The sequence below is a fragment of the Panulirus ornatus genome, chromosome 17, assembly GCF_036320965.1.
Source record: "Panulirus ornatus isolate Po-2019 chromosome 17, ASM3632096v1, whole genome shotgun sequence".
Taxonomy (NCBI): Eukaryota; Metazoa; Arthropoda; class Malacostraca; order Decapoda; family Palinuridae; genus Panulirus; species Panulirus ornatus.
This window is the reverse complement of record NC_092240.1, coordinates 20878207-20950295: the sequence shown is the minus strand read 5'-3', so window position 1 is coordinate 20950295 and position 72089 is coordinate 20878207. Positions and strand designations below refer to the sequence as shown.

General features: G+C 39.5%; 1 protein-coding gene across 3 annotated transcripts; it reads right to left on the bottom strand.

The window, feature by feature from the left end:
• Nucleotides 1-16014: 16014 nt before the first annotated feature.
• wuho (tRNA (guanine-N(7)-)-methyltransferase non-catalytic subunit wuho) lies at nt 16015-55224 on the bottom strand. 3 transcript variants are annotated; one of them, XM_071672057.1, is made up of 8 exons: nt 55012-55224; nt 43899-44006; nt 36668-36852; nt 29196-29359; nt 28613-28786; nt 28087-28313; nt 22686-22921; nt 16015-16219 (listed from the first exon to the last, which is right to left on the bottom strand). In XM_071672057.1, exons 1-8 carry the CDS (start codon nt 55083-55085, stop codon nt 16068-16070), a joined length of 1320 nt encoding a protein of 439 aa, XP_071528158.1. In that variant the 5' UTR covers nt 55086-55224; the 3' UTR covers nt 16015-16067. The 3 variants fall into 3 exon arrangements, with proteins under 3 accessions (XP_071528158.1, XP_071528157.1, XP_071528159.1); XM_071672056.1 differs by having other exon boundaries at nt 16015-16222; nt 55012-55222; XM_071672058.1 differs by lacking the exon at nt 55012-55224 and adding an exon at nt 53981-54104 and having other exon boundaries at nt 16015-16222.
• Between the last annotated feature and the right edge of the window lie 16865 nt (nt 55225-72089).

Genomic DNA, 72089 nt, shown 5'->3' with positions numbered 1-72089 from the left:
TACCTCACAAAGGGGGATGGTATTTCATGTGTGGTGGGGTGGCAACAGGAATGGATGAAGGCAGCAAGTATAAATATGTACATGTGTATATATGTATATGTCTGTGTATGTATATGTATGTATATGTTGAAATGTATAGGTATGTATGTGTGCGTGTTGGCGTTTATGAATATACATGTGTATGTGGGTGGGTTTGGTCCATTCTTTTGTCTGTTTTCTTGCACTAGCTCACTAACACAGGAGATGGCGATTAAGTGTATTAATAGTAACAGTCAAAAAACATTTATTTATTCATTCATTATACATAATCGCTGTTTCCCCATTCAGCGAGGTAGTGCCAGGAAACAGACGAAGAATTGCCCATCTACTCATACACGCACACACACACACACACACATACACATGTATATACATACACGTCCACACACACAAAATATACATACCTATACATCTCAATGTACACATATATATATACACACATAGACATATACATATATACACATGTACATAATTCATACTGTCTGCCTTTATTTATTCCCATCGCCACCTCGCCACACATGGAATAAAAACCCCCTACCCCCACATGTGTGCGAGGTAGTGCTAGGAAAAGACAACAAAGGCCACATTCGTTCACACTCAGTCTCTAGCAGTCATGTAATAATGCACCGAAACCACAGCTCCCTTTCCACATCCAGGTCCCACAGAACTTTCCATGGTTTACCCCAGACACTTCACATGCCCTGGTTCAATCCATTGACAGCACGTCGACCCCGGTATACCACATCGTTCCAATTCACTCTATTCCTTGCACGCCTTTCACCCTCCTGCATGTTCAGGCCCCGATAACTCAAAATCTTTTTCACTCCATCTTTCCACCTCCAATTTGGTCTCCCACTTCTCGTTCCCTCCACCTCTGACACATATATCCTCTGGGTCAATCTTTCCTCACTTATTCTCTCCATGTGACCAAACCATTTCAAAACACCCTCTTCTGCTCTCTCAACCACGCTCTTTTTATTTCCACACATCTCTCTTACCCTTACATTACTTACTCGATCAAACCACCTCACACCACATATTGTCCTCAAACATCTTATTTTCAGCACATCCACCCTCCTGCGCACAACTCTATCCATAGCCCACGCCTCGCAACCATACATCATTGTTGGAACCACTATTCCTTCAAATATACCCATTTTTGCTTTCCGAGATAATGTTCTCGACTTCCAAACATTCTTCAAGGCTCCCAGAATTTTCGCCCCCTCCCCCACCCTATGATTCACTTCCACTTCCACGGTTCCATCCGCTGCCAGATCCACTCCCAGATATCTAAAACACTTTACTTCCTCCAGATTTTCTCCATTCAAACTTACCTCCCAATTGACTTGACCCTCAACCCCACTGTACCTAATTACCTTGCTCTTATTCACATTTACTCTTAACTTTCTTCTTTCACACACTTTACCAAACTCAGTCACCAGCTTCTGCAGTTTCTCACATGAATCAGCCACCAGTGCTGTATCATCAGCGAACAACAACTGACTCACTTCCCAAGCTCTCTCATCCCCAACAGACTTCATACTTGCCCCTCTTTTCAAAACTCTTGCATTCACCTCCCTAACAACCCCATCCATAAACAAATTAAACAACCATGGAGACATCACATACCCCTGCCACAAACCTACATTCACTGAGAACCAATCTCTTTCCTCTCTTCGTACACGCACACAAGCCTTACATCCTCGATAAAAACTTTTCACTGCTTCTAACAACTTGCCTCCCACACCATATATTCTTAATACCTTCCACAGAGCATCTCTATCAACTCTATCATATGCCTTCTCCAGATCCATAAATGCTACATACAAATCCATTTGCTTTTCTAATTATCTCTCACATACATTCTTTAAAGCAAACACCTGATCCACACATCCTCTATCACTTATGAAACCACACTGCTCTTCCTCAATCTGATGCTCTGTACATGCCTTCACCCTCTCAATCAATACCCTCCCATATGATTTACCAGGAATACTCAACAAACTTATACCTCTGTAATTTGAGCACTCACTCTTATCCCCTTTGCCTTATATATATATATATATATGTGTGTGTGTGTGTGTGTGTGTGTGTGTAAAGGGCATTACTGGATTATGCGTTAATTGATAGAGATTTGAGGACGTTAATAAGCCAAGAGGGGTAGCTGGAGGGATGTCTGACCATTATCTTGTGGAGGCAAAGGTGAAGATTTGAACAGGTTTCCATAAAAGAAGAGAAAATGTTGGGGAGAAAGGAGTGGTGATAGTAAGTGAGCTTGGAAAGGAGACTTTGTGTGAGGAAGTACCACAAGAGATTGAGTGTAGAATGGCAAAAGGTGAAACCAAATGAAGTGAGGGGAGTGGGGGAGGAATGGGATGTAATTAGGAAAGCAGTGATGTGCGGAGGAGGGTGGACGTGTTGGAAAGGAAATGCTTGAGGACAATATGTGGTGTGAGGTGGTTTGATCAAATAAGTAATGAAAGGGTAAGAGAGATGTGGGGTAATAAAAAGTGTGACTGAGCGAGCAGAGAAGGGTGTGTTGAAATGGTTTGGTCACATGGAGAGAATGAGAGGAAACACTGACAAAGAGGACTTGTGTATCAGAGGTAGAGGGAACAAGAAGAAGCAGGAGACCAAATTGGAGGTGGAAGGATGGATCGAAAAAGATTTTGAGCGATTGGGGCCTGAACATACATGAGGACGAAAGGCATGCAAGAAACAAGTGAATTGGAATGATGTGGCATACCGGAGATGACATGCTGTCAATGGATTGAACCAGAGCATGTGAAGCATCTGGGGTAAACCATGGAAAGTTTTCTGGGGCCTGGATGTGGAAAGGGAGCTGTGGTTTCAGTGCATTACACATGACAGCTAGAGATAGAGTGTGAACGAATGTGGCCTTTTTTGTCTTTTCCTAGCACTACCTCACAAAGGGGGATGGTATTTCATGTGTGGTGGGGTGGCAACAGGAATGGATGAAGGCAGCAAGTATAAATATGTACATGTGTATATATGTATATGTCTGTGTATGTATATGTATGTATAAGTTGAAATGTATAGGTATGTATGTGTGCGTGTTGGCGTTTATGAATATACATGTGTATGTGGGTGGGTTTGGTCCATTGTTTTGTCTGTTTTCTTGCACTAGCTCACTAACACAGGAGATGGCAATTAAGTGTATTAATAGTAACAGTCAAAAAACATTTATTTATTCATTCATTATACATAATCGCTGTTTCCCCATTCAGCGAGGTAGTGCCAGGAAACAGACGAAGAATTGCCCATCTACTCATACACGCACGCACACACACACACACATACACATGTATATACATACACGTCCACACACACAAAATATACATACCTATACATCTCAATGTACACATATATATATACACACATAGACATATACATATATACACATGTACATAATTCATACTGTCTGCCTTTATTTATTCCCATCGCCACCTCGCCACACATGGAATAAAAACCCCCTACCCCCACATGTGTGCGAGGTAGTGCTAGGAAAAGACAACAAAGGCCACATTCGTTCACACTCAGTCTCTAGCAGTCATGTAATAATGCACCGAAACCACAGCTCCCTTTCCACATCCAGGTCCCACAGAACTTTCCATGGTTTACCCCAGACACTTCACATGCACTGGTTCAATCCATTGACAGCACGTCGACCCCGGTATACCACATCGTTCCAATTCACTCTATTCCTTGCACGCCTTTCACCCTCCTGCATGTTCAGGCCCCGATAACTCAAAATCTTTTTCACTCCATCTTTCCACCTCCAATTTGGTCTCCCACTTCTCGTTCCCTCCACCTCTGACACATATATCCTCTGGGTCAATCTTTCCTCACTTATTCTCTCCATGTGACCAAACCATTTCAAAACACCCTCTTCTGCTCTCTCAACCACGCTCTTTTTATTTCCACACATCTCTCTTACCCTTACATTACTTACTCGATCAAACCACCTCACACCACATATTGTCCTCAAACATCTTATTTTCAGCACATCCACCCTCCTGCGCACAACTCTATCCATAGCCCACGCCTCGCAACCATACATCATTGTTGGAACCACTATTCCTTCAAATATACCCATTTTTGCTTTCCGAGATAATGTTCTCGACTTCCAAACATTCTTCAAGGCTCCCAGAATTTTCGCCCCCTCCCCCACCCTATGATTCACTTCCACTTCCACGGTTCCATCCGCTGCCAGATCCACTCCCAGATATCTAAAACACTTTACTTCCTCCAGATTTTCTCCATTCAAACTTACCTCCCAATTGTTTGACTTGACCCTCAACCCCACTGTACCTAATTACCTTGCTCTTATTCACATTTACTCTTAACTTTCTTCTTTCACACACTTTACCAAACTCAGTCACCAGCTTCTGCAGTTTCTCACATGAATCAGCCACCAGTGCTGTATCATCAGCGAACAACAACTGACTCACTTCCCAAGCTCTCTCATCCCCAACAGACTTCATACTTGCCCCTCTTTTCAAAACTCTTGCATTCACCTCCCTAACAACCCCATCCATAAACAAATTAAACAACCATGGAGACATCACATACCCCTGCCACAAACCTACATTCACTGAGAACCAATCACTTTCCTCTCTTCGTACACGCACACAAGCCTTACATCCTCGATAAAAACTTTTCACTGCTTCTAACAACTTGCCTCCCACACCATATATTCTTAATACCTTCCACAGAGCATCTCTATCAACTCTATCATATGCCTTCTCCAGATCCATAAATGCTACATACAAATCCATTTGCTTTTCTAATTATCTCTCACATACATTCTTTAAAGCAAACACCTGATCCACACATCCTCTATCACTTATGAAACCACACTGCTCTTCCTCAATCTGATGCTCTGTACATGCCTTCACCCTCTCAATCAATACCCTCCCATATAATTTACCAGGAATACTCAACAAACTTATACCTCTGTAATTTGAGCACTCAGTCTTATCCCCTTTGCCTTTGTACAATGGCACTATGCAAGCATTCCGCCAATCCTCAGGCACCTCACCATGAGTCATACATACATTAAATAATCTTACCAACCAGTCAATAATAGTCACCCCCTTTTTTAATAAATTCCACTGCAATACCATGCAAACCTGCTGCCTTGCCGGCTTTCATCTTCCATAAAGCTTTTACTACCTCTTCTCTGTTTACCAAATCATTTTCCCTAACCCTCTCACTTTGCACACCACCTCGACCAAAACACCCTATATCTGCCACGCTATCATCAAACACATTCAACAAACCTTCAAAATACTCACTCCATCTCCTTCTCACATCACCACTACTTGTTATCACCTCCCCATTAGTCCCCTTCACTGAAGTTCCCATTTGCTCCCTTGTCTTATGCACTTTATTTACCTCCTTCCAAAACATCTTTTTATTCTCCCTAAAATTTAATGATACTCTCTCGCCCCAACTCTCATTTGCCCTCTTTTTCACCTCTTGCACCTTTCTCTTGACCTCCTGCCTCTTTCTTTTATACATCTCCCACTCATTTGCATTTTTTCCCTGCAAAAGTCATCCAAATGCCTCTCTCTTCTCTTTCACTAATAATCTTACTTCTCCAGCCCACCACTCACTATCCTTTCTAATCAACCCAACTCCCACGCTTCTCATGCCACAAGCATCTTTTGCGCAAACCATCACTGCTTCCCTAAATACAACCCATTCCTCCCCCACTCCCCTTACCTCCTTTGTTCTCACCTTTTTCCATTCTGTAGTCAGTCTCTCCTGGTACTTCCTCACACAAGTCTCCTTCCCAAGCTCACTTACTCTCACCACTCTCTTCACCCCAACATTCTCTCTTCTTTTCTGAAAACCCCTACACATCTTCACCTTCGCCTCCACAAGATAATGATCAGACATCCCTCCAGTAGCACCTCTCAGCACATTAACATCCAAAAGTCTCTCTTTCACGCGCCTATCAATTAACACGTAATCCAGTAACGCTCTCTGGCCATCTCTCCTACTTACATACATATACTTATGTATATCTCTCTTTTTAAACCAGGTATTCCCAGTCACCAGTCCTTTTTCAGCACATAAATCTACAAGCTCTTCACCATTTCCATTTACAACATATATATATTTTTCTTTTTTCTTTCATACTATTTGCCATTTCCCGCATCAGTGAGGTAGCATTAAGAACAGAGGACTGGGCCTCTGAGGAAACATCCTCATCTGGCCCCCTTCTCTGTTCCTTCCTTTTAAAAAAGAAAAAAAAAAAAGAGGGGGGAGGATTTCCAGGCACCACTCCCTTCCCTTTTAGTTGCCTTTTACGACACGCAGGGAATACGTGGGAAGTATTCTTTCTCCCCTATCCCCAGGGAGGTGAATGCAAGAGTTTTGGAGAGAGGGGCAAGTGTGCAGTCTGTTGTGGATGAGAGGGCTTGGGAAGTGAGTCAGTTGTTGTTCGATGATGATACAGCACTGGTGGCTGATTCGGGTGAGAAACTGCAGAAGTTGGTGACTGAGTTTGGTAAAGTGTGTGAAAGTAAATGTGAAATAGAGCAAGGGAATTAGGTTCAGTAGGGTCGAGGGACAAGTTAATTGGGAGGTAAGTTTGAATGGAAAAAACTGGAGGAAGTGAAGTGTTCTAGACATCTGGGAGTGGATTTAGCAGCAGATGGAACCATGGAAGCGGAAGTGACTCTCAGGGTGGGAGAGGGGGCGAAGGTTCTGGGAGCATTGAAAAATGTGTGGAAGGCGAGAATGTTATCTTGCAGGGCAAAAATGGGTATGTTTGAAGGAATAGTGGTTTCAACAATGGTATATGGTTGCGAAGCATGGGCTATAGATATGGTTGAGAGGAGGAGTGTGGACATGTTGGAAATGAAATGTTTGAGGAATATGTGGTGTAAGGTGGTTTGGTCAAGTAAGTAATGAAAGGGTAAGAGAGATGTGTGGTAATAAAAAGAGTGTGGTTGAGAGAGTAGAAGAGGGTGTATTGAAATGGTTTGGTCATATGGAGAGAATGAGTGAGGAAAGATTGACAAAGAGGATATACGTGTCAGAGGTGGAGGGAACCAAGTGAAGTGGGAGACCAAATTGGAGGTGGAAGGATGAAGTGAAAAAGATTTTGAGCGATCAGGGCCTGAACAACCAGGAGGGTGAAAGGCATGCAAGGAATAGAGTGAATTGGAACAATGTGGTATACCGGGGTCAACGCGCTGTCAATGGATTGAACCAGGGCATGTGAAGCGTTTGGGGTAAACCATGGAAAGTTTTGTGGGGCCTGGATGTGGAAAGGGAGCTGTGGTTTCAGTGCATTACATATGACAGCTAGAGACTGAGTGTGAACGAATGTGGCCTTTGTTGTCTTTTCCAAGTGCTACCTCACGCACGTGCGTGTGTGTGTGTGTGTGTGTGTGTGTGTGTGATGAGTGGTGGGGTTGCAACAGGACTGGATGAAGGCAGCATTTCTAAATATGTACATGTGTATATATATGTATATGTCTGTGTATGTATATGTATGTATACATTGAAATGTATAGGTATGTATATGTGTGTGACTGGGCGTTTATGTACATACATGTGTATGTGGGTGGGTTGGGTCATTCTTTCGTCTGTTTCCTTGCACTACCTTGCTAACATGGGAGACAGCAACAAAGTATAAAAAAATAAATATAATAACATATTCATACATGCTGCCTTCATCAATTCCCGCCATTCACGTTGCTACCCCAACCCACAAGAAACAGAATCGGAACCCCTGCATCAGCGAGGTGGCGCCAAGAAAACAGACAAAAAAAGGCCATATTCGTTAACACTCAGTATCTAGCTGTCATGTGTAATGCACTGAAACCACAGCTCCCTGTTCACATCCAGGCCCCACAAACCTTCCCATGGTTACGCCAGATGCTTCACATGCCCTGGTTCAGTCCAATGACAGCTTGTCGACCCCAGTATATGACATCATTCCAATTCACTCTATTCCTTGCATTCCTCTCACCCTCCTGTATGCTCAGACCACGATTCCTCAAAATCTTTTTCACTCCATCCTTCTACCTCCAATTTGGTCCCACGCTTCTCCTTGTTCCCTCCACCTCTGACACACATATTCTCTTTCTCAATCTTTCCTCACTCATTCTCTCCATGTGTCCAAACCATTTCAACACACCCTCTTCTGCTCTCTCAACCACACTTTTAATTTCCACACATATCTCTTACCCCTTATCCCTGGGGATAGAGGATTAAGAATACTTCCCATGCATTCCTCACGTGTTGTAGAAGGCGACTAAAGGGGACGGGAGCGGGAGGCCAGAAACCCTCCCCTCCTTGTATTTTAACTTTCTAAAAGGGGAAACAGGAGTCTCGCGAGGAGTGCTCATCCTCCTCGAAGGCTCAGATTGGGGTGTCTAAATGTGTGTGGATGTAACCAAGATGAGAAAAAAGGAGAGATAGGTAGTATGTTTGAGGAAAGGAACCTGGATGTTTTGGCTCTGAGTGAAACGAAGCTAAAGGGTAAAGGGGAAGAGTGGTTTGGGAATGTCTTGGGAGTAAAGTCAGGGGTTAGTGAGAGGACAAGAGCAAGGGAAGGAGTAGCACTACTCCTGAATCAGGAGTTGTGGGAGTATGTGATAGAGTGTAAGAAATTAAATTCTAGATTGATATGGGTAAAACTGAAAGTTGATGGAGAGAGATGGGTGATTGTTGGTGCATATGCATAACCTGGGCATGAGAAGAAAGATCATGAGAGGCAAGTGTTTTGGGAGCAGCTGAATGAGTGTGTTAATGGTTTTGATGCAAAAGACCGGGTTATAGTGATGGGTGAAGCTAAAGGGTAAAGGGGAAGAGTGGTTTGGGAATGTCTTGGGAGTAAAGTCAGGGGTTAGTGAGAGGACAAGAGCAAGGGAAGGAGTAGCACTACTCCTGAATCAGGAGTTGTGGGAGTATGTGATAGAGTGTAAGAAATTAAATTCTAGATTGATATGGGTAAAACTGAAAGTTGATGGAGAGAGATGGGTGATTGTTGGTGCATATGCATAACCTGGGCATGAGAAGAAAGATCATGAGAGGCAAGTGTTTTGGGAGCAGCTGAATGAGTGTGTTAATGGTTTTGATGCAAAAGACCGGGTTATAGTGATGGGTGATTTGAATGCAAAGGTGAGTAATGTGGCAGTTGAGGGAATAACTGGTATACATGGAGTGTTCAGTGTTGTAAATGGAAATGGTGAAGAGCTTGTAGATTCATGTGCTGAAAAAGGACTGGTGATTGGGAATACCTGGTTTAAAAAGCGAGATATACATAAGTATACGTATATAAGTAGGAGAGATGGCCAGAGAGCGTTATTGGATTACGTGTTAATTGATAGATGCACGAGAGACTTTTGGATGTTAATGTACTGAGAGGTGCAACTGGAGGGATGTCTGATCATTATCTTGTGGAAGCAAAAGTGAAGATTTGTGGGGGTTTTCAGAAAAGAAGAGAGAATGTTGGGGTGAAGAGAGTGGTGAGAGTAAGTGAGCTTGGGAAGGAGACTTGTATGAGGAAGTACCAGGAGAGACTGAGTACAGAATGGAAAAAGGTGAGAACAAAGGAGGTAAGGGGAGTGGGGGAGGAATGGGATGTATTTAGGGAAGCAGTGATGGCTTGCGCAAAAGATGCTTGCGGCATGAGAAGCATGGGAGGTGGGTTGATTAGAAAAGGTAGTGAGTGGTGGGATGAAGAAGTAAGATTATTAGTGAAAGAGAAGAGAGAGGCATTTGAACGATTTTTGCAGGGAAAAAATGCAAATGAGTGGGAGAGGTATAAAAGAAAGAGGCAGGAGGTCAAGAGAAAGGTGCAAGAGGTGAAAAAGAGGGCAAATGAGAGTTGGGGCGAGAGAGTATCATTAAATTTCAGGGAGAATAAAAAGATGTTTTGGAAGGAGGTAAATAAAGTGCGTAAGACAAGGGAGCAAAGGGGAACTTCAGTGAAGGGGGCAAATGGGGAGGTGATAACAAGTAGTGGTGATGTGAGAAGGAGATGGAGTGAGTATTCTGAAGGTTTGTTGAATATGTTTGATGATAGAGTGGCAGATGTGGGGTGTCTTGGTCGAGGTGGTGTGCAAAGTGAGAGGGTTAGGGAAAATGATTTGGTAAATAGAGAAGAGGTAGTAAAAGCTTTACGGAAGATGAAAGCCAGCAAAGCAGCAGGTTTGGATGGCATTGCAGTGGAGTTTATTAAAAAAGGGGGTGACTGTATTGTTGACTGTTTGGTAAGGTTATTTAATGTATGTATGATTCATGGTGAGGTGCCTGAGGATTGGCGGAATGCGTGCATAGTGCCATTGTACAAGGCAAAAGGGATAAGACTGAGTGCTCAAATTACAGAGGTATAAGTTTGTTGAGTATTCCTGGTAAATTATATGGGAGGGTATTGATTGAGAGGGTGAAGGCATGTACAGAGCATCAGATTGGGGAAGAGCAGTGTGGTTTCAGAAGTGGTAGAGGATGTGTGGATCAGGTGTTTGCTTTGAAGAATATGTGCGAGAAGTACTTAGAAAAACAAATGAATTTGTATGTGGCATTTATGGATCTGGAGAAGGCATATGATAGAGTTGATAGAGATGCTCTGTGGAAGGTATTAAGAATATATGGTGTGGGAAGCAAGTTGTTAGAAGCAGTGAAAAGTTTTATCGAGGATGTAAGGCATGTGTACGTGTAGGAAGAGAGAAAAGTGATTGGTTCTCAGTGAATGTTGGTTTGCGGCAGGGGTGTGTGATGTCTCCATGGTTGTTTAATTTGTTTATGGATGGGGTTGTTAGGGAGGTGAATGCAAGAGTTTTGGAAAGAGGGGCAAGTATGCAGTCTGTTCTGGATGAGAGAGCTTGGGAAGTGAGTCAGTTGTTGTTCGCTGATGATACAGCGCTGGTGGCTGATTCATGTGAGAAACTGCAGAAGCTGGTGACTGAGTTTGGTAAAGTGTGTGAAAGAAGAAAGTTAAGAGTAAATGTGAATAAGAGCAAGGTTATTAGGTACAGTAGGGTTGAGGGTCAAGTCAATTGGGAGGTAAGTTTGAATGGAGAAAAGCTGGAGGAAGTGAAGTGTTTTACATATCTGGGAGTGGATTTGGCAGCGGATGGAACCATGGAAGCGGAAGTGAATCATAGGGTGGGGGAGGGGGCGAAAATTCTGGGAGCCTTGAAGAATGTTTGGAAGTCGAGAACATTATCTCGGAAAGCAAAAATGGGTATGTTTGAAGGAATAGTGGTTCCAACAATGATGTATGGCTGTGAGGCGTGGGCTATGGATAGAGTTGTGCGCAGGAGGGTGGATGTGCTGGAAATGAGATGTTTGAGGACAATATGTGGTGTGAGGTGGTTTGATCGAGTAAGTAATGTGAGGGTGAGAGATGTGTGGAAATAAAAAGAGTGTGGTTGAGAGAGCAGAAGATGGTGTTTTGAAATGGTTTGGTCACATGGAGTGAATGAGTGGGGAAAGACTGACCAAGAGGATATATGTGTCAGAGGTGGAGGGAACAAGGAGAAGTGGGAGACCAAGTTGGAGGTGGAAAGATGGAGTGAAAAAGATTTTGAGTGATAGGGGCCTGAACATGCAGGAGGGTGAAAGGTGTGCAAGGAATAGAGTGAATTGGAACGATGTGGTATACCGGGGTCGACGTGCTGTCAATGGATTGAACCAGGGCATGTGAAGCGTCTGGGGTAAACCATGCAAAGTGTGTGGGGCCTGGATGTGGAAAGGGAGCTGTGGTTTCGGTGCATTATTACATGACAGCTAGAGACTGAGTGTGAACGAATGGGGCCTTTGGTGTTTTTCCTAGCGCTACCTTGCACACATGTGGAGGGAGGGGGTTGTTATTCCATGTGTGGCGAGGTGGCGATGGGAACAAATAAAGGCAGACAGTATGAATTATGTACATGTGTATATATGTATATGTCTGTGTGTGTATATATATGTGTACATTGAGATGTATAGGTATGTATATTGTGCATGGGTGGACATGTATGTATATACATGTGTATGGGGCGGGTTGGGCCATTCTTTTGTCTGTTTCCTTGCGCTAACTCGCTAACGCGGGAGACAGCGACAAAGCAAATAAATAAATATCTCTTACCCTTTCATTACATACTCGATCAAACCACCTCACACCATACATTGTCCTTAAACATTTCCTTTCCAACACATCCACCCTCTCCTTTCAACCCTATCTGTAACCCATGCCACGCAGACAAATTACATTGTTGGAGCTACTATTCCTTCAAACATACCGATTTTAGCTCTCCAAAATAATGCTCTCTCCTTCCACACACTCTTCATCGCTCCCAAAACCTCTGACCCCTCCCCAACCTGTGACTCACTTCCGCTTCCATGGTTCCACTCGCTGCCAAGTCCACTCCCAGATATCTAAAACACTTCACTTCTTCCAATCTTTCTCCCTTCAAATTTACATACCAGTTAACTTGTACCTCAACCTTACTGAACCTAATAACCTTACGCTTATTCACATTTACTCTCAACTTTCTCCTTTCACACATATATATACATATGCATGTGTGCTTTATCAGACTCTGTCTGTTCGAGGTTACATCACGAGTGAAAAGTCACAAAATGCCCTGGTCATTCCACAGACAAAACTTCGACCCCTGTATACCACACATTGTTCACATTAACTCTATAAAGCACACCTTTCACTCTCTTGCACATTCAGACTCCAGTCACTTAAAATCTTTTCCCTTCATCTTTCCATCACCAATTTGGTCTCCTCCTTTTCCTCATCTCCTCTACTTCTGACATATATCCTTTGTGTTAACTTCACCTCACCCATTCTCTCCACATGTCCAAACCATTTCAACACACCCTCTTCAGCTCTCTCAACAACACTTTTTATTACCAACAGCAACACAATAATCATGTGTTGCAGCAGCTTGCCAAGCATTGCACGGTCTAGCTATTGGAGTGGGCACACAAGCAGCCTGCTCTTGGGAGCACAATCCACAGTAATACCTACAAAGAGGGAGTTGACCAACTTTGCAGTATAAGGCATGTGGGTCAAGTTCTGAAGTTTGCCTGAGACACCTGACAAGTCAGACCACTTTTGGCTCGACTCTGTCAATTAAGAATACAGAACTAAACCCACACTAGATGTGAGAGCAGTACTCCAAACAAGGAGAGAGCATTTCTTTGTATAAACGGAGCAACTGTACAAAAACAAAGAAAGAAATTTTGACTTCTATACAGAACTCCCAGTCTCACAGCAGCAGACAGCTACTTCTGTAATGTGGGGCTTCCAGGAGAGAGTGAATGTTACAGCAATACAAAGTATATTACCTGAGTTAAGAATTCGAAGTGAAGAATTTTTTGATAGAGAGATGGGCATAAACTGGGTCTTGGAAACATTAAACATAACCAGACTTCATCTACCCCAATGAGATATCCTGTCCAAGTCAAGTTTATTGAGAAAGTTGTGTCAAGAAGATATACAGATTGAGTGATAGAAGAAAAATTGAAGGATGGAAGAAAAATTGAAGGATGAGGAGGAATGCAGTCTTGAGCCATCAGCATATGAGCACATATGGTAATTTGTGGAAGAAAGGAAATCAGTGATAAATAGGAAAAAAGAGTACGAGAAAGGACAAAACTTTGAGGGACATCACTATTGATGGAGAAAGGGGAAGAGGTCGATAAAAAAAAAAAACACTGAGATAGATTGGCCAGAGAGGAAGCAAGATATGAAGGAGCAAAAATAGGGAGGGAAGCTAAAAGAGGGGAGCTTAAAGGTGACACCCTGATGCCAAACCCCATCAAAACTTTTAATTTATCAAGGTCAACCACATTAGATTACCCAAAGTCTCTCAGGAATGATGAACAGACATTAGTAAGATAGGAAAGAATATCCCCAAAAGCCATACAGGTGATCAAAGAGAAGAATGAGAGGCTTACTTATAAAACATATAAGAACGATACATCACTGAAGCATTCAATCAGCTTAAAGAAAACTATTCACCAGGGTCAAATGGAGTGCAGGCAAACCTCTTACAATACTGCCCAGACAAATTATTTATAAATCAAGCAGAGTAGATATACACCTGATTCCTGGACGTGGCAGTAAGCCTACAGTCAACCCTTTGACCTTACAGATGCTGATCTCTCCTTCCATATTCCAATTCTGTTTAAAAACATCTATGACAGGGTACTGGGACTATTGGCTTGTAGTTATGAGTCACTTTTACACCATTCTTTAGTGTTGTCGGCAATATTCTAGCTATGAAATAGTAGTGATGAATCCAAACATTTTTTCGTAAACTGTACCACACTTTACTTTTATATCAGATGTATTGGGAATCTAGTCCTACAGAATGTATGGGCATGCTTCCAGTGGCTATCACAAAGGTGGATAGAGCTAAGTTGATTTGCAATATATTCTTTACATGAAAGGAACGTTCATGAAGAATTCTAATGGGCTATCAATCAACAGAATGTTTATCAGCTCACTAAAAACCTATTCATACAATTTCCTCAAAATCTTACACCTTTCTCTACTATGATCTGTGTATGAATCTTCCTTTTCATGATGAAGGCCAATACCAAATGTGTTCTGTATTCTCTATTAACTGGAAAAGAAATGCATAATTTTCCTTTTACTCTTGCACAACTTTCTCTCTTAAATATTTGTTGATTAGGCAAGATACTCTCAAATTTTGGACAACAGTCTCAATTTCATTTCCCACACTCTACCTTCTATCAGAGAGAGCTGGAGGTAACTGAGGACTGTAATATTTCTTTCAACTACGCATGCCTAGAATTTCTTTCTTCTCCAGTTTTCTAACCTGGAATGTGTATGGAACTTATTTTTGTATGTTTCTCAGTGTTCTTTCTTCTTGCACTGGTTTTGTAACATTACTCATGGTAATCCTTAAAATGATCAATTTCTTCATGTCAGTCTCTATTTAGTTTATGCAGCTTCAAATTTCTTACACATGATTACATGGCACTTATCAACAGAGATTTGACTTGACCTTTACATGTTTCATTAATTTTCCTTTTCTAACCCTTAAAATTCACATTATTTTAAGTAAAGAAATGTATCTAAATTCACAATTGCAAATTTATTGATATAACTAAGAAAACTGCTTCAATAATAAATTCTATCCAATACTTTCACTCTAATAAAGTGTAGTTTTGTAAATGTTTCAACACAAGCAGCTAAAAAGTGCAGAAAAGAAGCCTAAGTGTTAAGTGAGTTGCCACTGCATGTTTTATCATTTATTTCACCTACACCTAAAACTTGATCACTGATAATCATCATCTTATATGATCTGTCTTTGTGATAATCAACGTGATTCAGCAAAAAATATAAATATTGTAAAATTACCGGCCACACTAGTTAGATAGAGTTTGGTAAAGGTCAGACAGGAACAAGCAATCCTGCTCCAATTTTGTTACAAAACCTTCTTCTGCCTCATCTTGATCAATTTTCAATACTAGAAGAGTCAGCAATCATTAAATCATTCTCCACATGATCTAAAGGCAGATCATCATCGCATCTACCTGATCCTCCAAATCTAATTAAAAGTTGCTCAGTTTCCTTCCTATAAAACATAAGAACATGCAATTTTACGAGCATGGCTGGAGTATAACAAGCGGTGGTGAGAAACCATCACACACCGCCACTTCAGCCACCACACAGGCTTACCATGCAGCCTTGAAATCAAGGTGCAAAACTTGATATGTAAATGATACTGTCTAGAAGCGTTGCTTAGCTCACCTAAATATCCATCTGGAGATATTAAGACTGTTAGCAACCAAGTAGCAGGAAGAGAGAGTATAATATAAAATAAACTCAACAGCTTAAGGAAGCAAGTTATAGCTTTAGGCCTTGCTTTACTGCAGTTTCTTGGTGAATCTGACATGAAAAAATAACTCATGGGTATTTCTAACTTTCTTGGAGTATATGCATGATATAATAACGTGTTTCTGGAAAAATAAAAGATTTATTAAAACTTCTCCAATAAGTACACTTATTGTTACTTTGACCATCTTCCTTTCTTATATGGAGGAATCAAGCCATCTTTTGCTGCCTTTTCCATCGCCAATCTTTCTTCCTTCTTCTTCATGTAATCTGCTACATTATCATACCGTTGCTTGTAAAGAATATCCAAATTTAGCCAGCTCTGTCCTTCTGAAAACAAACATTGTGAACTATTACTTAAATATACCAATAACAGAAATGGTCAATCTATATAACAGTGCAATATTTTTGCAAGCAAATCTCATTAATTTCTACTTGCATTAAAAAAAAGTACTTTCAATAAGTTGCCCATTCCAACTTTCAATTTAGGGTATTCGCTAACTTTACATGCAATGAAAATATGCCAAGCAAAAAGTTATCTTTTAAGAGGTTGTATCATCAGCATCAGTCATTTTGACTATGGATGTACATCACTTACACACTTGTCCTAAACATGGAAATATTCAACCCTACCTTGATCTTAAAATTCTGTATGATTAATTAGCTAACTAGTCATTAATGACCTCCCAGTCCTGTGATATCTCAAATGCATATTTTCTGCCAAATGACAGCCTACGTTCAATAAACCATTTATTATCATTGTATCAATATAAGATAAAGTCTTACTGAGGAACTTCTTATACAAAGATGCTAATCTTACCCTGTCCACACACGGAGTGCAACCTTAAAGCTGCAAGCATCCTGTAGATGGTTCTTAGGGTTACATAACTATCTACCAATTTAATATAGGGACCTTTACTAATGCCTGGATGCCTTTCTGAGGGAGTCCCTAACCCTTCTACTTTATTCACATAAAAAAAGAATTCACACATGACTGCATCCCTACATTCACTGAACTTCCATCTAAGTTTTCTGTTAACTTTCTTTCATAGTTCTCCCTAAATTTTATCTGGTTCATCTTCTTGTTTGCCAAAACTTTTCCCTCTCCATTTTCTTTTATACCATACCTTCACTTCTATCTCCACAAGAACTGTGAAATGGTCAGAGTCTCCAAAGAATCCTCTTAACTCTAGCCCCTAGCACTGTCTTCTCAATCTTTTATCCACTGCCATACAATCAATGAAAGTCTTTTGCTCTTCTCTTCCATCATTCCTCATCTCTGTTCACCTGTGGATCATCTTATGCTGAATAAAGGTATTTGCAAGGAATAAACCACTCTCAGGCTCATCCTGGAGAGTCTAAATAGTTGTGGATGTAACCAAGATGAGAAGTACGGGGAGACAGGTGAAATGTTTCAGGAAAGTAACCTGGATGTTCTGGCTCTGAGTGACACAAAACTAACAGGTACAAGGGAAGAATGATTCGGGAATGTCTTAGGGTAAAGTCAGGAGTTAGTGTGAGTTAGTGTGACGGCAAGATGCAAACAAGATGTATTCATATTCATTTATTATACTTAGTTGCTATCTCCCGTATTAGCGAGGCAGCGCAAGGAAACAGATGAAAGAATGGCCCAACCCCTCCACATACACATGTATATACATAAATGCCCACACACGCACATATACATACCTATACAATTCAATGTATACATACACAGTCATATACATAGATACACATGTACATATTCATACTTTCCCTCATCCATTCCTGTCTCCACCATGCCACATGAAAAACAGCACCCTCCTTCCCCCCGCACGTGCAAAATAGCGCTAGGAAAAGACAACAAAGACCACATTCGTTCATACTCAGTCTCTAGCTGTCATGTATAATGCACCGAAACCACAGCTCCCTTTCCACATCCAGGCCCCACAAAACTTTCCATGGTTTACCCCACACGCTTCACATACCCTGGTTCAATCCATTGACAGCACGTCGACCCTGGTATACCACATCATTCCAATTCACTCTATTCCTTTCACCCTCCTGTATGTTCAGGCTCCGATCGCTCAAAATCTTTTTCGATCCATCCTTCCACCTCCAATTTGGTCTCCCACTTCTCATTCCCTCCACCTCTGACATATATATCCTCTTTGTCAATCTTTCCTCACTCATTCTCTCCATGTGACCAAACCATTTCAAAACACCCTCTTCTGCTCTCTCAACCACATTCTTTTTATTACCAGACATCTCTCTTGCCCTTTAATTACTTACTCGATCAAACCACCTCACACTACATATTGTCCTCAAACATTTCATTTCCAACACATCCACCCTCCTCTGCACAACCCTATCTATAGCCCATACCTTGCAATCATATAACATTGTTGGAACCACTTTTCCTTCAAATATATCCATTTTTGCTCTCCAGATAACATTCTCGCCTTCCACACATTCTTCAATGCTCTCAGAACCTTCACCATCTCCCCCACCCTGTGACTCACTTCTGCTTCCATGGTTCCATCAGCTGTTAAATCCACACCCAGATATCTAAAACACTTTATTTCCTCCAGTTTTTCTCCATTCAAGGGTAAAGGGGAAGAGTGATTTGGGAATGTCTTGGGAGTAAAGTCTGGGGTTGGTGAGAGGACAAGAGCAAAGGAAGGAGTAACACTACTCCTGAAGCAAGAGTTGTGGGAGTATGTGATAGAGTGTAAGAAAGTAAACTCTAGATTGATATGGGTAAAACTGAAAGTGGATGGAGAGAGATGGGTGATTATTGGTGCATATGCACCTGGGCATGAGAAGAAAGATCATGAGAGGAAAGTGTTTTGGGAGCAGCTGAGTGAGTGTGTTAGCAGCTTTGGTGCACGAGACTGGGTTATAGTGATGGGTGATTTGAATGCAAAGGTGAATAATGTGGCAGTTGAGGGTATAACTGGTGTAAATGGGGTGTTCAGTGTAGTAAATGGAAATGGTGAAGAGCTTGTAGATTTATGTGTTGAAAAAGGACTGGTGATTGGAAATAACTGGTTTAAAAAGAGAGATATACATAAGTATAAGTATGTAAGTAGGAGAGATGGCCAGAGAGCGTTACTGGATTATGTATTAATCGACAGGTGCATGAAAGAGAGACTTTTGGATGTGCTAAGAGGGGCAAATGAGGGATGTCTCATCATTATCTTGTGGAGGCAAAGGTGAAGATTTGAAGAGGTTTTCAGAAAACAGGGAATGTTGGGGTGAAGAGAATGGTGAGAGTAAGTGAGCTTGGAAAGGAGACTTGTGTGAGGAAATACCAGGAGAGATTGAGTGCAGAATAGAAAAAGGTGAGAGCAACTGGTGTAAGAGGAGTGGGGGAGGAAAAGGATGTATTTAGGGAAGCAGTGATGGCTTGTGCAAAAGATGCTTGTGGCATGAGAAAGGTGGGAGGTGGGAAGATTAGAAAGGGTAGTGAGTGGTGGGATGAAGAAGTATGATTGTTAGTGAAAGATAACAGAGAGGTATTTGGACGATTTTTGCAAGGAAAGTACAGCGAATGACCGGGAAATGTATAAAAGAAAGAGGCAGGATGTCAAGAGAAAGGTGCAAGAGGTGAAACTAGAGGGCAAATGAGAGTTGGGATGAGAGAGTATCATCAAATTTTAGGGAAAATAAAAAGACGTTTTGGAAAGAGGTAAATAAAGTGTGTTAGAGAAGAGAACAAATGGGAATATCAGTAAAGGGGGGTAACAGGGAGGTAATAACAAGTATTGGTGAAGTGAGAAGATGGAATGAGTATTTTAAAGGTTTGTTGAATGTGTTTGTTTGGTAAACAGAGAGGAGGTAGTGAGAGCTTTGCGGAAGATGAAAGCCGGCAAGGCGGCAGGTTTGGATGGTACTGCAGTGGAATTTATTACAAAAGGGGTGGCTGTATTGTTGACTGGTTGGTAAGAATACTCATGTATGTATGGTTCATGGCGAAGTGCCTGAGGATTGGTGGAATGCATGCATAGTGCCATTGTACAAAGGCAAAGGGGATGAAGGAGAGTGTTCAAATTACAGAGGTATAAATTTGTTGAATATTCCTGGGAAATTATATGGGAAGGTATTGATTGCGAGGGTAAAGGCATGTACAGAGCATCAGACTGGGGAAGAGCAGTGTGGTTTCAGAAGTGGTAGAGGATGTGTGGATCAGGTGTTTGCTTTGGGGAATGTATGTGAGAAATACTTAGAAAAACTAATGGATGTGTATGTAGCATTTATGGATCTGGAGAAGGCATATGATAGAGTTGATAGAGATGCTTTGTGGATGGTATTAAGAGTATATGGTGTAGGAGGTAAGTTGCTAGAAGCAGTGAAAAGTTTTTATCAAGGATGTGAGGCATGTGTACAAGTAGGAGGAGAGGAAAGTGACTGGTTCCCAGTGAATGTCGGTTTGCAGCAGGGGTGCATGATGTCTCCATGGTTGTTTAATTTGTTTATGGATGGGATTGTTTGGGAGGCGAATGCAAGAGTTTTGGAGAGAGGGGCAAGTATGCAGTCTGTTGTGGATGAGAGGTCTTGGGAAGTGAGTCAATTGTTGTTCGCTGATGATACAGCACTGGTGGCTGATTCAGGTGAGAAAATGCAGAAATTGGTGATTAAGTCTGGTAAAAAGTGTGAAAGAAAGCTGAGAGTAAATGTGAATAAGAGCAACATAACTAGGTTCAGTGGGGTTGAGGGACAAATTAATTGAGAAGTAAGTTTGAATGGAGTAAATAAGATGTAGCACTACAAATAAGGCAGGAGTTGTAGGAATGAGTGAAATTGTGTAGAGAAGAGAGATTTAGACAGATAAGGGTTAAAAATGAAAGTCAGTTACAAGAGATGGGTGATTATTAGAGCTTATACACCTGGCCATGAGAAGGACTATGGAGAGGCATGTGTTTTGGGAGTAGTTGAGTGACCCTGCAGTTTTGATGCAAGAGATCTGGTATTACTAATAAGCAATTCAAATGTAAAAGTAAGTAATGAGGCTGTTGAAGGTATTACTAGGGGTCATGGGGTATTCGGTAAGGGGAAGAGAAATAGGGAACAGCTTGTGGACTTGTGCTGAAAAAGGACTAAAGACTAGGAATACCAGGTTTACAAAGAGGGACATGTGTAAGTGTATGTAGAATAGGAAAGATGGTATACAAGTATTTTTGGATAACATACTAATCAATATGTGAGCAAAACTGAGACCCTTGGATGCGAATATGTTGAGAGGGGCAATGGTGGGATGTCTGATCATTATCTGGTGCAGGTGAGAGTTAAGATTAGTAGAGGCTTTGACAGAAAACCTTACAGGAAATGACATCAGTGAAAAGAGGCTGTGATAGAAGTTTGTATTAAGAGATACCAGAAAAAAATCATGTGTAAAATGGAAAAAAGATGAGAGTAAGCTAAAGGAATGGGTGAGGAATGGAAGGTACTTAGGAAAGCAGTGCTGGCATGTATGAGACAAGCAAGTGAGAAAGGATAGTGAATGTTGGGATAACAAAGCATGGTTGAGAAAAGAGAAATGTATGGGTGGTACTCACAGCACAAAACAGTGAACAATTATGGAAGAAGAAACAAAGTAAATAATCTCTTGTGATACAGAACATTACCCTGCATATTGAAGAAGGTGACTAAGGGGCAAGGGTAGGGAGCCAGAAATTCTCCCCTGAATTATTACTTTCCAAAAGGAAGAATAGAGGAAGAAGCCAGTCAAGAATTTCTCCTCTAAGGCTATGTTGTTTTTTTCTGATGCTGTCATGCTAAGGCGGGATATGGTGAACAGGTATGAAAAACAAGAGAAGTAATAAATACCTCTGATTTTGTATTCATATATTCATCAATTATACTTGATTGCCATTTCCCACGTCAGACTAAGAATAGCGTATCCCCTCATATATACACATACATATATACATAAATACCTATACATGCACACATACATATACATATAACATATAGATATATACATACATATACATGCACATACACACACATATACAATATATACACATGTACATATTCATACTTGGTTGCCTTCATCCATTCCTGGCACTACCCTGCCCCACAGGAAACAACATTGCTACCCCCTGCTTCAGTGAGATGGCACCAGGAAAACAGACAAAATAGGCCACATTCGTTCACACTCAGTCTCTAGCAATCATGTGTAACGCAACGAAACCACATCTCCCTATCCACATCCAGGCCCCACAGACCTTTCCACGGTTTACCCCAGACGCTTCACCTGCCCATTGACAGCACATCGACTCCGGTATATCACATCGTCCTAATGCACTATATTCCTAGCACTCCTCTCATCCTCCAGTATGTTCAGGCCCTGATCACTCAAAATCTTTTTCACTCCATCCTTCTACCTCCAATTTGGTCTGCCACTTCTTGTTCCCTCCACCTCTGACACATATATCCATTTTGTCAACCTTTTCTCACTCATTCTCTCCACATGTCCAAACCATTTCAATATACCCTCTTCTGCTCTCTCAACCACACTCTTTTTATTTCCACACATTTCTATTACTCTTTCATTACTTACTCGATCAATATTATATATCATTACTATAAAGCCATTCTTGGGGATAGGGCAGAACGACTGCCACACATGGGTCTCCAGTGTGTTGTAAAATACAACAAAGAGGGAGAAAAGCTGGTGTAGAGACCTGAATATCCCACCTTCTTACATGATTATCTTTCAAAAGTAGGCCCAAAGAAGGAAAAACAGTAATAATCTTTGCAGTTCTTACAGCATACCTATTTCTAATAATTTCCAAATTCATTTTCTTACCTGTAAATAGGTGTTTGTGTTTCCTGCCAAGAGACACTAAGTCATGCCCAGCCACTTGCTGTACTTTACCATTCAGAAGCTTAAACATGCACAAAGGCTGCTCATTATCTTCATGCTGGACAATCAATTCTCCAGATTGTGACCATGCTACAACTTGAGGTTCTGCTTCAAGTTCCACGGTCGATATATGTTCCACTTCTGTTCCCTTTATCTTATACAATAATACAGCAGGGATTCTGAAAGATGATATAAATTAAATTGAGGTTAAAGATAATTATTCAGCAGCAAAAATAATTTACCTAATTCATGCAATACAAAGATGAAGCATGACAGAATGTGCAAAATTCTCCAAAGATACTTATTAATAACATTATGCAAGGTTTATAATATCAGTATAAGTAAACTGAGGTGCTATTTCTTTTTTCAATCACAACCAACATATGCATCTCAAGAAGGGAGTCTTACTCTCTTGGAGCTCCATCTCTTAAATATGCTCTAATTCTGTACAATCTTTAAAACTTCTTTATGTTCTCCACATCCACCACATCCTCTTTCAGTTTATTCCATTCATCCATCACTTATGCTACAGCAAAACTTTTTCAACAAGTTTCTTATTTGCTTTAAAACAACTTGTAATGTTTTCCGGTTGTCCCAGCCCTATATATTTCAAAGATCTGTTCACTGTCCAAATCAATCAGGTTAAAAAATTTAAAGTTTGTAGTAAGGCAACCCCTCACTCCTTTCTCTTCCATGGAGGGCAAATTTAAGGCTTCTTAGCCTTTCCCTCACACTCAGATTTCTTAATCTAAGCACCATCTTTGCTTCCCTCCTTTATCTTTTTGTGTTACCTTAAGTGAGGGGCCCAATCTTGAGACACACATTCTAGTTTTGGCCCTATGAAGGATATGAGTAGCTTGTTAAATATTTCCATATTCATATACTTAGAAAGCTAATCTAATATTTCCCAGCAGGCAGTCCATCACTAACTTTTGTCCTAATGAGGAACACAGGTGACAAGTAAGGGGAGATGTCAACTCACTAGACATTTTCACAAGCATATTCCTGCTAGATTTATAATCATAGTGAGGCCTTCTTTCACTTTGACCCATCCTCATTACCTTAAATTTACTCAGGGTGAACTTCATTAACCATGTATTAGACCAGCTTTGGAGAATTTTAATGCCTCCATTCAAGTTTTTCATTTCCCTCATGAAAACTGTATCATCTGCAATCATATTCAGGTAAGAGTTCATACCTTTGAATTTGTGTGTGTACCTATTCACCCATCAGTTTTGTATGGAGAGAGAGTCTTATACTTGAGGGGCCCCATCTCTTTGACATTCTCTACTATCATACAACTTAAATTTATGAACAGTGTTCACATTAACAATATCTTCAGTCATTCTAATCCATCACTCATACTATAAATGTAATTTCTTACATCACCCATACTATAAATGTAATCTTTTACATCTTTTCTATTATGTTTCTTGCTTCATTTCATGCCAAGTCCTCAGGTTCTCTTTTGAAGACCTATTTACTCTCTATGCCATCAATCTGGTTTAAAACTTAAAAGACTGTGGTCATACTCCACTCTCCTTCAAGGTGGGCAACTTTAGACTTTTAGCCTTTACCTGCAACTCGGCTCTCTTAATTCTAGTATTGTCTTTTTTTCCCTCCTCTGGTCCTCAATCAGATTTATGCTTCATTAGCTAAGTACAGTAATCAAACACGACAAGCACATTCTAGTTATGATTTTGTGTACGATATGAGCAGCTTGTTAAATACTTCCATATCCACAAACATGAAAGTCATTCTAATATTTGCTAGCGAACAATTTGTGTACTTGACTATTCTCCTAATGTCAGACTTTGGCAACAGGTTAGGGGGTAATGTCAATTCTAAATCCCTTCTCACACACAGATTCCTGCAGCTTATTTCCTGCAGATTACAATCATATCAAGGCCTTTTTTCACTACGACTCATCCTCTACATTTTCTTCGGTTGAACTTCATCAATCATGTATCAGACCAAGTTCAGAGTATGTCAAGGTCTCCTTTAAGTTGATGCTTTCCTCCATGCTTTTTCACTTCCTTTATGATATTTGCATCATATGCAACCATAATCAGGAAAGAGTACAAACTTTTTGATACATCATTCACAAGCAACTTTTTTTCCCTAATCAGGTAGGAGTCCAAACCTTCTAACAAGTCATTCACAAGCAACAAAAAAAGTAATTATCTTAAGAGCATAACGCTGCAGCACTCTGTTAATACCCTCAGTTCATTTTGAGATGGCTCCTCTGACATGTATCCCTTGCTCCCTTCCACTAAGATAATCTTCTCTCCACTAAAGTTATTTCCCCTTATTCCTGCCTCATGACCAAGATTCTTAATCTACCTCTCATGAGGTAGAGCATCAAATGCTTTCTGGCACTTCAGATACAAACAATTTTCCCAGCTTTCCCTATTCTCTAAGAAAGAGATCACTATTCATCTATCCATATCTGATGCCAGTTCCCTTCGGGAACTCCCATCAATGGGGTGGCCACAGCAAAAGTGGCTCCACTTATCCCTGTCCTCACCTGCCTCCCTTGCATACACCATTCCATGCATTCTTCCACCATTTCTCTCTCTCCACTAACCTCTCACTCTATTCGCCCATGTCACAGGTGTCTTCCTATCACACCAACCCCTTTAACTGTATGGTCATACACTCTCCTTGTAAACTCCCAGTCTTGTATTCTTTCAACATGCCCAAACCACCTAAAAGTATTACATTTCACCCACTGTAACACTCCACAATTCATTCCCTTTGCATTCCTTGCCATACCACATCTCTCATACATTCCACTTCTTTCTTCATTCCATCATTCCATCTATACACATGTACATATTCATATTTGCTTGCCTTCATCCATTCCTGGTGCAATCCTGCCCCACAGGAAACAGCATTGCTACCCCCTGCTTCAGCAAGGTAGTGCCATGAAAACAGACAAAAAAGGCCACATTCGTTCACACTCAGTCTTTAGCTGTCATGTGTAAGGCACTGAAACCATAGCTCCCTATCCACATCCAGGCCCCACAGACCTTTCCATGGTAAACCCAACGTTTCACATGCCCTGGTTCAGTCCACTGACAGTACATTGACCCCAGTATACCACATTGTTCCAATTCACTCTATTCCTTGCACACCTTTCACCCTCCAGTATGTTCAAGCCCTGACCACTCAAAATCTTTTTCACTCCATCCTTCCACCTCTAATTTGGTCTCCTGCTTCTCCTTGTTCCCTCCACCTCCGACAAATATATCCTCTTTGTCAACATTTCCTCACTCATTCCCTCCATATGTCCAAACCAATTCAACACACCCTCTTCTGCTCTCTCAACCACACTCTTTACATTTCCACACATCTCTCTTACTTGATCAAACCACCTCACAGCACATATTTTTTTCATCCGCAAACATATCAGTTCCAACACATCCACTCTCCTCCATACAACCCTATCTATAGCCCATGCCTCGCAATAACATAATATTTTTGGAACCACTATTCATTCAAGCATATCCATTTTTGCTCTTCAAGATAACATTCTCTCTTTACAAACATTCTTCATTGCTCCCAGAAACTTCATCCCTTCTCCCACCCTGTGACCACCTCTGCTTCCATGGTTCCATTCGCTGCTAAGTACACTCCCAGATGTCGAAAACACTTTACTTCCTCCAATTTTTCTCTATTCAAACTTACATCCCAACTAACTTGTCCCTCAACCCTGCTGAACCTAATAACTTCTTATTCACACTTATTCTCAACTTTCTCCTTTCACACAGTTTTCCAAACTCAGTCACCAACTTCTGCAGTTTCTCATTCTAATCAGCCACCAGTGCTGTACCACTGGTGAACAACAACAGACTCACTTCCCAGGCTCTCTCATTCCCAACAGACTGCATATTTGTCCCTCTCTCTAAAACTCTTGCATTCACCTTCCAAACCACATCAATAAACAAATTAAACAACACTGGGGACATCACACACCTTTGCTGAAGACTGAGCTTCACTGGGAACCAACCACTCTCCTCTCTTCCAACCTATACACATGTCTTTCGCTCTTGACAAAACCTTCTCACTGCTTCTAGCAGCTTAGCTCGACACACCATATATTCTTAAGATCTTCCACAATACATCTCTATCAACCCTATCATATGCCTTCTCCAGTTCCACAAATGTCACATACAAATCCATCAGGTTTTCTCAGTATTTCTCACACATTCTTCAAAGCGAACACTTGATCTACAGATTCTCTACCACTTCTGAAACCGAACCACTCCTCTCCAATGTGATGCTTTGTACATGCCTTCACCTTCTCAATCAATACCCTTGCACAGAATTTTCCAGGTATACTCAGCAAACTTATGCCTCAGTAGTTTGAACACTCGGCTTTATCCCCTTTGCCTTTATACAATGGCACTATACATGCATTCCTCCAATCCTCAGGCACTTCACCGTAATCCACTGAATATCCTTAACAACTAAACAACAACAGTCACCCTCTTTCTTAATAAATTCAACAGCAAAGTCATCCAATCCTGCCGTGTTGCTGGATTTCATGTTCTGCAAGCCTTTCACCACCTCTTCTCTCTTCAACAAACCACTCTTCCTGACTCCCACTTCACATACCACCCCGACCTAAACACCCTACATTTGCCACTCTCACATTAAACACATTTAACAATCCTTCAAAATACTCAGTCTCCTCCTCACTCCAACACTACCTATTATCACTTCCCCTTTTGTGCCCTTCACCAATGTCCCCATTTGTTCTCTTGTCTCTCGCACAATATTACCTCCTTCCAAAACATCTTTTCATTCTCCCTAAAGCTAAATGATACTCTCTCACCCAAATTCTCATTTGCCCCCTTTTTCAACCTCTGCACCTTTCTCTTGACTTCCTGCCACTTTCTCTTGTACATTTCTCAATCATCTGAACTCCTTCCCTGTAGGTACTATTATCATCATATCATTATTAATACTTTACCCTAACTTTATGGGAGGATATGGGAAAATAGGTTTCACTACATGAAGTTTTGATATACAGAATCTTTTCAAAAATGCATCTATTCCATATATCAAGGGATGGTAGAGAATTCATGCAATCATACCTATCCCTGGGGATAGGGGAGAAAGAATACTTCCCATGTATTCCCTGTGTGTTGTAGAAGGCAACTAAAAGGGGAGGGTGCAGGGGGCTGGATATCCTCCCCTCTCATTTTTAATTTTCCAAAAGAAGGAACATAGAAGGAGGCCTAAAGAGGATATTCCCACTAAGGCTCAGTCCTTTGTTCTTAATGCTACCTCGCTAACGTGGGAAATAGTGAATATGTATGAAAAAAGTATATCTTACCTGTGTAATAAAGCAGCTACAAGAATGTCTTCACTGCAAGAGGAGTGTAAACTGAAGCTCATGACCGCAGGGTAGTCTGGTAAGTATCTTCTTGCCTCTTCAGATTCATTTATTCGTTGCTGCATGTACTTCTCATAGTGATGCAATAATGAGGTGGTTTGTTCTCTAGTATCGATACATGCCACACATAATCCCTTCAAGTAATTCCAAAGTCTGAGGGTTCCATCCTAATAAGTATAAAAAGGAAAAAAATTCAATCTATAAATCAGTAAGGAACATAAATAAAGAGGCAATGATCCCCTGGACCCACCTGGATCTGCCATGCATGTGTTCTACAAAGAAAACATAGAAGATAGATTCTGCAAGCCACTACTGATTTAAATTCCAGGCATCTAAAACACTATCTTCAGGATGTCAATATTTTACATAAATATATTTATAACAGATAGTAATTCAAAAGAATTAATAATATAAAATTTCTGAATATAATTTTCACTTACACACACTTGCTCTAAGATATACTTACCCCTGAGCATGAAAGAATAAGTTGGTTACTTTTTGATAAAAGACTGACTTGTGTAACAAACTCCTGGTGTCCAAGACAGAAGGCCTCAATATTGTAAGAATTGGGATAGTGGGATACACGAATCTTTTCATCTCGATCACAGGTAATGATGTATCTGATATCTTCAGTAACTGTCTTTAGGAAAAAAAAAGTTGCTGTATAAAATTAAAACCAGCTTTCCAAATGTAGCTGATGCACTTTCTTCTATATGAGTTAAGCGATGAATCGTTATTTCATGGAACCTACATAAAACTATGCACCTCAGATCCTCTGCAACACAAATTTCAGAATATCTCTTTTGTAACAAACATGATTAACACAACATAAATCATAGAGAATTTTCAAGGAAGGATACTAATAAAATTCACTTACATTATTATAAAAGAGTATGTAAATTCAGACAACCTATATCAATGGATAAATGAAACTGTCATTCAGACGACTGCAGCTAATAAAAGATCAGTTACCATCCAAATTTTGAGATATAAGTAAATCATTTTGTGTATTACAGACTGACCCTTTATATTCAATAAAAACTACTTACCAAGTCCAAGAGCATTGAAATGTGACCCATCAAAGGCTTCTCTTTTGTATCATCCCATTTCTCTGTTCTTTCTTCTCTACTGTTTTTCTGATAAGGTAAATGGGGCAGCTCATTCTCTGATGTAACACCCTTTAATGGAAAATGATACACATCGCCAGATTTATCTGAGGAGCACATTAAAAAAGAATCCTATGAGTATCTGAGTGATATTTTCACTTATCTGAAAAAAAGTCCATCATCCATCTATAGCAAAATGCATGTAGAGTAAATCATCTGGTATCATAACTTTCTAATTTAGTGCCATATAAGACAAAGTATATTATATAGTCACTAATCACTTACATCATCATATAAAGTAAAGTACAAGGTTTGATGTTAATGCATTCTAACAAAAGTGTTTTGCTAAAGCAGTGCCCTAAATTCTATTGATCTATCTATCTATCAATCCATCTATCTATATCTCCATTGTCTGTTCCAAATGGAACTCCCTCAAAAGGGTGGCCACAGCAAAAAAAAGTCTCCCTAACTAGTGAACTCCAGTGCTGCTTCTTAGCCTTTAATGTCTCGCCCTTTACTGGCCACTGGCAGAGGGCAACTCTACTGCAGTGTTTGCTGAGGCTCCTTCCTAATGCTCCTACCAACTAATTCTATCTCATGTTCTTTCCAACTACTTCAACCTAATATTTCTACCTAATGCTCCTGCCTACATGTTCCTACCTACTCCTCCTAACACTTTGCCAAAAGGCAGGGCTAGCTCATAATGCTCATCGCAGCAAAATCTAGAGTTATGAAGAATGAGCTGTATGAGCTAAGTGTTGTCAAGTGTTATATATGACAAGGAGAGATTGTACATTTGTGGACAGAATGCCAGTAGTCCAAGTGTTGGAGAGGCAGAAAGAAAAGACAGCTACCTGGGTCACAGGAGTGCAACCTGACAACCACTGAAGTGCTGGCTCACGAAGCAGATGTCACTAACCCTTCCGATACCTAGGCGGGTAGTACTTGTAATATACCTCCCTGGATGTTGGTTAACTACCAACATATACCAACTATACCTAAAAAATGAGGAATGGAGGACAAAACCTGATCTGTCTGCAAGTTTTCAGTATGATGAAGCTGCCTCCAACTACATCTTCTACCTCAGAGACTTCCAGATAGATCAGAAAGAACTTTTCTTTGGTAAAAAAGGTCAAAATCTCTGAAAACTTGGAATGTGGTGTTGGTGTTACAACCCACACTTGTCAGCACAATGTTATCAAAAGCATACTATGCAGCATCATAACAGATTCAGACAAAATCAGAAAAGTATGTGCCAAGCAATCAACCTGATAAAGAATGTTTTTTACACTTCAATAGTTAAAATTTGTTTCAGTATACCTTTAGCCTCTGGTCCCTAAATCCCCCATTTAACATAAAAATATATTGCACGTCAACATAGATAATAGTAACGTGCCTCTCAGCAATCCCAATCTCACACGAACGCATAACCCCACAAGCGTTCTTTCATAATCATTCACCGTCTCCCATGTTAGCAAGGTAATGCCAGGAACAGGCAAAGAAAGTCTCATTTGCTTACACCCATTCTCTACCTGTCAGATGCAAAGCAATGAAATGACAGCACCCTACCTACAACTAGGCCCTACATACCTTTCCATGGTTTCTCCCGGCTGCTTAATGTACCCTGATTCAGTCCACTGATAGAACATCACCCATAGGACATCACATCACTCCAATTCACTCTATGCATGTACAGGCCCCGAGCACTCACACTCAAAATCATTTTTGCTCCATCTTTCTGCCTCCCATTAACCCTAGAGTATACTGAAGTAAAATATTCACATCTCTCACAGCATTATATCATATTATGGGCAATGAAAGCCACAGCCTCAATATACCATCCTAACTTAGCAAGTTGCAACTCTTCATGCAATCAATGATACAAGAAATTATCAGAAAACATACAAATCTTTATGTGTGACAGTTCATTGGGACTGATCATATATGGTTATCATATATGAGAGAGAGTCATGGGTCTATAAAACCATAATTGTGAGTACAATACATGCAAGTTTGATTTTCAAGATGTCAAATACCATCAGAAGTAGATATAGCAAAGAGGCATTATCACTAAAAAGGTCAATGAAATGCAGTCTTTAAAGGAGTAATCTATGGTTTGGAAATACCTTTCTTTCTTTTGTAAATGTTTGCCATTTCCCTTCTTAGTTAGGTAGTGCCAAGAACAGATGAAGAGAAAACCTCATTTGCTCACACCCATTTTCTATCTGTCTTCTGTGATGCACTGAAATCACAGCCCACTATCCACAACCAGGTCCCCAAGTCCAATGAAGGCAGAAATAATGTGGCATGCATCCTAACACAATTGCTAATAGAAACTAAACATCCTATTTCACAACTGCAAAGGACTTCTTGTTTTCTGGAGCTAAAAAATCACTTACATAAGTTTCACATTCTTTGCTGGATTTTGAGTAGCTGCACTGTAGCCAGGTCTCTGGGTGCGAGTGTGTCCGTGGCAAAGTGATGGACCCTCGACCTTCATGTCAAGCTGCTTTATAAGCATGCCTTAAGTCCAACGAGGGCAAGTTGACTCCTGTATGCCTCATCATTCCAATTTATCGTGTGCACACTTTTCATCATCCTGCATTTTAAGGTCCTGAGCACTTAATATCTCTTTTGTTCCATCCTTCCATCTATGATTTGGTCCCCCCTTTCTCCTTGTCCCCTCCACTCTAGACATGTATACCCTCTTCGTCAAGCTCTCCTCACTCATTCTCTCCATATGCCCAAAAATTTCACCACACCCTCTTCAGCTCCCTTAACCACCTCTTTCTATTACCAGAGCTCTCTCTTATCCTTTCAAAAATGATCAAAGCACTTTACAGCACACAACGTCCTCAAATATTTCATTTCCAACACATCCACCCTCCTCTGCACAGTCTCATCTACAGCCCATGCCTCGCATCCATACGTTCAGCTTACTGTACCTTCAAACATGCCTATTTTCACCCCCTCGATAATGACCTCTTTTTCCTCACATTCTTCAATGTTCCTAGAACCTTTTCCCCTTCACCTACCTTATGACTCACTTCTGGAAGCATTAGTAAGTCACAGAAGGTGACTAAGAGAAGGAGGAGGAGGGGCTGGCACCCCCTCCCCCTAGCCCCCTTTATATTTTAATTTCTAAAAGATGGCACAAAAAAAGGTGTCACATGAGGAGTGCTTATCCTCCTTGAAGGCTCAGGCTGGGGTGTCTATGGGTGTGAGGATATAACCAAGATCAGAAGTAAGGAGGGACAGGTAGTATATTTGAGGAAAAGTACCTAAATGTTCTTGCTTTAAGTAAAAAAAAAGTTCAAGGGTAAAGGGAAAGAATGGTTTTTAAATGTCTTTGGGGTAGAGTCAAAGGTTGGTGTGAGGGAAAAAGCTTGGGAAAGGGTAGCACTACTGCTACAGCAAAGGTTGCGGGAATGTGTAAAAGAGTGCAAGGAAGTGAGCTCCATAATGATGTGGTTTGCAAGATGGATGATTATTAGTGATTATGCACCTGACTATGAGAAGAAAAAAATTTGATACAAGTGTTATGGGAACAGTAGAATAAGTGTGTTAACAGTTTTGATGCAAGAGACTGGGCATTGACTATGGGTGATTTAAATGCAAAGGTGGGCAATGTGGCAGCTGGGGGTATAACTGGGGGGCCTGGGATATTCACGATGAATATGAAGTCTGTTGGGGATGAGAGAGCTTGGGAAGTGAGTCAGTTGTTGTTCGCTGATGATACAGCGCTGGTGGCTGATTCATGTGAGAAACTGCAGAAGCTGGTGACTGAGTTTGGTAAAGTGTGTGGAAGAAGAAAGTTAAGAGTAAATGTGAATAAGAGCAAGGTTATTAGGTACAGTAGGGTTGAGGGTCAAGTCAATTGGGAGGTGAGTTTGAATGGAGAAAAACTGGAGGAAGTGAAGTGTTTTAGATATCTGGGAGTGGATCTGTCAGCGGATGGAACCATGGAAGCGGAAGTGGATCATAGGGTGGGGGAGGGGGCGAAAATTTTGGGAGCCTTGAAAAATGTGTGGAAGTCGAGAACATTATCTCGGAAAGCAAAAATGGGTATGTTTGAAGGAATAGTGGTTCCAACAATGTTGTATGGTTGCGAGGCGTGGGCTATGGATAGAGTTGTGCGCAGGAGGATGGACGTGCTGGAAATGAGATGTTTGAGGAAAATGTGTGGTGTGAGGTGGTTTGATCGAGTAAGAAACGTAAGGGTAAGAGAGATGTGTGGAAATAAAAAGAGCGTGGTTGAGAGAGCAGAAGAGGGTGTTTTGAAATGGTTTGGGCACATGGAGAGAATGAGTGAGGAAAGATTGACCAAGAGGATATATGTGTCGGAGGTGGAGGGAACGAGGAGAAGAGGGAGACCAAATTGGAGGTGGAAAGATGGAGTGAAAAAGATTTTGTGTGATCAGGGCCTGAACATGCAGGAGGGTGAAAGGAGGGCAAGGAATAGAGTGAATTGGAGCGATGTGGTATACAGGGGTTGACGTGCTGTCAGTGGATTGAACTAAGGCATGTGAAGCGTCTGGGGTAAACCTTGGAAAGCTGTGTAGGTATGTATATTTGCGTGTGTGGACGTGTGTATGTACATGTGTATGGGGGGGGGGGTTGGGCCATTTCTTTCGTCTGTTTCCTTGCGCTACTTCGCAAACGCGGGAGACAGCGACAAAGTATAAAAGAAAAAAAAAAAGAATAGAAATGGTGAACAGCTTGTGAAGTTGTGTGCTGAAAAAGGACTTGTGATTAGTAAATTCTGATCTAAAAAGAGGGTCATACCTTTTCACATATGTATGTGAATAAGAAAGATGGTCAATGGACATTACTAGACTACATACTTAATGACAGGTGTGCAAAAGACTCTTGGATGTGAATGTCTGAGAGGAACAGCCAGTGGGATGTCTGAGGTCTGATCATTACCTAGTGGAGGTAAAGGTGAAGATTTATGAAGGTGTTTGGAAAAGGGAGAAACAATACAAGTAAAAAGAGAGCAGTGGAAGTCAGTAAGCTTGGAAAAGAGACTGGTTTGACGAAATACCAGGAGGGATCAGGTGAAAAGTGGCAAACAGTGAAAACAAATAAAGCTAAGGAGTGGGCAAGGAATGGGAGGTATCTATGAAAGCAATCCTGGTATGTGTGAGAGAAGTGTAAAGCATGTGGGAGATGGGCTAGTGAGATAGGATAGTGAGTGATGGGATGATTAAATAAAGTTACAAGTGAAAGAAAAAAGACGAGCTATATGGTTGCACTTACAGGGAAAGAGCACAAATGATTGGGAGATGTATGAGAGAAAGCGGCAGGAGATCAAGAGGAAAGTGCATGGGTTGAAGAGGGAAAATGAGATTGGGGTTAGCATGTATTAGTGAACTGCAAGGAGAATAAAATATTTTGGAAGTAGGTTAATAGTGTGAGAAATACAAGAGAACAAATGGAAACATCAGTGAAAGGAAGGAGTGAGCATTTTAAAGGACTGTTGAAGGTGTCTGATGACAGGGTGGCAGATGTAGGGTATTTTGGTCGGGAAGGTGTAAGAAGTAAAGGTCATGGAAAGTGGTTTGGTGGTGAAACCTTTGCATAAGATGAAGTATGGCAAGGAAGATAGAGTGGATGGTATTTCAGCTGAATTTCTTACAAAGGGGTTGACTGTTGTTGATTTGTTACCAAGGATTTTCAGTGAGTTTATGAATCATGGGAAAGTGCCTGAGGACTGGCAGAATGTAGTGTCTCTGCATAAAGACAAGGGGGACAAAGACGAGAGTTTAAACCATAGAGGTAAGTTGCACAAGAGAGTGATGACTAACAGGGTGATGGCATGTACAGAGCATCAGACAAAGGAGAAACAATGTGGTTTTAGGAGTGGTGGAGGATGTATGGATCAGATATTTGCTTTAAATAATGCATAATTTAGACAAACAGAAGGATTTGCATGTAAAATTCATGGATCTAGAGAAACCATATGATAAGGCTGAAAGAAGTGCCTTACATATATATGGTAAGGGGCAATAGCTGCTAGAAGCAGTTCCACATGAAGGATGGTCTGAGGCAGAGGCATGTGATGTCACCATGGCTGTTTAATTTGTTCATGGATGGAGTGGTGAGGGAGGTGAATGCAAAAGTCTTGGAGAGATGGGCGAGTCTGCAGGGGATGAGAGAGCCAAGGAAGGGGTTCAGCAGATATTTGCTGATGACACAGCAGTGGTGGCAAATTCAAATGAGAAACTGAAGTTGCTGAATGAGTTCGGGTGGAAGTGAAAGAAAAAAGTTATTAAGGATGAAGTTAAGTTTAGCCGGGTAGAGGGGCAGGTTGGTTGGGATGTGAGTTAGAATGGAGTAAATTTGGAGGAAGCAAAGTGTTTTAATTACCTCGGAGAAGATAAGAAAATAAATGGAACCATGGAAGAGGAAGCAAGTCATGGTAGGTGAGGGGGGCAAAAGTACTGAAAGTTCATTATCTGGGAGGACAAAAATGGGTATGTTTGAAAGCATAGTAGTCTCAATGTTGTTGTATGGATGCAAGGCATGGGCTAAAGATGAGGGCGAGTGGAAGAGGGCGAATGTGATGAAAATGAAATGTTTGATGATGATATGTGGTGTGGTGTGGTTTGATCTAGTAATCAATAAAAGAGTAAGAGAGAGGAGTGGTAATAAGAGTGTGGCTGACAAAGTTAAAGACGGTGTGCTCACACATATGGAGGGAATGAGTGAGGGGAGGTTGACAAAGAGAATATACATGTAAAAAGTTGAGGGGACAAGGAGAAGGGGGATATCAAATTGGAGATGGTAAGATGGAGTGAAAAAGGTTTTGAGTAACAGGCTTGAACATGCAGGAGGGTGAAAGGCATATATAAGATAGAAAGAATGGAACAATGTGGTTTACAGGAGGCAACATGCAATCAATGGACTGAACTAGGGAATGTGAAGTGCCAGGGTACACCATGGAAAAGTCTGTGCCTGGTTGTGGATTGTGGGCTGTGATTTTAGTTCATTGCAACTGACATTTAGAGAATGGATGTGAGCAAATGCAGTCTTTCTTTGTCTGTTCTTAGTACTAATTTGTTTATGCGGAAAACAACAAGAATGAAAAAGGAATGTGTATAACTGCAGGGCCTGGTTGTGAATGGGGGGAATGGTTTCAGTGCAATATATGTGACAGCTAAAAAAGCAGATGTGAATGAATGAGGCCATTTTTACATCTGTTCCTACCACTATCTCATTAATGCAAGAAATGGTTAAGGATGAAAAAATGCAAATATAAGATATAAAATCAAATGCATGCATAATCTGGTTCTAAGTCATACATAAACAATTTAATGGATATAAGTTTAAAGAAGAAACTTTTTACAATAACTTCAAGTTTCATTAGCAACCCATGTAATAATCTAATTTTAACTAAATCTTTAAGCACAAACCAGCTACAAGCAATGTTCCAGAATCTGATGTTATAGCAATGGCCACAGGTCTCTTCACCAAGCTGTGGGAACAATGAAGCTTCCAGGTTTCTGTACTCCACACTGTCACAACTTTCTTCTCACATGCAACAGCTAAGTACTGTCCATCTGGAGATGCTCTGACAGATACTAGTTGGGTTTCACAGCTGAAAGGATATTAAATGAAATTCAAACTTACACTAAAAATAAGCTATCCTGTTTGATAAATAATCTGAATGAAACAAGCCTAAAATGTTCCCTTACTATACATGCAGAGATTTTATAGTGATTCTTCACAAACAAAACTGAGAAGTACAGAAATGTCATCAGATGACTGGGGTGTGAAGAAAGCCACATTACACTATTTAAGGATGGGGTGGTTTGGGAGGTAAATGCAAGAATTTTGGAGAGAGGGGCAAGTATGCAGTCTGTTCTGGATGAGAGGGCTTAGGAAGTGAGTCAGTTGTTGTTCACTGATGATACAGCACTGGTGGCTGATTCGGGTGAGAGACTGCAGAAGCTGGTGACTGAGTTTGGTAAAGTGTGTGAAAGAAGAAAGTTGAAAGTAAATGTGAATAAGAGCAAGGTTATTAGGTTCAGTAGGGCTGAGGGACAAGTCAACTGGGTGGTAAGTTTGAATGGAGAAAAACTGGCAGAAGTGAAATGTTTTAGATAACTGGGAGTGGATTTAGCAGCGGATGGAACCATGGAAGCAGAAGTGAGTCAAAAGGTGGGAGAGGGGGCGAAGGTTCTGGGAGCATTGAAGAATGTGTGGATGGTGAGAACATTATCTCGGAGCAAAAATGGGTATGTTTGAAGGAATTGTGGTTCCAACAATGTTAAATGGTTGCGAGGCATGGGCTATAGATAAGGTTGTGCAGAGGAGGGTGGATGTGTTGGAAATGAGATGTTTGAGGACAATATGTGGTGTGAGGTGGTTTGATCGAGTAAGTAATGAAAGGGTAAAAGAGATGTGTGGTAATAAAAAATGTGGTTGAGAGAGCAGAAGAGGATGTGCTGAAATGATTTGGTCACATGAAGAGAATGAGTGAGGAAAGATTGACAAAGAGGATATATGTGTCAGAGTTTGAGGGAAGAAGGAGAGGCAGGAGACCAAGTTGGAGGTGGAAGGATGGAGTGAAAAAGATTTTGAGTCATCGAGGCCTGAACATACAGGAGGGTGAAAGGTGTGCAAGGAATAGAGTGAATGGAAACGATGTTGTATACCGGGGTTAACTGGCTGTCAGTGGATTGAACCAGGGCATGTGAAGTGTTCTGTGGGGCCTGGATGTGAAAAGGGAGCTATGGTTTCGGTGTATTACACATGACAGCTAGAGATTGAGTATGAACAAATGTAGCCTTTTTTGTCTTTTCCTTGAGCTACCTATTTCATGTGTGGCGGGGTGGTGACAGGAATGGATGAAGGCAGCAAGTATGAATATGTATTCATAATTTCATATACTTATCTATATTCATTATACTTTGTCGCTGTCTCCCGCATTAGCGAGGTAGCACAAGGAAACAGACGAAAGAATGGCCCAACCCACCCACATACAAATGTATATACATACATGTCCACACACTGCACATATAAATATCTATACATCTCAACGTATACATACATATACACACACAGACATATACATATATACACATGTACATAATTCATATTGTCTGTCCTTATTCATTCCCGTTGCCACCCCACCACACATGAAATGAAAACCCCTCCTCCCAATTGTGCGCGAGGTAGCGCTAGGAAAAGACAACAAATGACACATTCGTTCATACTCAGTCTCTAGCTGTCATGTATAATGCATCAAAACCACAGCTCCCTTTCCACATCCAGGCCCTACAAAACTTTCCAGGGTTTACCCCAGACGCTTCACATGCCCTGGTTCAATCCACTGACAGCACGTCGACCTCGGAATACCACATCGTTCTAATTCACTCTATTCTCTGCACACCTTTCACCCTCCCGTATGTTCAGGCCCCGATCGCTCAAAATCTTTTTCACTCCTTCCTTCCATTTCCAATTTGGTCTCCCACTTCTCATTCCCTCTACCTCTAACACATATACCCCCTTTGTCAATCTTTCCTCACTCATTCTCTCGATGTGACCAAACCATTTCAATACACCCTCTTCTGCTCTCTCAACCACACTCTTTTATTACCACACCTTTCTCTTACCCTTTCATTACTTACTCGACCAAACAACCTCACACCACATATTGTCCTCAAACATCTCATTCCCAACATATCCAACCTCCTCCGGGGTTTGTATGAGGTGCAACCTACTCTCCCCACACTCATGACACTTGATAATTTCTGTTCTTCAACACTGCCGAGGTGTTTCCTGGTTCTCTTACCACATACTAGACTGATAGCACTCTTACATGCCTTGATTTAGTATAAAAGGACAGGCATATTTACCATAAAAACTGCAAGTACATGGAAACATGCACAGAGTAACAGGAGCCAAGGAGTACATTGCTAAGGGCCAAGGTACTGTAAATATTAGAGTACAAAATTTAAGTAAGGGCTGAAACGTCAGTAAGGATATAACCCAACTGGGTATTCCTCACACTATCCTCAAGCAATGGCAGAACCTTCTCAGTGGACAATAAATAGCAGCTTGATATACCAATAACTAAAGAAAATATACTATTTCACATGGCAAACATTACCATGGAGGATAAAAACTGACTATCACTTACAACAGAAAAAATCACAGGACAGGTTACTATACGTAGATAGTCCATAAAAACAGGGTACAAATGATATAAAGGAAAGAGAATATACCAAGGAATGCACAAAAGCATTTCTTCAACAACAACAGGGTTAAGGACTTATGGAACATACTAAACAAAGGAGTAAGTGCAACTACTATTCAAAAACTCAAAAACCTATTTCACATAAAAAAAAGAAAATAAGAAGTGGTTCCCCATATGTGTAACACATTATGCACACAAAAGTAAAGATGTTACTGATGTTGATCCATATTCATCCATCAACCATTCCATCTACACGGTGCACCTAACTATCTGTATTCATTTGCAAGTTACTCATAACCAATTTCCAGGAAAGAGCCCTGGTGTTACCTAGAACCTTTCTAAAGGCTGCTGCAGCCAAAAGCTTCCCTACTTCCAGTGACAGGTAAATGTAGGTTCCTTTGGAGCAAGTTCTTTGAAGAGACTGTACTCGCAATGATACAGTCTCACCAAAGGTGACTTCACTTGCAGTGCAACCTCAAGCTAACGGAGTTCAGTCACTGCATGCACATCTTTTAAATTGGTGTTCAAAGTAACTGTGGCAATTCTGAAAGTAGTATGTTCCCTGGGTCACTTGCTTAAAACTTAACATCACAGCATGGGCATACATGATCATGGACACCTCAAATAAAAAAATGGGGTAAATAAAAGAAATCAGAGATTCAGGTGTTTATACACCTAACTCAATGGCAGAAATATTATATGATGAGAGTTATATGAAGGAAGAGAATTCCACAGTTTCAATGTCAAAGGAAAGGAGTAATCATAACAATTGCTTCTCATGTGGCAAGTCTAGTCACTGAAACCATGGGAAGCAGCAGCCAGGAACATGCCACAGATCCAAACTTTGGTGGCAAGTACAAACATAGCCAGCTCATGAAAGCTGTAGCTGAAGTAATACCTGTAGGACAAGGAAAGGACAACAACATCACTAAGAACAGAAAGGGATGGTTGGAGAAGCAAAGCCAGGAGAATTAATAAGACAGATGGCTTTAGATTTCACTCTACCTAATAGAAATGGATGAAAAACCAATCCAAATAAGTGAGCAATACTTCATACTGGGGCAAATAAAAGCTCTATAAATGTGACCCACCTGTTCACAATAAAAATCATTGTGGCACCTACAGTGTACAATACCCTATTTCTAAAAGGAGACCTTGTGATGTTAATTATGAGGGTGAAGGTTGGGGGAAGTGAGCTGAAGTCTGAGTAGAGAAATCACTGGCATAAGACTGAAGAGGGTTAGAAGCAGCAGAGAGATCTTTTACAAAAAGAAAAGTGGGTGATAGGACAAAACCCTAAAAGACACTACAGGTTGAGCATCCCTAATCCAAAAATCAGAATCCAAAATCTGCAACATTTTGAGTGGCAACATGACATTACAAGTGGAAAATTCCACACCTAACCTCACTTGCCCTTACTGGGCTCTGACACTCTATGGTGCCAGTTTGTTACAAACCATCATCACCGCCAGACCTACGTGCATTACTCACTCTTTTTACTTATTCTCTGTTGAAAATGTCAAAAAAGGACTGCAGATACCCCTATGGGAAGGAGTGATAAGAAAGAGGAAACATCTACATTTTCTATGTTTATCTATAGCACAGAAAGTCAAGTTGTTAGAAAAACTGGACAAAGGTGTAAGTGTGAAACATCTTACAAAAGAGTATGGTGTTGGAATGACCATCATCTATGACATGAAGAAACAAAAGGATAAACTGTTGAAGTTCTATGCTGAAAGTGATGAACAGAAGTTAATGAAAACTAAAAAACACTGCAAAATCTCAATCGTGTATTGAAAGAGTGGATCCATCAGTGTCACAGTGAACACATACCACTCAATGGTATGCTGATCATGAAACAAGCAAAGATATATCATGATGAACTTAAATTGAAGGGAACTATGAAAATTTCCACAGGCTGGTTGCAGAAATTCAAGAAAAGACATGGCATTAAATTTTCAAAGATTTGTGGTGATAAGGCATCTGCTGATCACAAAGCAATGGAGAAATTCACTGACAAGCTTGCCCCAAGATATATCATCATGTATATGCAAATATTCCAAAATCCGAAAAAATTCAAAATCCGAAACCCTTCTGGTCCCAGGCATTTTGGATAAGGGATACTGTTCATAGGATAAGAGGAGAAATTGCTCCAACAAAGATTACTGCAATGGATCAACTAGAAAGGAAGCTATGCATTAAAGAAGAGACAATCTGAAAAGCTAAAGGAAGCAGGTTTCATAAGTAATACACAGTCAAATACTTTACAGGTGTCATGGGCCACAACTAAAGATTCACCAAAATCTGTTAAGAAAAAAGGACTAGAAGTGAAATCACCAGTGGACCTTGCAGAGCAAAAGTTGTACTTATCAAAAACATGGGTAAGGGATTCTAAGTGTTTGAGAAAGTATGAGTTTGGAGAGTTTAAACATTTTAGAGACAGCAGAAGTGATAGCAAGGGGGTGATAGTTGGAAGGGTTAAAATGGTTTCCTTTCTTAGGGATGAGCTCCACCAAGGAATGCTTCAAAAAAAATTGAAAGTTTGGATTTTTAGAGACAAAACTGGTGAGCATGGATCAGAGATATCTTAGATGCAAACTCTCTTTCAAACTCTGGGAGTTAAGTCATCTGGGCCTTACACCTTTTCTGCTTGAAGGTGGGAAGGTACCCAGAAGACCTTATGTGAGAAAAATAGAGGAAAGGCAGATTTCAATAGGATGAGGGGTATATACAGAATTATCAAAAATTAGAAGAAAAAAGTACAAGAATGATGGGCTTTATTCATTACTCACATTAGAACAGGAAGAAGGATTGACAAGTTACAGGAGATGCTTTTGGTTAAGAGCCAGAGAGATGCATCAGTAGGAACAGAAATCAAAATAACATACTTTCTTTTTATGAAAATGTGCTAAACTTTACAAAAAAAATGCTTAACAGTGATCCAAGAAGAAATGAAAACAAAGGAGGTTCATGAGAGGGGAAGAATTTCATGGCCCAATATGCTTTGTCCATGATGCAACAAGCATCAGAGCCATCTGAGCAAGAAGGTCCAAATCATAACTGGAGAATAAAAGATCTAGTAATGAAGGGATGCAGGCTGTCACCCCAGCAAAGATAACCTGTCAAACAGTCAGCATTGCAAGAGGCATCTCAGCCAGTGAAGTACTATCACACAACCTATCCCAAGGAAAATAAGTTGAGATGTGCAGGGGTATTCACTAAGCCCTCCTAAGGTGCCAAATCTGGCATTTCAAAGGAAAGGGATATAGGGTGGGAATGCATAAGTAACAGAAATAGGACTGTGATTGGAGGACCTGAAGGTGGCAAAAGTATTATACATATAGCAAAAGAGATCTGGAAAAAAAAAAAAAAAAATGCAGCATATTGGTAGAATGGTCATGACCGTCAAGAACTCATGTGAAGTTTTTCATCACTTGTTCCAGATTGTTATGGAGGGAAATACAGAGGGCTTCAGCTCCATCAGGATCACCTTGGGTAGAGCCAAGTCAATTCTTGTGGCATAAATGGAATTCCCCAACAAGAAAGATTTCAGCACATGGACGTAAAGAAATCAGTGCTTCATGGCAGTAAGTCAAATAAGTGATGAGTTGTACAGAGTTGAAGGACTTCTACAGAGTTGAAGGACTAGGGTGAAAGAGAGGGGAGGATACACAAAATTTAAAAGCAAAGTTATAGAAAGCTGACAAATTTTGAGTCAGATGGCTTCAAAGCAGCAAGTCAAGATCCACAAAGCAAGCAGTAAGTGATTTTCTACTATAGTAAGCACAACCACAATCCTAAGAGTAGAAACAAGAGTAGGGTATGGTTGGATATCTGATAGTATAAAGGAAAAGCACCTATATAGTTTGGAAGAAGAAAGTCATGAAAAGTAAACAGACGGTGTCCCTTTAAGGGAAGGTTAGATTTAAGACCACATAAATGAAGAAATATGTAGAGAAGGAGCTGTCTAAAAAGAAATGAGGTGGTTCAAGAGGACACCTTAGAATCATCCAGCCCTCAAATGTTATCAACATTCCAATTCATCACCAAAATATTATTGAACTGCTGTGCTGCCAGGAATTTTCATTCGAAGAAAATCAAAAGCATAGTAAGGAGTTGCGAGGGTTGTGTTATGAATTAGCTTGTAGGTGAAGCTACAAGGGCCTGGGGTGGGGGGAATAACAACCACTATTGTGCTAAGTTCACTGCAACACCATCACTAATTCTTCAATACTTCAGCAGTAGTACCTACTTGGCTGGTGGTTTTCTGCCACCCATACTCATATGCACTACACATTACAATTTGGTATTTCACTGCAACAAAACCAGCATACAGATCATTAAAAAAATAAATTGCTCGCACTGACTGATTCAAGGGCAAAAATAAAAAATTATTACTAAAAACATTTGCAAATATGATCAAATGGATTTATTCACTTTACCTTTTATAAGTATGAAGTTTATCTTCGTCATTACTACCGGTATTCTTTTCATTGATCTCAAGCTTTTCATTTACTTCTGAAACATCTAGCATGTGTGTCTCCGAGTTTCTGGAAAAAATTAAACTAAATATAATCTCTCATGTTATACATCAAATTTTCTTTACATATGAATATATGCTACACATATGCAGGTCAATCATATATCTAATATGCCTCAGGACAATATGTGTCTGAGGCCTTAAATATGTAGTGATAATAGGATTCTTGCAATTCCTCATTCCACTACAAGTGCAACTGTGTCATCCCTATTTTCCCACACACCTCCTTGATGTCAAATCATTGCTTATTAAATCTTGGCTCCACTGTGTTTACGATTGGCACTCTCTCTCCCATTATAAACCTGGCTCACATTAACCCATCAAATGCTGTAAATGCTTCACTTATATTGAAATTTTGAAGCATCTATCATGTAAAACTGCAGAACCTATCATCTTAATACAGGTGAAACCATACTATGAGTGGTGTGGGACTAAGAAGTGTTTGAATATTGTTAGAATCTGGACTTTGGAGGCCTAAACTTCATCTGTGTATACATATTAACAATAGTAAAACCTATTTCAAGAGAGCACAAAGGCAAAAAAATTTTTTTTGACTATGAAACTTTTCTCATAATCAAACACTATTCTATATCAACTCATTTAAATGCAGATTGGTAAGTCTGATGAAGTACATGGTATATATCAGCTATTTCTATGGTTCTGAGAAAAGATATGGAATTCTTACCAAGCTCCTACACACCTTAATTTTAAATTATTCAACATTGTTCCCAATAAAATGATTCAGTAAATTGTATTTTTCATATAGTTTTTATGTACAAAACTCTCAACAAGTTCTTCCCTAATGCATGAACTGCACTCTCAGCAATTCACAAGAGAAAATACATGAACTAGACGGAGGTTGTACCTCCAACCAATCATCAATGACAGAGTTCGCTTCATAAAACTCTAGTTGTAATTAAAAAAATCATAGTGTATTTTTCTCCACAATTCTCTTCAAAGTCCTTACTTCATGACTGAATTAATAATCTACATATCATTTCAATAAATATAGGACAAAATAGCTAATGGTGATTGGGTGAGTATTGGTAACATATATTTACTTTATCTATTTTACTTTGTGAAGAAAATTAAGCAATATCAATGGTACATACAGCCTTTTTCAGGAAAATTTCAGCTATTTGTGGGTTATGTAAATCAGAGATGGAATTCTTGACAAGCTCCTCCCACACACCTCCAATTCTAAACATTTAACAAAAAATTATTTGGTGAGATAAATTGTGTTCTTCATATATTTTTGTGAACAATTCTACTTTAGGTTTCTACCAAATGCAAGGATTAATAACCATCTGCATTTTCAGATGTCTTGTATTTAGGAAACCAATTTGGTTAGAGCACAAGGGTGAATTTTTTTGTTCTTTCATTGGCTGCAAACATTCCATTCCTTTACTCATATGAACACAACTTCAGCAATTTTGATGGTTTACACTGTGCTATTCAGGCACATTCTGGACGCTTTTAGCAAACTGTTTTTCAGGCTTTTGTCACATCCAATCCACTTTAGATGTTTCCTCTTCCTTTTTAAAATAAGTACATGATCATTAATTCATTCATAAGGTAAGAGCCTTCTGAAGAAAACTACCATTTCGTCAATTATAATCTAAATGTTATGAAATAAACACTGTCACTAATGATCAGAGGTAAGACATCCATCTATTTCAACAATAATTTTCAGCAAATAGAAATAAGTATCAGTTCAAACATTAAGTTAGTAACTACTGGAGAGAACTGTGAACAAAAACTATACGAAAAATACAATATACAGTATCATTTCATAAATTTTACATCTATTGTTCACTCATTTGAACATAATTTCAGCAATCTTGGTGGCATACACTGTGCTATTCTGGTATATTTTGGCTTTTTGAATGCAATTCTTCAGAGTTTTGTCACATTCAATCTACTTTAGCACATTTTTTCTCACCGCTTTAAAAATGTACATGATTATCATTTCATTCAATAGGTAAGAGCCTTCTCAAGAGAACTATCTACCTATCTATCTGTCCATGTATATATCTTATACCCATTCTCTCAGGAAATTTCCATCAAGAAGGTGGCCATGGCAAAAGTTTCCACTTGTCCTTGTCAATACAAGCCTCCCTCACATACACTATTCCAAGCATTCTTCCATGACATCTCTCCCCCCAGTACCCTTCCACTCTTATTTGCCCATGTCACATGTGGTCTTCCTCTCATACCAATCCACTGAATTGTGTTATCAACACTCTCCCCGTATCTCCTCGTCTTGGATTCTTTCCACATGCCCAAAATACTGTTTCACTCACAATAACACTCCACAATTCATTCCCTGCCATATCAAATCTCTCATACACCCTTTCATTTCTTTCTTCATTCCATTTACTCATAACTAATGCTCCTCTCAAATACCTCATTTCCACAGCCTGGATTCTTGACCACTGTGAATCCTTCCATGTCCATGTTTTGACACCATAGTTCAGGGTTGGAAGGACTAAGCTGTCCTTTAATCCTTTCTTTACTTCCACATTTAAACCTCATTATTCTGTTACACACAGTGACTTACCCTGTAGTGCATCCTCTCCCTCCATATCACCAAACTTACCCGAAACAGCTTCCAAACATCTAAATTCTATCATCTCTTCGAGTCTTTCTCCCTCTACATCTATAACACAATTTAGTACACTTTCTTCTCTCAATCTATAGGGCCTTGCAAAATCTGTGTTTTCAGTCAGTTTCTTTTCAAACACAGTATCATCTGCAAACAGGCCAGTCACAAACACACCCAATCTCTGCAGCCCCTTTTGCTTTCATCTCTTTTATCACTCCATCCACATACTACATGTTAAAAAGCCATGGTGACATCAAACAGCCCTGCCTCACACCAACATGTAAACAAAAATGTTCACTCAACTTTCCATCCTCTCTTACATATGCAATTTCTCCTTTACAGAAGGCTTTCATGCCATCCAACACCTGTCCCCCTACCCAATACATCCTTAAGACATCCCATAAAGCATCCCACTCCACTATCACATATCCAGATCTATAAAAGCTTATAAAGCTTCCTACTTTTTGCCAGATACTTTTCTACAGTCATTCTCACCACATATCCCCTACCTTTTCTAAAATCCCCTTGCTCCTCACTTATTCTTCATTCAGTCATTTCCATCATTATCAATCAACACTTGCATACACTTTTCCCAGTATACATAACAGACTTATTCCCCTGTAACTGTTACATACATCCTAAGCAATTCTGCCTTTCAATATACGAACAATAATAGCTTTCATCCAATCCTCAGGCACAACCCTCTGCTTCCATGTTAAATTACATATCAAAGGCATCCACTTTATCCCACTTTCTCTTTCATACCTCAACATTTCAGCTGTAATTCTATCTACTTCAAATACCTTTCCTACCTTCACCCTCATTATTGCCATTTTTACCTCCATTCTTGCAATAAGGTCCTTGCACTTGTATCCTCTTCCTTCTGTCCTTGACACCAATGCATGCAACAACTGCTGTCTTACCTTTTCCCACATTTATCAGCTCTTTAATATACTCATTCCAACTTCCTTTTATTTCCTCTTTTTGATTCAGCAACTCCCCTTCCTTACTTCTCACATCTACATTTCCACTCTTACATCTATGGCTTTCTTTTTTCACCTCCTTCTAGTACATTTTCGTATTTCCCCTAAACTTTTCACTCAACTTTTTTCCAAAATCTTTATCTATTCTTTCTCTGCTTTCCTCTATTAGCACCTTCACATTCCACTTACACGTCTTATATTCTTCCCTCCTCCTTTGCAGAAATTCACTGGTACGTTCCTCTCAAGCAATCTAACATATGCCTTTTTCTTCTCTTCCCAGGGTCTTAACTTCTACCAACTAATTCGAGAATACTCTTGCTACTATTGCTTGTATATTTCTCTATCTACTTCTTAACATTCCACTAAAGAGAACCAAGTAGAAAAATGTATAAAAATAAAATAAACTATTATTTCATGATTACAATTTAAATGTTATGAAATGAGCACCGTTAGCCATCAGCAAGAGGTAAAACCTACACCTACTTCAACTATAAATTTTCTGAAAGCATAAATAATTATCAATTGAAACATTTGGTAAGAAACCACTGAAGAAAACTGAGAACAAAAACTGCATATCATTTTATCAATTTCACGTTAAATGTTCACTAACTCATTTGAATACAACTTGCATGATTTTGATGGCATAGACTGTCTTATTTTGATATACTATGGCTACTTCTGGCATAAATCTTTTTTCAGATTTACCACATCCAATCTACTTTACCTATTTTCTCTTACTTTTTAAATATGTACATGATTATTAATTAAAGCATGAGGTAAGAGCCTTCCAAAGAGGAATGTGAAGAAAAGTATATAAAATAATACACACTATCATTTCACTGGTTATAATTTGAATGTCATAAAACAAACACAATCACAATCAATCAATTGGAGATAACACCTTCATTTATTTCATCTATTTTCTCCAAGAAATTAAAACCAAGATATTCATCAATTTAAATATCAAATAAGAACCCGTTAAAAAGACATGTTCAAAACTATTTGAAAAGTATAATATACCACATCATTCTACTCATTTTATATCAAACGTTCCAAATCGAAGAGATGCATGTGACAAAAGTGGACATAGAAAAAAGTGAAAAACACTTGGGGGTTATTTCAAATTTGAATTTTTGAAGGTTTCACCTAAGTAAAAACAGCAAGTCAACAAGATCAATACCACTCGAAGAAATTTGCTTAAAACTTTTACCTGTGCATTCTAAATGATAATTCAAATCATATGTTCTTATGAAAAGTAAATTATATGCAATTATCTATTATTAAACTTGATCAACAGGAAACAGACAAAGAATGGCTCATCCACTCATGTACACACATATATACATAAACACCCATTTTTTTCTTTCCGCTGTCTCCCGCGTTTGCGAGGTAGCGCAAGGAAACAGACGAAAGAAATGGCCCAACCCACCCCCATACACATGTATATACATACGTCCACACACGCAAATATACATACCTACACAGCTTTCCATGGTTTACCCCAGACACTTCACATGCCCTGATTCAATCCACTGACAGCACGTCAACCCCGGTATACCACATCGATCCAATTCACTCTGTTCCTTGCCCTCCTTTCACCCTCCTGCATGTTCAGGCCCCGATCACACAAAATCTTTTTCACTCCATCTTTCCACCTCCAATTTGGTCTCCCACTTCTCCTCGTTCCCTCCACCTCAGACACATATATCCTCTTGGTCAATCTTTCCTCACTCACTCTCTCCATGTGCCCAAACCATTTCAAAACACCCTCTTCTGCTCTCTCAACCACATTCTTTTTATTACCAGACATCTCTCTTGCCCTTTAATTACTTACTCGATCAAACCACCTCACACCACACATTGTCCTCAAACATCTCATTTCCAGCACATCCATCCTCCTGCGCACAACTCTATCCATAGCCCACGCCTCGCAACCATACAACATTGTTGGAACCACTATTCCTTCAAACATACCCATTTTTGCTTTCCGAGATAATGTTCTCGACTTCCACACATTCTTCAAGGCTCCCAGGATTTTCGCCCCCTCCCCCACCCTATGATCCACTTCTGCTTCCATGGTTCCATCCGCTGCCAGATCCACTCCCAGATATCTAAAACACTTTACTTCCTCCAGTTTTTCTCCATTCAAACTTACCTCCCAATTGACTTGACCCTCAACCCTACTGTAACTACTAACCTTGCTCTTATTCACATTTACTCTTAACTTTCTTCTTTCACACACTTTACCAAACTCATTTTCTTCTTTCACACACTTTACCAAACTCAGTCACCAGCTTCTGCAGTTTCTTACATGAATCAGCCACCAGTGCTGTATCATCAGTGAACAACAACTGACTCACTTCCCAAGCTCTCTCATCCCCAACAGACTTCATACTTGCCCCTCTTTCCAAAACTCTTGCATTCACCTCCCTAACAACCCCATCTATAAACAAATTAAACAACCATGGAGACATCACACACCCCTGCTGCAAACCTACATTCACTGAGAACCAATCACTTTCCTCTTTTCCTACACATACACATGCCTTACATCCTTGATAAAAACTTTTCACTGCTTCTAACAACTTGCCTCCCACACCATAAACACCCATACATGCACATATAAATACATATACATATCAATATAGGCACATATACATACATATACATATATACACATGTACATATTCATATTTGCTTGCCTTCATCCATTCTTGACACTACCCCACTCCACAGAAAACAGCATTGCTACCCCCTGCTTCAGTGAGGCAATGCAACGATTTAATATTTCATATTTTTTTCCATAACTGTTCACCATTTCACATGTTAGAGAGACATCTAGTACGTGAAAAGATAAAGAAAGGCCTCACCTGCTTATATTCATTCTCTGAAATGTGCAATGCATTGAAACCACTGCCTGCTATCCAGAACCAGGCCTCAAGGACCTTCCTGTGGTTTCCCCCAGCAGCTTCTTGTGCCATGGTTTGGTCCACTGATAGCACATCACCCCCTATATTCTACATTACTCCAATTCACTCCATCCCATGCATACCGTTCATCTTCCTGCATCTTCAGTCCCCTAGCACTCAATATCTTTTCCACTCCATCTTTCCACCTCCAATTTGGCCCTACCTTCTCCTTGTCCCCTCCATTTCTGACTTATTTATATATGTCATCTTTGTCAACATCTCACTCATTCTCTTTATGTGTCTAAACCATTTTCTGCACACACACTCTGCAACTCTCTCAACCATGCTTATTACCACACCTCTTTCTTATCCTTTTATTACTTATCTCATCAAACCACATTACTGCACATACTGTATTCCATACCTTGCATCAATAGAACATAAGTCATTTTTGCCCTTCCACATAGAAACCTCTCCTGCCAAACATTCCTCAATGCTCCAAGTACCTTCTCCTCCTTACTCTCCCTATGACTCACTTCTGCTTCCAAGTTCCATTTGCTGCCATGTTCAACCCCAGGTACTTAAAAAACTCAACTTCCTCCATATTTTCTCCATTCAAACTCACACCCACACTAACAAGTTCCTCCACACTGCTGAAGTTAATAACCTTTCACTTCTACTCTCAACTTCCTCCTTTCACATACACTCCCAAACTCACACACCAACTTCAGCAGTTTCTCACTCAAATCTGCCACCAGCCGCTGAGTCATCGGCAAACAAGACCCAACTCATTTCCTAGGATGCCCTCATTCCCAACACACTGCATATTGGTCCCTCTTTCCAAGACCCTTGCATTTACCTCAATCACCACCCCATCCATAAACAAATCATATAGCCATGGTTACATCACATCTCTGCAGCATACATCCCTCACTTGGAACCTCCTCTCTACCTAACCACTTAAATGCCTCACACTCTAGATAAATCAGAACTTCTCTGCTTCCAGTAACTTTTCATGTACTAGCCCAATCATATGATTTCTTCACATCCATAAATGGTGCATACATAGCCTTCCATTTCTAACTCACATTCTTTAAAACAAACACCTGATCTTCATAAACTTTATCACTATTGAAACCACATTCTCCCCAGTTTCATGCTCTGTACATGCCTTCACCCTCTCAATCACCACTCTCCCACACAACTTACCAGATATACCAGATATGGCACTATTGCACACATTCCACTGATCCTCAAGCACTTCAACTGCAATACCATCCACCTTGCTACATTTCAACTTGTGCAAGACTTTTACCACCACGTCTTCACCAAAGCAATGCATGGCTTTCACACCTTTTCTCTTCACCAAACCACTCTCCATGATTCTCTTGCCTTGCATAATTCCCCAAACCAAGCACCCTACAACTGTCACCCTATCACCAAACACATTCAACAGTCCTTTAAAATACTCATTCCTCCTCCTCCTCCTTATCTAATTACTACCTGTTACCACTTCCCTATTTACCACCTTCAATGACATTCCTGATTTGTTCTCTCATTTTCTCACACTGTAAACCTCCTTCCAAAATATATTCTCCCTAAATCTAACTGATAATTGCTCACCCCAAATTTCCAGTTGCCCATGCTTTCAACCCCTGCACCTTCCTCTTGACCTCCTGCCATTTCCTCTTATACATCTCCCAGTAATTTGAACTCCTTCCCTGTAAATACCACATGTAAACCTCTCTTTTCTCTTTCAACTGCAACTTTACTCCACCATCCCACCTCTCTACTCTCATACTTGATATACGAGAAAAAATAAATAAAGTGGCCTGGGCACAGAGGAGATAGACACAAAGAAAATTACTGATTACTTAATTATGAAAGAAGACAACTAACATAAACACAGAACACGTCTAAAATTTCCTTTTAATACAAATGCAATTGGTTGTTGGACCTATATTTTTTCATCACTATGCATGGAACATATGATTTGTTCTCCATGCACAGCGTATCTGCAAATCCAACTGATCACATCAAACGCTACCAAAGTAAAACTAACATAAGGTAGAGAGAGGCCAAACTGTCAATTTATGAGCCACAGACTCAAACAGGCCAAACTGTTGGATCAGTTAAGGTGCCAACTATGGCAAAAATGCTAGCTAATCACTACAAAAGGTATTTCTTTTTTTTTCAATATCTAAGAGTATCCCAAACATACAGCATACTGCACTGAACAGTGGCTATTAGAACTTCCACAGTGAAAACGATAGATATCCTAAATACCCTCAATTCTATTACCTTATTCATTCAATAGCAGAGAATAAAATATAATGCTCAAATTAACACTCAACAACCACAATCGTATTTTCTGTGCACTACATTGGCATTTCAGAATACTTCATATTATCCAAAGCTAATCTTTAATAGTTAAAATAGTAATGCTGCACAAAGGATCCATTCAATCTTATGAAACCTGACCTATCCTTTTCTAGGTCTGGTTGTGCTGGGTTAGGTTAAGTTTGTTTCAATCAAAGTTAAGGTATGCAAGTTTGAATCAGGTTATGTGTCCTAAATTAGGTTAGAATGAGATGGGATAGGTTTCATTAGCATAGGCTAAATTATTAATCATTCCTTGCATCTTACTCCACATTTCTCTGATCAACAAAGCCCTTCCTACTTCAGTGGATAAATTTCTTCCTTCCATGTAATTAACTGCATTATTAAGTTACCTTTTCAAAAACAAATCAGATAAATTTCTGTTGATAAAATTCAGAATATGGATGTGAATTTTCAAGATAAAACTTAATAAAATCGGTACCAATGGATTCATTACCATGCATAGGGTTGATATAATGTGGTAGAAAACTGAGATGGTAAAAACACTAAAAATTAGCAGATGAGTGTGTCAGTAATGTATTCATAACACCATCCAAATCTAGCAAACAGTATACAAACAGGAGGGACGTCTATTGCAGGCATTTTTATAAATGTAACTGTCCTTAAGGCACCTGACAAAAATATTAATCTAGTGCTTATTCAAATCTTATAGAGCTTGATTCAGTTTGTAAGTCAATATACAAACCAAATGAAGCTGTAATACAATGAGGTCTGTCCCACACAAGGTTCAATTCTTGTATCTTTGATCAAAAGATATCTAAATTCACTATTTACCTTCCAAAAGAAAATTCAATGGTACAGGTAAGTGGAATATTCTTTGATAATGAAATATCACCTATAACATACCATATGAAGCATTAAAACAGATGGGTTACTTTTGTGATTCTATATCTATTGGTATACTTACAATACTTATTATCTAACCCTACATTTTCCCCTTCTCCCTTCTAACTCGACCACAAACTAACGTCAGAACAATTTCTAAGTGACAAGGAAATTTCACTCTTAAACTTAACAGAGGCAACAAAGATTCCATAAAACACATTTCATTAATCTAGAAAATGCACGACTCATTCTGAAATTTTACCTGTTCCAAAAGTTTAAGTTCAGTTTGCTCTGATGAACCAAGTAAGGTTAAGCTTGGAAAGTTTGGATTTCAGTGTAATATGTATTATTTCTTGTATCTAAATCCACACTTTTCTGCTCTTCATGGCTCCACCTAATCTAACCCGCATCAAATCAATTACATTTAAAAATTCATCAAAAGAAAATATTAAAATATATTTTAACTCCACAACTATCTCTGGGTAATGGCTACTTATATTTGTGGTGCTTTAACAAGTTCAGTGTGATTAAATGAAATACGAGCATAAGCATTGTATGAAGCATTATATTTCTATAAACAATATCAAATAAGGCAATAGTAGTATATTAGAGAAAATGTTCAATCAGTTACTAATAAGTAAGTAATACATTCATAAGAAAATAAACAGAACTAATAAAAGGCTCCCTAGCAGTCATGACTGATCACATTTTCAACATTCTAGTCAACATATCCCAGTCACCCTAATGTACATGCACTGCCAATATTACACCTTAAGGAATGAACTGCCATGTATTCCCCAGTAACAGAATGTAGTGCTGGTATGCTGGTATAATTACAATATTTTGATCAGTGAGGTTTTTAAAGGTTCTCTTGAGATTTTACAATTATTACCTACTGTTCCAGTAAGCAGCTGCCCTCATAGTTTCCCTTATAAATATAATCCTTTTCGACTTAATCATTATCATTCAACATATTGTGATGCTCCCAGCCCTGCTCCTCTGATATTTCGGTAATTGCAATCCTTATTATGCACTTAAAACATAAATTACCACTTCCTATAAGTTGTTTCCACGCGATGCTTAACTGATAAATCATAGAGCATTTTCATCCACGTTTAGTGACGTAACCAGTAGTCACACCCTTTTACTGTCACTTACATTAGAACACACTAAATCCAATCGTGGAATATAACTGTTTTGCTGTGGAAGTGTCCAGTTAAAATTCTCATGTGAGATATCATTCTCTCCTGTTAAGTGTATGGATGAACGTAGCCAGGCAAGGTTTACTCTTACCTATTGTTGTAGATAAGAATGTTCTTCCCACAACCAAACGCTATAAAGTCTCCAAAGACCTCTATCAGTCCCATTCCTTAAAACTAACGAAAAACGGCAAAGAACCAACAAATGAAAGTTAAACAAGATCAGCTGAGTCTCTCCGGGTATCAACACACTCTGTGGACGAGCGTTGATGCCTCGTGTTCCCCGGTGTGGGTGAACTGGCTCGTTCTCCTCTCTGGCACTAGTTGCCCTCCCTGTCCCATGATCACTGGTCCCTCCTCTCCAACTAAGAAAAAAAAAAAAGCCTTAGGCTTGTCCTTCACCCAGCTGGGTCAACATTTCTTAAGATTAATTAGCAGTTACCAGAGCCAAGAGCAATTCATGTAATCGATTGATTGTGTAATCTTTACATCAGAAGATAATGGTCGTTCTTCTTTGGAGGAAGAAATAGAAATTGAAAACAGATAAACCTATAATTAATATGAATTTGTATAGGAATATTTTAACTACTTATTCATCTATTCAATATACTTTGTCGGTGTCTCCCTCGTTAGCTAGGTAGCGCAAGGAAACAGACGAAAGAATGGCCCAACCCACCCACATACACACGTATATACATACACGCCCACACACCTACATATACATGCCTATACATTTAAACGTATACATACATATACATACACAGACATATACACATGTACATATACTTGCTGCCTTCATCCATTCTCGTCGCCACCCCGCCACACATGAAATGGCACCCCTTCCCCCGCAAGGGCGCGAGGTAGCGCTAGGAAAACATAAAGGCCACTTTCGTTCACACTCACTCTCCAGCTGTCATGTGTAATGCACCGAAACCACAGCTCCCTTTCCACACATATAGACCCTACAAAACTTTCCATGGTTTACCCCACACGCTTCACATACCCTAGTTCAATCCACTGACAGCACGTCGACCCCAGTACACCACATCGTTCCAATTCACTCTATTCCTTGCATGCCTTTCACCTTTATAAATTCATAAAGTAAAAAGAGACAGACATCAGTCTATCTTACGTTAACATTATTGTCTAAAATTTTACCAATTCTTTTATTCCTTTCAGTTACACGATAATTAATTTCAATGTTGACTTCTATCTATGTTTTTGGCATTATGTTAACACATATCCCACGATAATATGCATTTGTGTGTCTCACATTTTAGGGTAGATTTCTCCAGTACGTGATTCTGGTTCTACGTAGTTTGACCAATCTTGTCAAGAAAAAATTCTAGAATTGGCGATTCATATTTCAGTACCTTTCTTTATTCTTTGAAGCTTGTTACACGTCTGCCTAGTAGCTTGCCATTTGCATCTAATTTCATATTCTGCCTCTGAAATGATTATGAGGCACTACTTCATTATATAGATGGCTTGATACAAATGTTTCGGGCTCAGCATGTGCTATTTCTTTACTACTAAGACATTTACAAAGGTATACACTCTTATGCTTTAACGGCTTCTGATACTCCAGTCTTAAACTTACAGGACTATGGTAATAAATGAAACATAATGTGATATAGGATGAAGAAAACAGAATTGGAGTAGATTACTCACTTCTTTTTAGGAGACTATTCAACTGAATTGCAGTCAAACCATCACAATTGAAAAATCATGGTGAAGTTATGAAACGCTTCGAAAATCATGCTCAAGTTATCAAACTATCCAACAGTTCAAAACTTTTACCGTGATCTTTATGCTAAATTTCTAAATTAATTTTCGTTTTAGGATGAACTTAACACAAAGAAATCATTATTAAAGTGTTTATCGTATTCACATCGGGGATAAACAAAATTCCTCCAGTTGACCTAGTGCCATTGCCGTGAACTGCACGACATTTGCCTGTAGAATTTTCCCGTTATGATGTCCAAAATCAGCTCTTTCAAAGAAATGCTATTTGTTTTAATTGGCGATTCCTCCATTTCCCACAATTCAAAACTCGATATTCCCATTGCCTGGCAAAATCCACTGACTCCTATAGCAAACCTCCCTAACTACGATTACTGTGAATTGCGGGACATTTTACTGTAAGAATTTTCCATATATGATGGCCCAACACCAGCTCTACTAAAGTAATACCTTTTGGTTAAATTGGCGATTCTGCAATCTTTCACACTCCATAAATCGATACCCCTCCTCGTTATCTGACAAAATGCCTTGATTTCTTACAATATACCTCCCGGGTTACCATAAGTGAATAACAATATATCATATGCAGAATTTTCCAATTATGATGGCCCCAAATCGCCTCTTCCGCCAAATGCCAACTGGTTAAATTGGTGATCCTTTCATTTACCAAGCTATATAAATCAATTTCCCCACTATCTGTAACACAATACACAGTGTTCTTACAGCAGACCCTCTAGGCTATCATCACCATAAGTTGCAAGACATTTTAATGTACAATTTACAAGTTATGATGACCTAATTTCGGTTTTCCAACGAATTACCTTTGGGTTAGATAAAGAAGCTGATATATTCCATATTTCATTGGTTAATTTCCCCCATTACTAGTGAATAATTTGTTCTATTGCAGAAATCCAGTGCATTTTGTCAGATAACGAAAGAATATCTATTTATGGTGAGGTAAATGGCAGAAACACTAATTCAACTAAATAGCATTTCGTTGAAAGAACCTAAAATATCTTCCTGTTTACAGTAATGGAAGCTAAAGAGGGCGAATGCAGGTTTCCAGTGTAATTCTTAACAGAAAATGAGACAATCAATCTAAATAGTGTGGAAAACGGCAGAATCATCAATCAAAAAAAAAATATAGCATTTCGTTGGAACAGCCGATTAGGGGCAACCATAACTAAAAAATTCTAAAAGAAAATCTTGCAGGTCACCAGAATGGTAGATAAGGAAATTTCCTGTAGGAGTCCAGTGTAATTTGCAAAATGTGGAAAACAGCAGATCATCAGTTTAACAAAATGGATAATTCTACGTTAAATCATCATACATTTGACGGTAATGGTAACCAGGGGTTCTGCTGTTGGAATCCACAGGCTACCGGGGATATCTAATTTATAGATTGTGGAAAATGGCAGATTCATCAATTTAATCAAATGCTATTTCGTTGGAAGAGTCGATTTTGGAACATCGAGACGGGAATAATTTATTGTAAAATATCCTGCAATTTACGCTAATGGAAGACGGAGGTCTATTGTGGGAATCTACTATTTACAGTCACTGATCATGTAGAAGATGTCGATTTACGGAGAGAAAAATTGATCAAATTCCTGATTTTCCCTGGATAGAATGATGTGGAAAAATGGAGAATATTTCGCTGTAAGAGCCGTTTCCGGGCTATTACAACTGAAAATTCTACAGAAAAATATTTTGCAATACACAGTAATTGTATCCAGGGGGGTCTGCTGGAGGAACCTAATGTATAGTCACAGACAATTAAAGGGGGTGGGGGTCATATGGATTTATGAAGTATGCAGTATGGCAGAAACACCAAAAGGTATTTTCTTGAAATTTTGATTTTGGGCCATAACAGGAAAATTCTCCAGCCTTGCCATACATGGCAATGGTAACCTTAGTATTTTGTTATACTGTTTGGGGATTTTCGCTTATCCCTTGTTCAGTGGGATAGATATCTATTTATCATTTATTTCTGAGTGTCATCTTTGGTTTCTCATTATTCTAGAATTGCTTTAGTACTCTAACACTAAAATCTCATTAAAAGTACTGAATTGTATGGAATGTGATGATCATGATATTCAGTGTGACAATTTGTGTTATTTTTAGTGTATGATAACACTACCGTAGTAGTTTAGACTGAGATTTTAAGCTTTTTTTTTATGAGGTTGAGATTGCATGGGTAACTGTACACCACATTCCGGGCCTTTTGGGTCGGCTGTGAGCTGACGTCTTCATCCAAGGTTCGAACCCTGGTGGAGCTGAGCTGTATTACCACTATTGAAATATATAAATGTATATCTATCATATTTGTACTTAATGTTTACCGTCTGGGCGCTCTTGTTGCAAGCAGTGGCGACTTGTGACAATGCATATTAGCAGAATTGCAGATGACCCTCGTGTCATTAACTGAAAAAATAAGTGTAGCTGTTTACTTACCTCATTTTACAATATTTACAAGTTGCCTAGAGATCATTTATGCAAAATTAATACGTGAATATAAAAAAAGGCTTTTGAGGTATCGAAGTTATCTATAACTCTTTCAAGACTTGATTTCTACAATCATTTGATATTCATGTTTTCAGTACTGAAGAGGTTAGCTTACTATTCGTCACAGTATTACACGCAAACACTAAAAAAAAGATATTTGGAGGTCTTTCACTTTGCTTGAAAAAGTTCAGTAAGGTCACAGAAACTGACAATGAATTTAGTTACTAGAAGCAATATCAAAAATGAGCTAATGCAAAGCCTGAGGTGATGAAGGGTTTTGTTAACGTCAGTGTTGCCAGTACAGTCGACACAGGGCATCATGACGCACTCGGTCAGCTGCCGTAAGGTTGATGTGCTAATCGTTATAAGGCAACACATGGATCAAGGTTTTCCAATGATACAAAAATTGAATTCTGGCAGAGCATCCTCCTGTCAAAGCACAAGTTGACTTATTTTATATGAGCATGACTAAGATATGGTGGAAAAAAGGGAATAAAGATGCTTAGTTCTTTGTTGGACGTAGAAGGGGCTTTACATACATTGAACAGCAGACATCCAATTTTTGAACACATGGTGGTTGATGCTTTTAGATCAATACATGAAATAAAATATTACGTTTTTATGGATCCCTTCACAATTCAGCATTTGTCTTAAGCAAGGGGTATCAGAACCATTGGGGCCGCTGAAAAAAGATGGTGGACAATACCTACTTGTCAGCAAGCCGTTGAACATGTACAGAAGCAAAATGACACAATCTGGAGACGATGACGAGTGAAATTCATATGAAAAATAATACAATGAAACATTATGTTGTGCATGTTTTCATGAATACAGATTTTACATATGGGAAATGTTGGAATAAGGGAAAGAATGTGTATAAGGGGTTCAGATTAGGTTACAAATATTACTGGCAACTTGGAAGTGAGGGAATTGAAAAAGACATAGATTGTAGAGTGAAAAGAACACCTTAAGCTCACACCCTTCCACATTATGTGCTTGTACGTCCAGCATTTATTGCCTACAGAAATGCTCATGCAGGTAATCCATCACAGGTAAATTGGTTAAGACACTTCGCCAAGAAAACATTAGGTTGAGAAATCAATATCAAATGAGTGATTTTTAGCTATGTCCCCTTTTTCAGCTCTAAACGCAGACGTAATAAACTTATAGAACCAGCGCCATTAGTCCCCCCCCCCCTCCCCGGGTGGGGTAATCGGTTTGTGGTAAATATATAATTTTCGGTGTGTGGTTCTGAAACAATGAATATTGATGTCTTTACCACAATATTTCATATCTTAAAATTCGTTTTTCACTTAAAGGCACCAATTTTAAATACACTTTGAAGGTAGTCCTTTCCTCATGGAACGGACTTTTTTCCGTTTCCGGCGTTAGGGTAAGAATGACATTAAAGCCTTTAAGACAATTTAAATCTGTTAGAGCTGACATTTCCGCCAGTTAAGAGGTTGTTTGTATTCAGGAAGGTCATAATATTACCCTAGTATGAACTGTCAACAGATACAGAGATGAGGAATCTGGGTTTTTATGGAGTAAAAGTCAGAGACAGTGCTACAAGAAAATCCCCTATACCGGTATATCTCAAAACACATTAGGATGACAGGGAGTGATATATCACAACTAGATCTTACTGGTGTTACTGGACTCTGCCTACTTAAGTTACACTGCGAATGAAAAGTTACTTTTAGCGATGTTGGTCAATGAGAATATAGTCTCATCAATGAAATTTCACTCCAAGCAAGTCTACGTTTTCCCGCAACTAGGAATAGCACAGCCTTAGGCTGCAGAAGCCCTTAAGAAGGGTACTAGATAACACAAGTTCTCTTTCATAAAATTATAATTTGGGTAAGTATTCATACTTGATTGTCATTTCCTGCATTTGTGAGGTAACTCCAGAAATTGATGAAGAAAGAGCGCATTCGCTCCTATTCATTCTCTAGCTGTCATGTGTAATGCACCAAAACCACAGGCCCCCGTCCATAATTAGGCCCCACAGACCTGTCTGTGGTTTACCTTAGTTGCATCACATGCCTTGGTACAGTCCATTGACAACACGTTGACCCCTGTGTACCACATCGTTCCAGTTCACTGTATCCCGTGCACGCCTTTCACTCCCTTGCATGTTTAGGCCTCAGTCTTCAAAATCTTTATCACTCCATTCTTCTATCTCCAGTTTGGTGTCCCCCTTCTCCTTCTTCTCTCCACTTCAGGCACATATATCCTTTTTTGTCAGTCTTTCCTCACTCATTCTCTCCATACGTCCAAACCATTTCAGAACACTTTCTTCAGCTCTCTTGCACAATTTTTTTTCATTACCACACCTGTTTCTTACCCTTTTATTGCTTTATCAAACCACACATGTCATACATTATATTTCCAAAATATCCACCCTCCTTTACACATCCTCATCTATATCCTGTGCCTTGCATCCATATAACATTGTTGTAACTGATATATCTTTAAACATACCCACTTTTGCCCACCCAGATAATGTTACCTCTCATTTCACACATTCTTCAGTGCTCCCAGAGCTTTCACCCCCTCACATACACTGTGACTCATTGCCTTTTCTGGTTCCATTTACTGCCATGTTCATTCCCAGATATCTAAAACACTTCACTTCCTCCAATTTCTCTCCATTGAAACTCACACCCCAACTAACTTGTTCCTCTACCGTGCTAAAGGTAATAACCATGCTTTTATTCACATTAACCCTCAACCTTCTCCTATCATACAATTTTCCAAGTTCAGCTACCAACTTTTGCAGTTTCACAATCTGCAACCATTGCTAAGTCATCAGCAAACAACTAACTCACTTTGCAGACCCCTTCATTCCCTACATACTACGTACTTGCCCCTCTGTAATACTTGAATTTGCCTCACCACCCCATCCATGAATAAATTAAACAGCCATGGTGACATCATACACCCCTGCCACAGCTTTTCTTACACACCATATATTTTCAAAACCTTCCACATGGCTTTCTCCAGTCCATAAATACCACATACAAATCCTTCTGTGTATTTCTCACACACATTCTTTAAGGCAACACCTGATCTACACATCCTCTACCACTTCTGAAACCACACTGTTCCTCCAATCTGATGCTCTGTACATGCCTTCACCTTTTCAATTATTACTTTCCCATACAACTTAGGAGTTACAATCAACAAATTTATACCTCTCTAATTTGAGCACCTTTATCCCCCTTGCCTTTATATATTGGTAATATACATGCATTCTGGCAAGCCTCAGACATCTCGCCATGATCTATGCATATATTAGAAATCCTAACTAATCAATCAACAACTGCAATACCATCCACTCCAGCTACCTTACCACATTACATTTTACATAAAGTTTTCACCACCTCTTTTTCTTCAACAAATCCACTCTCCTTGACTGTCATTTTGCATACCACCTTGATCCAAACACTACATCTGCTACCCTATCATCAAACACATTCAAGTCTTTGAAAATACTCATTCCATATCTTTTCATCACTACCTCTTACCACTTCCCCATTTACCCCTTCACCAATGTTCCCATTTGTTCTTTTTCTTTTTGCACAATATTAACCTCCATCCAAAACATCCTGAGATTTACTGATACTCACTCACCCCAACTCTGATTTGCCCCCTTTTCATCCCCTGCACCTTCCTCTTGACCTCCTGCCACTTTTGCTGATACAGCTTCCAATCATTTTTACTCCTTCCCTATAAGCATTGCCCATATACCTCTCTTTTCTCTTTCTCCGGCAACTTTATCATCCCTCTGCTCACTACCCTTTCTAGCCTGCCTCCCTCCTACCTTACATATGCCACACACATCTCTTGCACATGACAGCTTTGCTTCCCCATATATCTTCCTTTCCTCATCCACTTCCCTAATTTCATTTACTCAATTGTTGCCATTCTTCACTCAATCTCTCCTGATGTCTCTTCACACATGTCTCTTTTCCAAGCTCACTTACACTCATCACTTTCTTCTCACCCATAAAGTTTCCTTTTTCCCAAAAACCTCTTCAAATCATAACCCTAACCTCCACAAGGTAGTGATCATACATTCCACCAGTTGCTCCTCTCAGTGCATTCACATCCAAAAGTCTCTCTTTTGCACACCTATTAAATAATATGTAAATCAATAATGCCCACAGATCATCTTTCTTAATCACATGTATATACATGTATATGTCTCTTTTTAAACCAGGTATTGCCAATCACTAGTCCTCCTTCTGCACACAGCTTCACAAGCTGTTCATCATTTCCATTCGTAATACAGAATACCCCATGCCCCCAATTATACTTTCAACTGCCTCATTACTCACCTTTGCATTCAAATTACCTATCACTAATACTTGGACTCCTGAATCAAAACTGCTGATGCACTCAGCTGCTTCTAAAACAATTATCTGTTGATCTTTCTTCTGCACTGATAATCACCCATCTCTCCCAGTCCATTTTAATTCTTATTCACATTAGTCTAGAACTCACTTCCCCACACTGTCACACACTCTAACAAGTCCTGCTTCAGCAGTAGTGCTACCCCTTGCAAAGCTCCTCCCCTTTCACCAACCCCCGACTTTACTCCAAGAAATTTCCAAACCATTCCTCTCCCTTACCCTTGATCTTTGTTTCACTCAGAGCCAGAATATCCAGGTTTCTTTGCAAACATACTACCTATCTCTCCCATCTTCTTGTCTTGGCTACATCCAAACACATCTAGACACCCCAGCCTGAGCCTTCAAGGAAGATGAGCACTCCCCACTTGGCTCCTTTTCCATCTTTTAGAAATTAAGATACAGGAAGGGGAGGGGGTTCTAGCCTACCCACTCCTGCCCCTTTAGTCTCTTTCTACAATACACATGAAAGCTCACTTACTCTATTCACTTTCTTCTCACCCACAAAGTTTCCTTTTTTTCAAAAGTCTCTCTTTTTACACACCTTTTAAATAATACGTTATCCAATAATGCCCACAGACCATCTTTCTTAATCACATGCATATACATGTATATGTCTCTCTTTTTAAACCAGGTATTGCCAATCACTAGTCCTCCTTCTGCACACAGCTTCACGAGCTGTTCATCATTTCCATTCATAATACAGAATAGCCCATGCCCCCAGTTACACTTTCAACTGCCTCATTACTCACCTTCACATTTAAATTACCCATCACTGATACTTGGTCTCCTGTATCAAAACTACTGACACGCTCAGCTGCTTCCAAAACAATTATCTGTCAATCTTTCTTCTCTTGGCCAGGTGTATATGCACTAATGATCACACATCTCTCCCAATCCATTTTAATTCTTACTCACCTTAGTCTAGAACTCACTTCCTTACACTCGCACACTTCCACAAATCCTGCTTCAGCAATAGTTCTACCCTTTCCAAAGCTCCTTCCCTTTCACCAACCCCTGACTTTACTCCTAAGAGATTTCCAAACCATTCCTCTCCCTTACCCTTGATCTTTGTTTCGCTCAGAGCCAGAATGTCGAGGTTTCTTTCCGCAAACATACTACCTATCTCTCCCATCTTCTCGTCTTGGTTACATCCAAACACATTTAGACACTCCAGCCTGAACCCTCAAGGTGGATGAGCACTCCCCACTTAGCTCCTTTTCCATCTTTTAGAAATTAAGATACAGGAAGGGGAGGGGGTTCTAGCCACCCCACTCCCACCCCCTTTAGTCTCCTTTTATGATACGCATGGAGTATGGAGTTAGAATTATTTCTTCACTACTTACCACAGCATTTCACTGAACGCACTGGGATTAGAGGGACTCATATATCTTATTGGTGTTAGTGAACTGTGCCTGTTCTAAATTACAACATGAATGGAATTAACTTCATTGAGGATGTATCACTGGGAGTTTAGTCTAATCAAAGAATTTCTTACTCCAAGGAAATTTACATTTCCCTGCTACTGGAAGTAGCACAGCCTTTGGCTGGAGGAGCCTTTGAGGAATCCTGTATAACACCAGGACTCTTTCATAGAATTATATGATGGGTAATTATACATAAATGAAAGAAATAAACTCATATATTATCTTCATACATAGCATGGAAATTGAAGGAAAATATATACAATACACCAATTGGAAAATGTGATCATATAATGCTTCTCTTTGATTGTGTCATAAAGAGGATGTAAAAAGAGCAGAAATGAAACCCGGCTTGAAGATGATATATAATCAAGAAAATTACACAGAACTCAGCAATTTCTATGGCAACATAAGCAGGGAAATGTATTTCAGCGGCCAGGAAACAGGGCATTGTGGTGAAAATTTGTGTGAAATTTATGATGGAGTAGTAGTATAGGAATCTTTAGTCTCAAATACAGGGGAAAGGTTGAGAAACATGGAGGAGTGGTTCGATAAAAGATGGCAAAAAACTGAAAACTTCTCAATGTGCTGTGGTGAAGATATAGGCAACACTCTAGCAAGCCAGCACCTCTAAGGCATAGAGAAAAAAGTGTATAGTAGGATTGAAAGGAGGAACAGAGAAGCTGAAAAGTGTAATGTGGATGAAGGAGATAATCTAAAACTTTTCCTTAAACTCATCAAGGAAAATAGTGTTCACAGTGTCACTGGAGAGTGGCAGAGTGCGGTGAAATAGAAGATATTTGTCATACCTACCTACATAGGTCCTCACATTATGGATGTTTGGGATACAGAAATTTGATCATAGGGATATTGTAAATCACTGTCTCTTAATTTGTGACAAAAATGTAAAAATGCCCTAATGTAAATTGACATAAAACATTCAAAGTTTTAAAGAATAAAATGTGAAAAAATGGACCTACATTGTAATTCAGATATTCAGATCACATATGATGGTGCATGCACTTGTGGTGATGATGTAGGTGGCATGCTTGAGTTTGAATCAGTGAGCACAACATTTATGATCTCTCTTCACATCTAACTGTTGTTCTTAAAAGATTTTTCCCACACTCTGAAGTGAAGTGTACTTCCTCTTAAGATATCTTTAAAGAGGCCATCACGTTCAAGTGTAAGTTGTATACTTAAATGAGCATGTAATGATATTGTACTAGATGTAAAACTTGGTGTTTTATGAAGGTTTGGTGCGGGAGAAAAACTTAGCTCCATTGCTAAAACTCTGGGGCTTGTTAAGTTTACAGTGTGAATAATGCACAACAACAAAGAGAAAATTAAGGCTAGTGCTCAAAGTGAAGTGATTTTGAATAAGGAAAGACTCCTGACTGTGAGGGTCCAAAACCAGGCCCAACATACTGTGCCATTAAGTAAGATGATTATTTAAGCTAAGGCCAAGAGCTTGTGTGATTATTTGTTTAAAGGTAGAGGTGGTATTGGAAGTTCACAAGAAAAGCCTTTCCAGGTAAGTAAAGGTTATTTTGAGAGGTTTAGTTTGGAAGAGATTTAATAAACACACTTCACCACTCCACTGTCATTACCACCCAACACACCATGCAGGAACAAGGGGGGTTTCCTTCAATGGATAGATGATTATCTCAATGGAAGGGAACAAAGAATGCATGTCAGAGGAGATTTCTCCAGATAGGTCAAGATGACCAGTGAAGTGCTACAGGATTTTATTTTGGGACCATTCTCTTCACGATCTACACAAATGATTTGCCTGAAGGTATGAACCCCTAAAGTAATTTATCTGCAGATCATGCACAGGTCATGAAGGAAGTGAAAGCATGGAGGATTGAATGAATTAAAACCAGAATCAAAACAGATTCCAAGGTTGATGAAATTCAACCCAGGCAAATGTAAAGTAATGGGGATGAGACAGAGTGAAAGAAGACCTAGGTATGATTATTATCTATCAAGAAATAAGCTTGAGGATTCTGTGCATGAGAAGGACTTGGGAGACAACATCATCCCTTATGCATTGTCATACTCCCAGATTAGGAGAAGAGTTACGGAAGCAAACTATCGGCTTGGAAATATTAGAATAGCTTTCAAGTACATGGATTGGATAAGAAAATATTTAGCAGGGTGTTCTTATCTTGCATCCTACATAAGGCCAAAATTACAATATCCTTCTCAGGTTTGGTCACCACACCTCAAGAAGCATAAAGATCGTAAAGAAAATGTCCAGAGGAGGCAACAAAGATGGAACCAAAATTACAAGACTTAAGTTACAGGGAAAGGCTTTTTTAGATTTGTTCATCTTCGACAAGACAAGAGTGTATGGTGACCTGATCACAGCCTTCAAGTTTCTAAAACATGGATGATTTAGGCAGTGAAGATTTCTTTGGGAGATGTAAAGATAGAGCAATCAGAAGGCATGAAATAAGATTAATAAGCTAGTTCAAAAAGATGTATGAAATTGGTGGAAGAATGGATGAAATGACCAAGTCTGTGGTTAATGCAGACAGCATAAGATTGAAGAAGTTGTATGATAACAGAAAAAAGCTCAAGAGATGGGTCCCATGAATGTAAAACTCCTTCACTTTCCAGTACAGATAGCTAATCATAAAGTTACAGTAATGAATTACAAACTACATATCTATTAAGCCAAAACTAAAACACACTGCCCAGTGAATTTGGTCACCACAGAAGCACAGAGAACTAACAGAGGTTAGATAAGACGTAAAGAAATACTTCTGTACTTTAAGAGTAATGAATGATTGGAATAATCTGAGCTGCGGCTGCGATTCAACATGCAGAAGTGTAAACAGTTGTATGACAGAGGAGAAATTTCAAGAATAGAACCTCACTCATGTAGAAATCCCTTCCCACACAGTATAAATACATCATGGATAGAGAATTATTCTGTCAAAAAATCATGTACATGTAGGCCTTTTTGTGAAGTTTCTGTTATATCTATAAACATTTTTCAGCTGAAATACATATATATGATTATCTGTCTATCTATATCTCTGGTGCCTTTTGTAAGTTATCTGATGTATTATGAAGAATGTTATAATAAAACATCACACTTATGAATTATGAAATATTTATTAAAATAGAAGTAACACAGCGACAAAATCTGAAATGTCAACATTGTTGTGGGTCATGGCCACAAAGATGGTGACACTTGTGTCTTTAATCTCTAAAATTAAGTAAATAAAATTCTTATTAGATAAATTGTAAGTTAAATTCATGGAAAATGCATCACAGAAGGTTGGCTGAGAATTGCCAAAGACAGTAGCTTGCCGCCTTGTATGCCAGTGTATTTCTCCCCTGACAAAACACTATCCCCTACTAGGTCATATGATGGTTGTATGTTAAAGTAACAAAGATTCCTCTTTATATATCTCCTTTAGGGCTGTATTGTCAAAATAAGCACTTCATTATATTCTTTATATGTATATTAGTTCCATAAGGAAGGCTGCAATGCTGGGTGCTATATAGCAGGGCTCTGTGTTGGATTTTGAAGGGGTAACTAATATTATGATGTAGAAAAAAGTACACACATGCTTTAGGCACTGTATGATAATTATCATCTTTATACATAAAACTTGGCAACACTGGCTGATTTATCAATTTTTTTAGAGTGATGAAAATCTATCATTATTTTAAAGTCAATAAAACATGAACTCCTTTAGCAGAAAGATATTATTCTTGAAGACAGTAGTGCGACCCTTAAGCAAGACAGTATGACTTTCAGGTATGATAGTGTAACCTTTGATCTGGCCCTTAAGGGTCAGGCAAAAGACCAAGCCATTATACCGAAGGGTAGTACCTTCGTGCTCAAGTATTGTACTATCTTGGTCATGGGGTTTATGTTTGATGTGAAGTAATCAACAGGTGGAGGGAAGAAGGACTGGTCTGATCCTCTGTCCTTCACCCCATCCATTTCCAAAGGCCATTTAAAGCCTGGCAGCAGTCACAAGTCAGTTTCTCTATCATTTGAGCAAGAATCAGCAAGACTAACCTTACTTTAACTTGGATATTTGAATTTTGACTGATGCCTACTCTTCATATTCATACAAATTGTAGATCAGCTTGACATAGTTTGGTCATTCATATCAGTACAGATCAACATGTGTGAGGAAAATCAAACATCCTGCCACACTTCTCTCTGAATCATTCAGGCAATGAAACAGATTATAGCATTTCTGAGCATGGATTAATTCTAGCAACACTAGTAACTTAGCTTTTCAGGAAAATTTTTCATTATCCAAATTTTACAGGGGCTGTGTCTTACTGTTTATATTAGTACATAGTGACCTAAAAGACATGAGTATGACTAATTAATTCAGTTCTGCAAGGTTGAAATTTTAGTAATTGACATTGATACATACAGTTAGATTAAAAAATAGTTATGCCTAGTTGTGTTTTGTAAAATGAATTGTGTTGCATTTACTGAGCCTCCAACTTAGAGTGAGGAAAGTGAATTGGCTCCACTGCCATAGATAATTTAGATTGACTTCATGACCAGGACCTATCCCCCTACCCCATACACCATTGTTATCACAACACACAACTTGAAATCTCTGGCTCCTATTTCACTTGGTATATGAATTAAGGAATTTTCAGGTTTAAGTGTGAGGAATCTGCCTTCTAAATGTCATCAAACATAACCAAGGATTATACTGTATCAAAGCATCCTCTCATTGATCTTGATTTATCCCCCATGATTCTAAAACCCTCAAAAAACATATTGATATGGAATTTCAGATGTTTATGACATTAAATGGCCCATCCTGTAAGTTGCTGTTTAGGGAATAGCGTGTGATGTGTGGATGTGAGGGATTGTGGCAGTGATAATGGCAATGGTAGAGCCAGAGGTAAAGGAACAGTGGCCTCAGCGATGGTGAGGCTATTGGTGGAAGTAACTGTGGAGTAATAGTGGTGTTAGTGGTGACGGCATCTGTGAAGTAACAACGGTGTTAGTGGTGTTCAGGGTGATAGGTGAAGTCTTATGGTGCTGGTGGTGTTAGTAGTAATGATGGCAGGAACTTTATTGGAGGTAATACCAAGGGTATCTTATTGGTAATTCTAGCACAAGGGGGTGGGTAGTTGTCATAACAGTGGTACCTTTAGCGATGGAGTGGCGGTGGTAGAGGCAGTCGTGAAGGGATAGTGGTACATGCAGTAGTGATGAGATTATGGCAGAGTCAATAATGGTGGAGTGGTGGTGGCAGCGGCAGTAGTGTTAGTGGTTGAGGCATTAGCAGTGGAATGATGGTAGAGACAACAGTAATGATGGTAGAGACAACAGTGATAGCGTGGTGATGGTAGAGGCATTTGCGATGGAGTAGAAACAGTAATGATACGATAATGATGATTGAGACATAGTAATGTTAGTAAAGGCAATAGTAATGAAGTGATGGGTAGAAGCAATAGTCATATGGTGGTGGTGGTGGTAGAGGCTGCAACGATGGTGCATAGGCAGAAATAATGAGATGGTGATAGTAGAAGCAGTAGTCTTAGGATACTGGAGGTAGGGACAGTAATAATAGGATGGCAGGATAAAGGCAGTAGTGGTGGGATTGTGGTGGAAGAGGCAGTAGTAATGTGGTGATGTTGATACAGGGACTAGTGATGAGATAGCGAGTAATAACAAGGGGATGGAGATAGAGGCAGTAATGATAGGGTGGCGGTGGTAGAGGGACAAATCTTTACTTTTGTTGTTGTTGTTTTTGTTCCTAGGTAATAAGTGTTTTTTCATATTGAGTATGTCTGAAAAGTATAGAAAATTACTATAATTCTCTTGAAACTTGGCTTTTGTGACCAGGACAGTGGTACTTTGAAATTGACCTATTTTTTCAGAACATTCCAGATAGATTCTAAGCTGAGTAGCTGATACAGAACTTTCTAGAAATTTCCAGAAATATAAATAGTATAAATATAAGGGCCTTAAGCCGACCAGTTGAGTTTAATTACATTTACATACATTTTTCTGAGATGGCATCTAGAGGCTTCAAGCATTTTGCTATGTCTGTGGCCAAATTATCAAAACAAGAGCAAAAAAGTACTCTGTGGCAGTATCAGCTTAGATGTGTGAGGTCTACAAGGCCTTTGGGAGAACAGGGACATAGTGGCACACTACCACAGTGGACTAAATTCTCTGTGAGGATGAACATCGAGTGGGAGCCACTGATGGACCCCCCAGAAGGTGATGATGCCAATTGTGTACATAAAATAATGCCTTATGAAACAATTTGTCACAGCTCTAGATGAGGAGTCTGCAGCTTTCAAGTACCTTCAAGACTTCTTCCCTAAGCTGTCTGAGGCAAAGGTCAAAACTGTTGTCTTCGCAGGACCACAGATAAAGATCCTGAGTGCAAGGGATTCCCCAAGAAGCTGACTAGAGGGCAGCTTGGTACAGCTGTGACGCAATGGTTCAGGGCTTCCGGGGCAATCACAAGGCCGAAAACTACGTGGAGCTAGTTGAGACTACGGTGAAGAACTACGGCAAAGTGGGCTGCAGGATTTCCCTCAAAGTCCATAGCCATGATGCTCATCTCGATAAATTCAAGAACATGGGAGTGTATTCGGAGGGGCAAGGCAAGTGCTTTCACAGAATATACTGAACTTTGAATGCCGCTACCAAGGAACACATGAGAATATGATGGTAGATTACACTTAGGGTCTTATTTGTGAAAGTAATTTACAGTACAATTGTAAGTCTCAAAAGAGTACTCCTAAATCTTTTGTGATCACTTTTGTTTAACTTTAGTGTAAATACATGTTAATTTTGATTCATATATTGTTGTTTTTCTGACTTTATGTGAATAAAAATGTGCAAATTTGCCTGTTGTCCAATTGGAATTTGGTAAATTTCAAAATATCACTGTCCTGGTCACAAAATCAAATTTTGAAGGGAATAATAGCCTTTTTCTCTACTTTTTACACATAAGCAATTAGGAAATAACACATACTACCAAGGAACAAATATTGTGTTACACAGTGATAATCAGTGGGGGTGGCAGTAGTAGGAATGGGATACAGGTAACAATAATGGGATG

What these genes read in the sequence shown, in the direction of transcription:
- wuho (XM_071672056.1), bottom strand. Translation starts at nt 55,085, where the DNA reads ATGGGACTGATAGAGGTCTTTGGAGACTTTATAGCGTTTGGTTGTGGG. An exon ending in TTATTCTTTCATGCTCAGGG is followed by an intron (nt 28,314 to 28,612) that starts GTAAGTATATCT and finishes TATACTTATTAG; the next exon opens with GATGGAACCCTCAGACTTTG. An exon ending in GTAGCTGCTTTATTACACAG is followed by an intron (nt 22,922 to 28,086) that starts GTAAGATATACT and finishes ATCATCTTTCAG; the next exon opens with AATCCCTGCTGTATTATTGT.